The 72,089-nt window shown below is 43.3% G+C and overlaps 1 protein-coding gene across 3 annotated transcripts; it reads left to right on the top strand.

Moving 5' to 3' along the window:
* Positions 1–12,579: 12,579 nt before the first annotated feature.
* On the top strand, positions 12,580–71,133 carry LOC139386603 (kelch-like protein 24). Of its 3 annotated transcripts, none has more exons than XM_071132288.1 (9): positions 12,580–12,879; positions 18,775–18,824; positions 18,902–19,005; positions 19,281–20,125; positions 30,204–30,388; positions 38,120–38,238; positions 59,366–59,554; positions 65,827–66,015; positions 66,323–71,133. In XM_071132288.1, exons 3-9 carry the CDS (start codon positions 18,931–18,933, stop codon positions 66,524–66,526), a joined length of 1,806 nt encoding a protein of 601 aa, XP_070988389.1. In that variant the 5' UTR covers positions 12,580–12,879; positions 18,775–18,824; positions 18,902–18,930; the 3' UTR covers positions 66,527–71,133. The 3 variants fall into 3 exon arrangements, 2 of the variants coding, with proteins under 2 accessions (XP_070988389.1, XP_070988388.1); XR_011629080.1 differs by lacking the exon at positions 18,775–18,824 and having other exon boundaries at positions 12,659–12,879; positions 66,323–67,052; positions 68,185–71,133; XM_071132287.1 differs by lacking the exon at positions 18,775–18,824 and having other exon boundaries at positions 12,667–12,879.
* The last annotated feature ends 956 nt before the right edge of the window (positions 71,134–72,089 follow it).

Raw genomic sequence — 72,089 nt, 5'->3', positions numbered from 1 at the left:
CTGTACTCGGCTGAATTAAACTACTGTACTGTGCTGTACTCGGCTGAATTAAACTCTACTGTACTCGGCTGAATTAAACTCTACTGTACTGGACTGTACTCGGCTGAATTAAACTCTACTGTACTGGACTGTGCTCGGCTGAATTAAACTCTACTGTACTGGACTGTACTCGGCTGAATTCAACTCTACTGTACTGTGCTGTACTCGGCTGAATTCAACTCTACTGTACTGTGCTGTACTCGGCTGAATTAAACTCTACTGTACTGGACTGTACTCGGCTGAATTCAACTCTACTGTACTGTGCTGTACTCGGCTGAATTAAACTGTAGTGGACTGTACTCTGCTGTATTAAACTCTACTGTGCTGTACTCGGCTGAATTAAACTCTACTGTACTGTGCTCTACTCGGCTGAATCAAACTGTACTGTGCTGTACTGGGCTGTACTGGGCTGAATTAAACTCTACTGTACTGGACTGTACTCGGCTGAATTAAACTCTACTGTACTGGGCTGTACTGGGCTGAATTAAACTCTACTGTACTGGACTGTACTCGGCTGAATTCAACTCTACTGTACTGTGCTGTACTCGGCTGAATTAAACTACTGTACTCGGCTGAATTAAACTACTGTACTGTGCTATACTCGGCTGAATTAAACTCTACTGTACTCGGCTGAATTAAACTACTGTACTGTGCTGTACTCGGCTGAATTAAACTCTACTGTACTCGGCTGAATTAAACTACTGTACTGTGCTGTACTCGGCTGAATTAAACTACTGTACTGTACTGTGCTGTATTCGGCTGTATTAAACTCTACCGTACTGAGCTGTACTCGGCTGAATTAAACTCTACTGTACTGTGCTCTACTCGGCTGAATTAAACTACTGTACTGGACTGTGCTCGGCTGAATTAAACTCTACTGTACTGTGCTGTACTCGGCTGAATTAAACTCTACTGTACTCGGCTGAATTAAACTACTGTACTGTGCTGTACTCGGCTGAATTAAACTACTGTACTCTACTGTACTCGGCTGAATTAAACTCTACTGTACTGTGCTGTACTCGGCTGAATTAAACTCTACTGTACTCGGCTGAATTAAACTCTACTCTACTCGGCTGAATTAAACTCTACTGTACTCGGCTGAATTAAACTACTGTACTGTGCTGTACTCGACTGAATTCAACTCTACTGTACTCGGCTGAATTAAACTACTGTACTGGACTGTGCTCGGCTGAATTAAACTCTACTGTACTGTGCTGTACTCGGCTGAATTAAACTCTACTGTACTCGGCTGAATTAAACTACTGTACTGTGCTGTACTCGGCTGAATTAAACTACTGTACTCTACTGTACTCGGCTGAATTAAACTCTACTGTACTGTGCTGTACTCGGCTGAATTAAACTCTACTGTACTCGGCTGAATTAAACTCTACTCTACTCGGCTGAATTAAACTCTACTGTACTCGGCTGAATTAAACTCTACTGTACTGGGCTGTACTCGGCTGAATTAAACTACTGTACTGTGCTGTACTCGGCTGAATTAAACTACTGTACTGTGCTGTGCTCGGCTGAATTAAACTACTGTACTGTGCTGTACTCGGCTGAATTAAACTCTACTGTGCTGAACTCTACTCGGCTGAATTAAACTCTACTGTACTGGACTGTGCTCGGCTGAATTAAACTCTACTGTACTGGACTGTACTCGGCTGAATTAAACTCTACTGTGCTGTGTTCGGCTGAATTAAACTCTACTGTGCTGTGCTCGGCTGAATTAAACTCTACTGTACTCTACTGTACTGGACTGTACTCGGCTGAATTAAACTCTACTGTGCTGTGCTCGGCTGAATTAAACTCTACTGTGCTGTGCTCGGCTGAATTAAACTCTACTGTACTCTACTGGACTGGACTGTACTCGGCTGAATTAAACTCTACTGGACTGTACTCGGCTGAATTAAACTCTACTGTACTGTGCTGTACTCGGCTGAATTAAACTTTACTGTACTGTGCTGTACTAGGCTGAATTAAACTCTACTGTACTGTGCTGTACTCGGCTGAATTAAACTCTACTGTACTGGGCTGTACTCGGCTGAATTAAACTCTACTGTACTGGGCTGTACTCGGCTGAATTAAACTCTACTGTACTGTGCTGTACTCGGCTGAATTAAACTCTACTGTATCGTGCTGTACTCGGCTGAATTAAACTCTACTGTGCTGTGCTCGGCTGAATTAAACTCTACTGTGCTGTGCTCGGCTGAATTAAACTCTACTGTACTCTACTGGACTGGACTGTACTCGGCTGAATTAAACTGTACTGGACTGTACTCGGCTGAATTCAACTCTACTGTACTCGGCTGAATTAAACTACTGTACTGTGCTGTACTCGACTGAATTAAACTCTACTGTACTGGGCTGTACTCGGCTGAATTAAACTCTACTGTACTCGGCTGAATTAAACTACTGTACTGTGCTGTACTCGGCTGAATTAAACTCTACTGTACTCGGCTGAATTAAACTCTACTGTACTGGACTGTACTCGGCTGAATTAAACTCTACTGTACTGGACTGTGCTCGGCTGAATTAAACTCTACTGTACTGGACTGTACTCGGCTGAATTCAACTCTACTGTACTGTGCTGTACTCGGCTGAATTAAACTCTACTGTACTGTGCTGTACTCGGCTGAATTAAACTCTACTGTACTGGACTGTACTCGGCTGAATTCAACTCTACTGTACTGTGCTGTACTCGGCTGAATTAAACTGTAGTGGACTGTACTCTGCTGTATTAAACTCTACTGTGCTGTACTCGGCTGAATTAAACTCTACTGTACTGTGCTCTACTCGGCTGAATCAAACTCTACTGTACTGTGCTGTACTGTGCTGTACTGGGCTGAATTAAACTCTACTGTACTGGACTGTACTCGGCTGAATTAAACTCTACTGTACTGTGCTGTACTCGGCTGAATTCAATTCTACTGTACTGGACTGTGCTCAGCTGAATTAAACTCTACGGTACTCTGCTGTACTCGGCTGAATTAAACTACTGTACTCGGCTGAATTAAACTACTGTACTGTGCTGTACTCGGCTGAATTCAACTCTACTGTACTCGGCTGAATTAAACTACTGTACTGTGCTGTACTCGACTGAATTAAACTCTACTGTACTGGGCTGTACTCGGCTGAATTAAACTCTACTGTACTCGGCTGAATTAAACTACTGTACTGTGCTGTACTCGGCTGAATTAAACTCTACTGTACTCGGCTGAATTAAACTCTACTGTACTGGACTGTACTCGGCTGAATTAAACTCTACTGTACTGGACTGTGCTCGGCTGAATTAAACTCTACTGTACTGGACTGTACTCGGCTGAATTCAACTCTACTGTACTGTGCTGTACTCGGCTGAATTCAACTCTACTGTACTGTGCTGTACTCGGCTGAATTAAACTCTACTGTACTGGACTGTACTCGGCTGAATTCAACTCTACTGTACTGTGCTGTACTCGGCTGAATTAAACTGTAGTGGACTGTACTCTGCTGTATTAAACTCTACTGTGCTGTACTCGGCTGAATTAAACTCTACTGTACTGTGCTCTACTCGGCTGAATCAAACTGTACTGTGCTGTACTGGGCTGTACTGGGCTGAAATAAACTCTACTGTACTGGACTGTACTCGGCTGAATTAAACTCTACTGTACTGGGCTGTACTGGGCTGAATTAAACTCTACTGTACTGGACTGTACTCGGCTGAATTAAACTCTACTGTACTGTGCTGTACTCGGCTGAATTAAACTACTGTACTCGGCTGAATTAAACTACTGTACTGTGCTATACTCGGCTGAATTAAACTCTACTGTACTCGGCTGAATTAAACTACTGTACTGTGCTGTACTCGGCTGAATTAAACTCTACTGTACTCGGCTGAATTAAACTACTGTACTGTGCTGTACTCGGCTGAATTAAACTACTGTACTGTACTGTGCTGTATTCGGCTGTATTAAACTCTACCGTACTGAGCTGTACTCGGCTGAATTAAACTCTACTGTACTGTGCTCTACTCGGCTGAATTAAACTACTGTACTGGACTGTGCTCGGCTGAATTAAACTCTACTGTACTGTGCTGTACTCGGCTGAATTAAACTCTACTGTACTCGGCTGAATTAAACTACTGTACTGTGCTGTACTCGGCTGAATTAAACTACTGTACTCTACTGTACTCGGCTGAATTAAACTCTACTGTACTGTGCTGTACTCGGCTGAATTAAACTCTACTGTACTCGGCTGAATTAAACTCTACTCTACTCGGCTGAATTAAACTCTACTGTACTCGGCTGAATTAAACTACTGTACTGTGCTGTACTCGACTGAATTCAACTCTACTGTACTCGGCTGAATTAAACTACTGTACTGGACTGTGCTCGGCTGAATTAAACTCTACTGTACTGTGCTGTACTCGGCTGAATTAAACTCTACTGTACTCGGCTGAATTAAACTACTGTACTGTGCTGTACTCGGCTGAATTAAACTACTGTACTCTACTGTACTCGGCTGAATTAAACTCTACTGTACTGTGCTGTACTCGGCTGAATTAAACTCTACTGTACTCGGCTGAATTAAACTCTACTGTACTCGGCTGAATTAAACTCTACTGTACTCGGCTGAATTAAACTCTACTGTACTGGGCTGTACTCGGCTGAATTAAACTACTGTACTGTGCTGTACTCGGCTGAATTAAACTACTGTACTGTGCTGTGCTCGGCTGAATTAAACTACTGTACTGTGCTGTACTCGGCTGAATTAAACTCTACTGTGCTGAACTGTACTCGGCTGAATTAAACTCTACTGTACTGGACTGTACTCGGCTGAATTAAACTCTACTGTGCTGTGTTCGGCTGAATTAAACTCTACTGTGCTGTGCTCGGCTGAATTAAACTCTACTGTACTCTACTGTACTGGACTGTACTCGGCTGAATTAAACTCTACTGTGCTGTGCTCGGCTGAATTAAACTCTACTGTGCTGTGCTCGGCTGAATTAAACTCTACTGTACTCTACTGGACTGGACTGTACTCGGCTGAATTAAACTCTACTGGACTGTACTCGGCTGAATTAAACTCTACTGTACTGTGCTGTACTCGGCTGAATTAAACTTTACTGTACTGTGCTGTACTCGGCTGAATTAAACTCTACTGTACTGTGCTGTACTCGGCTGAATTAAATTCTACTGTACTGGACTGTGCTCGGCTGAATTAAACTCTACGGTACTGTGCTGTACTCGGCTGAATTAAACTACTGTACTCGGCTGAATTAAACTACTGTACTGTGCTGTACTCGGCTGAATTAAACTCTACTGTACTCGGCTGAATTAAACTACTGTACTGTGCTGTACTCGGCTGAATTAAACTCTACTGTACTCGGCTGAATTAAACTACTGTACTGTGCTGTACTCGGCTGTATTAAACTCTACCGTACTGAGCTGTACTCGGCTGAATTAAACTCTACTGTACTGTGCTCTACTCGGCTGAATTAAACTACTGTACTGGACTGTGCTCGGCTGAATTAAACTCTACTGTACTGTGCTGTACTCGGCTGAATTAAACTCTACTGTACTCGGCTGAATTAAACTACTGTACTGTGCTGTACTCGGCTGAATTAAACTACTGTACTCTACTGTACTCGGCTGAATTAAACTCTACTGTACTGTGCTGTACTCGGCTGAATTAAACTCTACTGTACTCGGCTGAATTAAACTCTACTCTACTCGGCTGAATTAAACTCTACTGTACTCGGCTGAATTAAACTCTACTGTACTGGGCTGTACTCGGCTGAATTAAACTACTGTACTGTGCTGTACTCGGCTGAATTAAACTACTGTACTGTGCTGTGCTCGGCTGAATTAAACTACTGTACTGTGCTGTACTCGGCTGAATTAAACTCTACTGTGCTGAACTCTACTCGGCTGAATTAAACTCTACTGTACTGGACTGTGCTCGGCTGAATTAAACTCTACTGTACTGGACTGTACTCGGCTGAATTAAACTCTACTGTGCTGTGTTCGGCTGAATTAAACTCTACTGTGCTGTGCTCGGCTGAATTAAACTCTACTGTACTCTACTGTACTGGACTGTACTCGGATGAATTAAACTCTACTGTGCTGTGCTCGGCTGAATTAAACTCTACTGTGCTGTGCTCGGCTGAATTAAACTCTACTGTACTCTACTGGACTGGACTGTACTCGGCTGAATTAAACTCTACTGGACTGTACTCGGCTGAATTAAACTCTACTGTACTGTGCTGTACTCGGCTGAATTAAACTTTACTGTACTGTGCTGTACTCGGCTGAATTAAACTCTACTGTACTGTGCTGTACTCGGCTGAATTAAACTCTACTGTACTGGGCTGTACTCGGCTGAATTAAACTCTACTGTACTGGGCTGTACTCGGCTGAATTAAACTCTACTGTACTGGGCTGTACTCGGCTGAATTAAACTCTACTGTACTGTGCTGTACTCGGCTGAATTAAACTCTACTGTATCGTGCTGTACTCGGCTGAATTAAACTCTACTGTATCGTGCTGTACTCGGCTGAATTAAACTCTACTGTACTGGACTGTACTCGGCTGAATTAAACTCTACTGTGCTGTGCTCGGCTGAATTAAACTCCACTGTACTGTACTCTACTGGACTGGACTGTACTCGGCTGAATTAAACTCTACTGTGCTGTGCTCGGCTGAATTAAACTCTACTGTGCTGTGCTCGGCTGAATTAAACTCTACTGTACTCTACTGGACTGGACTGTACTCGGCTGAATTAAACTCTACTGGACTGTACTCGGCTGAATTAAACTCTACTGTACTGTGCTGTACTCGGCTGAATTAAACTTTACTGTACTGTGCTGTACTCGGCTGAATTAAACTCTAATGTACTGGGCTGTACTCGGCTGAATTAAACTCTACTGTACTGGGCTGTACTCGGCTGAATTAAACTCTACTGTACTGGGCTGTACTCGGCTGAATTAAACTCTACTGTACTGTGCTGTACTCGGCTGAATTAAACTCTACTGTACTTTGCTGTACTCGGCTGAATTAAACTCTACTGTACTGGACTGTACTCGGCTGAATTAAACTACTGTACTGTGCTGTACTCGGCTGAATTAAACTCTACTGTACTCGGCTGAATTAAACTCTACTGTACTGGAATGTGCTCGGCTGAATTAAACTCTACTGTACTGTGCTGTACTCGGCTGAATTAAACTCTACTGTACTCGGCTGAATTAAACTACTGTACTGTGCTGTACTCGGCTGAATTAAACTCTACTGTACTGGACTGTGCTCAGCTGAATTAATCTACTCTACTGTACTCGGCTGAATTAAACTCTGATGTACTGGACTGTACTCGTCTGAATTAAACTCTACTGTACTGGACTCGGCTGAATTAAACTCTACTGTACTGTGCTGTACTCGGCTGAATTAAACTACTGTGCTGTACTCGGCTGAATTCAACTCTACTGTACTGTGCTGTACTCGGCTGAATTAAACTCTACTGTACTCGGCTGAATTAAACTCTACTCTACTCGGCTGAATTAAACTCTACTGTACTCGGGTGAATTAAACTCTACTGTACTCGGCTGAATTAAACTCTAATGTACTGGACTGTACTCGGCTGAATTAAACTCTACTGTACTGTGCTGTACTCGGCTGAATTAAACTCTACTGTACTGGACTGTGTTCGGCTGAATTAAACTCTACTGTACTGTGCTGTACTCGGCTGAATTAAACTCTACTGTACTCGGTTGAATTAAACTACTGTACTGTGCTGAACTCGGCTGAATTAAACTCTACTGTACTGGACTGTGCTCGGCTGAATTAAACTACTGTACTGGACTGTACTCGGCTGAATTAAACTCTACTGTACTCGGCTGAATTAAACTCTACTGTACTGGACTGTGCTCGGCTGAATTAAACTACTGTACTGTGCTGTACTCGGCTGAATTAAACTCTACTGTACTGGACTGTGCTCGGCTGAATTAAACTACTGTACTGGACTGTACTCGGCTGAATTAAACTCTACTGTACTCGGCTGAATTAAACTCTACTGTACTGGACTGTGCTCGGCTGAATTAAACTACTGTACTGTGCTGTACTCGGCTGAATTAAACTCTACTGTACTGGACTGTGCTCGGCTGAATTAAACTACTGTACTGGACTGTACTCGGCTGAATTAAACTCTACTGTACTCGGCTGAATTAAACTCTACTGTACTGGACTGTACTCGGCTGAATTAAACTCTGATGTACTGTGCTGTACTCGGCTGAATTAAACTCTACTGTACTCGGCTGAATTAAACTCTACTCTACTCGCCTGAATTAAACTCTACTGTACTCGGGTGAATTAAACTCTACTGTACTCGGCTGAATTAAACTCTAATGTACTGGACTGTACTCGGCTGAATTAAACTCTACTGTACTGTGCTGTACTCGGCTGAATTAAACTCTACTGTACTGTGCTCTACTCGGCTGAATTAAACTCTACTGTGCTGTACTCGGCTGAATTAAACTCTACTGTAATCTGCTGTACTCGGCTGAATTAAACTCTACTGTACTCGGCTGAATTAAACTACTCTACTCGGCTGAATTAAACTCTACTGTACTCGGCTGAATTAAACTCTACTGGACTTTGCTCGGCTGAATTAAACTACTGTACTGTGCTGTACTCGGCTGAATTAAACTCTACTGGACTTTGCTCGGCTGAATTAAACTACTGTGCTGAACTGTACTCGGCTGAATTAAACTCTACTGTACTGTGCTGTACTCGGCTGAATTAAACTCTACTGGACTGTACTCGGCTGAATTAAACTCTACTGTACTGTGCTGTACTCGGCTGAATTAAACTCTACTGGACTGTACTCGGCTGAATTAAACTCTACTGTACTGGACTGTACTCGGCTGAATTAAACTCTACTGTACTGGACTGTACTCGGCTGAATTAAACTCTACTGTGCTGTACTCGGCTGAATTAAACTCTACTGTACTGGACTGTACTCGGCTGAATTAAACTCTACTGTACTGGACTGTACTCGGCTGAATTTAACTCTACTGTACTGGACTGTACTCGGCTGAATTAAACTCTACTCTACTGTGCTGTACTCGGCTGAATTAAACTCTACTGTACTGGACTTGCTGTCCAAACTTGTGAAACAGAGACATCTTTTCAACATCTGGAAAATACAGTCAGATCCATAAAAATGTGGACATTGACCAAGTTATTATTATTTTTAGGTGTCTACCACATATTGGAGTTGAGATTAAATAATGAATATGTGCTGAAAGTGCAAATTTTCAGCTTTAATTTGAGGGTATTTACATCCAAATCGGGTGAACGGTGTAGGAATTACAACACTTTTTATATGTGGTCCCTCTTTAAGTGACCAAAAGTAATTGGACAATTGGCTGTTCAGTTCCATGGCCGGGTGTGTGTTATTCCCTCATTAGTTTTGTTTACAAGTAAACGGATATAAGGTCTAGAGTTGATTTCAAGTGTGGCATTTGGAATCTGTTGTTGTTAACCCTCAATATGAAGTCCAAAGAGCTGTCACTGCCAGTGAAACAAGCCATCATTAGGCTGAACAATCAAAACAAACCCATCAGAGAGATAGCAAAAACATTAGGTGTGGTCAAATCAACTATTTGGTACATTCTTAAAGAGAAAGAATGCACTGGTGAACTCCGGGACACCAAAAGGCCCGGAAGACCACAGAAAACAACTGTGCTGGATGACAGAATAATGATTCCCCTGGTGAAGAAAACCCCCTTCTCAACAGTTGGCCAGATCAATAACACGCCTACCTCCTGGAGGGTATCTGTGTCAAAGTCAACATTCAAGAAAAGAGAGTAAATTCAGAGGGTTTACCACAAGACGGAAACATTGGTAAACCTCAAAAACAAGAAGACCAGATTAGAGTTTGCCAAACATCTATAAAAAGCCTGTACAGTTCCCGGAACAACATCCTATGGACAGATGAGACAAAAATAAACTTGTACCAGAATGATGGGAAGAGAAGAGTATGGAGAAGGAAAGGAACTGCTCAAGAGCCGTAGCATACTGTACCACATTATACCACCTCTGTGAAGCATGGTGGAGGTAGTGTTATGGGGTGGGCATGAATGGCTTCCAATGAGCCTGGTTCCCTTGTATTCATTGATGATGTGACTGCTGACAAAAGCAGCAGGATGAATCCTGAAGTGTTTGGGGATATATTATCTGCTCAGATTCAGCCAAATGCAGCCAAAACTCATTGGATGGCGCTTCATAGTGCAGATGGACCCGAAGCATACCGCGAAAGCAACCCAATTATTTTTTAAGGCAAAGAAGTGGAATCTTCTACAATGGCCAAGTCAATCACGTGACCTGAATCCAATTGAGCATGCATTTCACTTGCTGAAGGCAAAATGCCCCAATAACAAGCAGGACCTGAAGACAGCTGCAGTAAAGGCCTGGCAGAGCATCACCAGGGAGGAAACCCAGCATCTGGTTTATGGGTTCCAGACTTCAGGCAGTCATTGACTGCAAAGGATTTGCAACCAAGTATTAAAACTCACAATTAAATGTATGATTGTTAGTTTGTCCAATTACTTTTGAGCCCCTAAAATTGAGGGGTTATGTACAAAAATTGTTGTAATTCCTACATGGTTCATACAACATTTTTGACAAAACCCTTAAATTAAAGATGGAAGTCTACACTTAAAGCACATATTGATTGTTTCCTTTCAAATCCATTGTGGTGGCGTACAGAGACAAAATGATGCAGTGTGTCACTGTCCAAATACGTATGGACCTGACTAGTTTTTCTAGGTGTCTTTTCAACTCATTTAGTACTTTAGTAATGGGAATGGATTATGACCAGCAACCCCAACATCAATGTGACCCCACCCCCGCTCCCCGCCCAATGCTAATTAAGATGCTAGTTACCACATGGCTTGACCTATAATAAACTCTCACGAATAGGCTTGAAATAAAGCTCTCCCTTTCCTGTTTTCAATAATATTTATAAATACTTCCATCATACAACAGTTTATTAAAGAAATAACAAGCTCTGAATATTTACTTTCAGCGATAAAGAAAGATAATATTCCATCTCACGTCAATGTTCTGTGACCCTGACTGACCTCATGGAGGATAACCATGTTTATCTTCAGATTATGACACAACGCTCTTTGAGTTTTGAGTAATAACCAGGGGGACAACCAACTAGTGAGACAACCAACCAGTGAGACAACCAACCCCTGTCTCCTCTATTTTGTCCTTCAGAAAGTAATGACAGCTCAAATCCCCAACGCCAACAGTCTGTGACGTGAACACTTTTGACATTGACCTTAATTGACCAAGCTGCTTTCTCTGATTCTATCATTTTCTGAGTGATTAGTTAAGAGTGAGTGGGTTTACATGCACACTGATAATTCGATACCAAACTGATTTGGGCAGATGGTCAACTATGGCATTAGTCAAGAGACCATAGAGAGTCAACAACATCTGGAATCCACATCTGTTGCTGGATGTCAAATGAACAGTACCACAGGAACTGGAGAAATGTTATCTAACTACTAATCTCCTTTAACCCAGAACTAAAATCTTGGTAATTTGGTCAATGCCTTATTATTTACCCAGTCTGTCCACAACAGATTATGTAACAACCTGCTTGTCTATCAACTGTAATGTCAATGTGAACTAAAGGTAACGCGTTTTTCGAATATAGTTTTGTCAAGAAATGTCTTTATTTTCATTACTCACAATGCCACAATGTATATGCATTGATCATCCACTAGAGGGCAATTGTGTTTCAAAACAGGGTTTTCGACTGATGACGTAGGGCATTGACAAGTTGGGACAAAACATTGAAAATGGGTCAGAGACCAAAAGTGAGAAAGTAGCTCTCTAAGGATAACCTTCCTTGGCTAAATGGGATTGTGCAATATTGTAATGAAATTACGACATGATTCATTTAACTCCTCCCTTACTGTAGAGATTTGCTGCTGCCGCAGCATGTTTTTAACCGTTCTACCCACGTGCCCCATATCGGGTTACAACTGAAAAACATACTCTTTGTTTACCACATGGCTGAGAGTTATAAAGATCTTCACTGTTTAATGTAGCTTTAAAATTATTTTAAAAATCAGGACAGTAGAATACAACACAACTATATGTCATTGACCAGTGTGTGATTGAAAATAATGTAAATTGTTGTTTTGTTTTCCATTCAATTTATATTGTAAAAACTTGGTCAGCTTTCAGCATTAAGGAAAGTTACTAAAGTATGTCTGATTCGTACTACACTTGTCTCTCAACTCATGCTCATAAATGACCCGATGAGTACTCATTAGGCCTATCGCAATATTGGGCAATAGTCTTTACTTTATTACACAATTGGTGTTGACAACAAAGTTTCCCGATTTTTTTGTGGAAAAAGTGTTCAACTTCAGGGAAGTTTTGTTTGCAAACAAAGGCCAGCCACGCGGACGAAAGAGGTGCTTTGGGAAGTGCTGTTTTCTGATTGCACACCTCTAAGGCACAACCACTTCTTATGAAATACACTACCCATAAGCACCAATAACTCCAGCTGACTGGGTCGGCATATTCTGAGGATGTGACCTATATCTCGCTGTGATGTTTACACTTTGTTACAGTTCTTTGTCTCAACCAGCATAACAAGTCAGGATGTCTGGGACATAGAGAAATACGTATTTTTCTGTTTTTCTTTATGTGTAAAGAAACCTATTTTTATCATAACATTTTTGGACCAAGAATTTTCGGAACAACATTTTCTTCAACTTTTTTTTTATTTTTCCACGACTCCAAATAGCCGAGGCGGCTCACACGGAAAATTTTGGATAAGGTAAGGTACTTTACTAAAAATAGGAAGTAACATATAACGTGCATTTCAATACGCGTTTGTATTCAGTTGTGGCATTGGATTTTTGGTAAAGATACTGTATGCGTTAATTTGTTGCCCTAAACTTAATTGCTCACTGTTCAAGGTTGCCGAGAATAAGTAATCGGTTTTTGGCTGATGGGACACAATTGAAAAGCATACCATCTATAGCAGATATCACGAGTTAACTTTTTTGGAGTTGTTATTGTACATGCGTTTTATGTCAAACATTTTCACAGTCATAATCCACGTATTGCTGCAAAATAATAATGTTCGATTCCATGCATAACATTGATTCTGTCAATTCTGATCAGAATTTAATCTGCTCAATTTTGGGGGGGAATTTGCTTGTTTATTGTGTGTAATTAATAAAAAAAATAAAAAAAAAGACGTGACAAGAAGACGAGGTCACTGTGGCTATATAAGAGATGCAATAGCTGTTACATGCGGAGTAAACTTCACACCTCCATGGAGTGGAGTTTAGTCCGCTAACTTTGTTGTGGTCTTTATATAGCCTATAGCTAGCTACACATGTCATAAGAAGGGAATGTTCCATGCGTCAGGGAAGGAGGCTCTGCCACTTGCAAACCCTTGCTTTTGTGTTACTTAATTACGAGGAGGTGCTGCAGCTGTGGACTAGGATAACACACGCAAACAGTTGTGTGTTTTGTTCCGCTTGGCGTCTTGCGGTGGACCGCCAGGTTAAATATAGCCGGGATGAGAGTGACTACGTTCATCAGATAGCTGGCCAGACCCGTGCGCTGCGGTTAATAACCGCCTTGATTTAGTAACGGCACGCACGTGACCTGAGTGAAGAGCGCGCGCTAGTGCCTCAAAGACATCATGAGCAAATGTCAACATCTATATCTTTAATACTCCTGGCAGAATGAGACAGAGTGAAGGAGTCATTTTCCCGTCTAAATGAAATAGATGGTTTGAGATAGATGGCTTGGGGCTATACACCTGTGCGTGTGCGTGTGCGTGTTCGTGTAAAAAACTGTGAGCTGAAGACAGCCTACTCATACCTGTTTTTTGCTCCAAATTTGCCATTCTCTGGAAGTGAAAAAAATGACTAAGGAGGAGTGACCCCGAGGCTCTTCTCCCAGAATTGACGATTAATCTGGTTTGGCATTAATCTGGTATGGCATGAATCTGGTTTAGCAGTCAGTCTGTTTCAAAGACTATGCCTCTAGGCACCCACAGTTAGAGGATCACTGTTGAAAAGACTATAGGCCCGGTTTCAACCGGTGTCGCAGATTGCTCACTGTTAAAAGCATGATGGGATGATGCCTATCTTTTCTTCACCTAGTTTCATTCAAAGCAAACATGATTGATGTACCATTGCACAACAACCTTTCTAGCTCTATTGTCCTTGTGGTTGCTGGCCTTTTCAACTGTAGTACTATGTCCCAGGGAACATCTGCTTCAGTACAGAGACAGAGGAAGGGGTTAGTTTGTAGATATGTGCATATTTACCAGGTTAAATAAAGGTGAAATAAATAAAATAATAATAATTCAGGCCCGGCTCAAGCCTTTTGGGGGCCCTAAGCAGGATTTGGTTAGGGGGCCCCCCCACCTCCCAGCAAAGTTAATTTCACGTAGTTCTACACATTTTGCCTTGGGGTGTAGTTAAAATGTTGCCGTTTTATAGCCAGTTCTCAGAAATTCTACACATTTTGTGACTAATGCTATGTTAATATGATATTTGTCGCAGCGGTCTAAAGCACTGCATCTCACTGCTAGAGGTGCCACTACAGACCCTGGTTCATTTCTAGGCTGTATCACAACCAGCCGTGATTGGGAGTCCCATAGAGCGGCGCACAATTGGCCCAGCGTCGTCTGGGTTAGGGTTTGGCCGGGGTCGGGCCGTCATTGTAAATAAGACTTTGTTCTTAACTGACTTGGCTAGTTAAATATGTATATTTATATATATATATATATATTTTTTAAATAACAAAATCAATTGGGGCCCCCTGGAGGTCAGGACCTCTGGGTGCAGTATTTTATTACTACAAGTTTAGATAGCTGGCTAGACTAACTACCAATGTAAGCGTTGTTAGCTGACATGCTTACTGTCAGTGACTGACATAATGAGAAAAACTGCTGATGCACAACCACATTTTGAAATTGCACCCGGTATGTTCTACTATTCTTACTCTCAATAGTAAGTTGCGATCCCTGCTTGAGTTTTAAAAATAAATGAAATACAATTATGCTTTGGGGACTGGGGCCCCCTGGCGGCCGTGGGCTCTAAGCGACCGTTTATGTCGCTTATGCCTGGAACTGGCCCTGTGCGTATGGCTGGAACTGGCCCTGTGCGTATGGCTGGAACTGGCCCTGTGCGTATGGCTGGAACTGGCCCTGTGCGTATGCCTGGAACTGGCCCTGTGCGTATGGCTGGAACTGGCCCTGTGTGTATGACTGGAACTGGCCCTGTGCGTATCGCTGGAACTGGCCCTGTGCGTATGCCTGGAACTGGCCCTGTGCGTATGCCTAGAACTGGCCCTGTGCGTATGGCTGGAACTGGCCCTGTGCGTATGGCTGGAACTGGCCATGTGCGTATGGCTGGAACTGGCCCTGTGCGTATGGCTGGAACTGGCCCTGTGCGTATGGCTGGAACTGGCCCTGTGCGTATGCCTGGAACTGGCCCTGTGCGTATGCCTGGAACTGGCCCTGTGCGTATGCCTGGAACTGGCCCTGTGCGTATGCCTGGAACTGGCCCTGTGCGTATGCCTGGAACTGGCCCTGTGCGTATGCCTGGAACTGGCCCTGTGCGTATGCCTGGAACTGGCCCTGTGCGTATACCTGGAACTGGCCCTGTGCGTATGCCTGGAACTGGCCCTGTGCGTATGCCTGGAACTGGCCCTGTGCGTATGCCTGGAACTGGCCCTGTGCGTATGCCTGGAACTGGCCCTGTGCGTATGCCTGGAACTGGCCCTGTGCGTATGCCTGGAACTGGCCCTGTGCGTATGCCTGGAACTGGCCCTGTGCGTATGCCTGGAACTGGCCCTGTGCGTATACCTGGAACTGGCCCTGTGCGTATGGCTGGAACTGGCCCTGTGCGTATGCCTGGAACTGGCCCTGTGCGTATGGCTGGAACTGGCCCTGTGCGTATGCCTGGAACTGGCCCTGTGCGTATGGCTGGAACTGGCCCTGTGCGTATGGCTGGAACTGGCCCTGTGCGTATGCCTGGAACTGGCCCTGTGCGTATGGCTGGAACTGGCCCTGTGCGTATGCCTGGAACTGGCCCTGTGCGTATGCCTGGAACTGGCCCTGTGCGTATGCCTGGAACTGGCCCTGTGCGTATGCCTGGAACTGGCCCTGTGCGTATGCCTGGAACTGGCCCTGTGCGTATGCCTGGAACTGGCCCTGTGCGTATGCCTGGAACTGGCCCTGTGCGTATACCTGGAACTGGCCCTGTGCGTATGGCTGGAACTGGCCCTGTGCGTATGCCTGGAACTGGCCCTGTGCGTATGGCTGGAACTGGCCCTGTGCGTATGCCTGGAACTGGCCCTGTGCGTATGGCTGGAACTGGCCCTGTGCGTATGCCTGGAACTGGCCCTGTGCGTATGGCTGGAACTGGCCCTGTGCGTATGCCTGGAACTGGCCCTGTGCGTATGGCTGGAACTGGCCCTGTGCTACATTTTTTCCTCTACTGTGATGCAAGATACAGTAGCTCTACCCTGAAGACGCTGGAATTGTTAGTACAACTAGTTCTCTCTCTGAAGCGGAAAGCAGGCTGTTTCCCTTGTGACTTATGGCCATTGCCTCTGGAGTGTACTTGGTTTCTCCATTTCGTCACCACAGCAGCAGTGGTTCAAGTTCAGTAGTTAAGTTCAACTTCAAGTGACTTGTATAACTTGATTTATACTTATTTATAACAATTGTAAGTTTTGATCTAAAGCTACGTAGGCTTATAACAGGTCTATAACACATGCACATTCAGATCTACTGTTCCTTAAGGTATAACACCACATATAAACTGATTTACACTTATATAGGGTTATAACATACATGTAACACATTAATCATCTGAAATAAATATACAGTATAACTAGATGGGGCGGCAGGGTAGCCTAGTTGTTAGAGTGTAGAGGCGGCAGGGTAGCCTAGTGGTTAGAGCGTTGGACTAGTAACCGAAAGGTTGCAAGTTCGAATCCCCGAGCTGACAAGGTACAAATCTGTCGTTCTGCCCCTGAACAAGGCAGTTAACCCACTGTTCCTAGGCCGTCATTTAAAATAAGATTATTTTCTTAACTGACTTGCCTAGTTAAATAAAGATAAACTAAAATGAGTAAAGAGCTCATTTATTGCTTGGTCTACACCCATATCTACTGTACCACTTTAACCTTATTATCCGGTCGGTCTACACCCATATCTACTGTACCACTTTAACCTTATTATCCGGTCGGTCTACACCCATATCTACTGTACCACTTTAACCTTATTATCCGGTCGGTCTACACCCATATCTACTGTACCACTTTAACCTTATTATCCGGTCGGTCTACACCCATATCTACTGTACCACTTTAACCTTATTATCCGGTCGGTCTATGACCTTATTTCCTGTTGTCCCTCCAGGTATCCGGTTGGTCTATAACCTTATTTCCTGTTGTCCCTCCAGGTATCCGGTCGGTCTATGACCTTATTTCCTGTTGTCCCTCCAGGTATCCGGTTGGTCTATAACCTTATTTCCTGTTGTCCCTCCAGGTATCCGGTCGGTCTATGACCTTATTTCCTGTTGTCCCTCCAGGTATCCGGTTGGTCTATGACCTTATTTCCTGTTGTCCCTCCAGGTATCCGGTTGGTCTATAACCTTATTTCCTGTTGTCCCTCCAGGTATCCCTTTGGTCTATAACCTTATTTCCTGTTGTCCCTCCAGGTATCCCTTCAGTCTATAACCTTATTTCCTGTTGTCCCTCCAGGTATCCGGTCGGTCTATAACCTTATTTCCTGTTGTCCCTCCAGGTATCCGGTCGATCTATAACCTTATTTCCTGTTTTCCCTCCAGGTATCCCTTCGGTCTATAACCTTATTTCCTGTTGTCCCTCCAGGTATCCCTTCAGTCTATAACCTTATTTCCTGTTGTCCCTCCAGGTATCCGGTCGGTCTATGAACTTATTTCCTGTTGTCCCTCCAGGTATCCGGTCGATCTATAACCTTATTTCCTGTTGTCCCTCCAGGTATCCGGTCGATCTATAACCTTATTTCCTGGTGTCCCTCCAGGTATCCGGTCGATCTATAAACTTATTTCCTTTTGTCCCTCCAGGTATCTGGTTGGTCTATGACCTTATTTCCTGTTGTCCCTCCAGGTATCAGGTCAGTTTAACCTTATTTCCTGTTGTCCCTCCAGGTAACAGGTCAGTTTAACCTTATTCCTGTTGTCCCTCCAGGTATCAGGTCAGTTTAACCTTATTTCCTGTTGTCCCTCCAGGTATCAGGTCAGTTTAACCTTATTTCCTGTTGTCCCTCCAGGTATCCGGTCGGTCTATAACCTTATTTCCTGTTGTCCCTGCAGGTATCATGTCAGTTTAACCTTATTTCCTGTTGTCCCTCCAGGTATCCGGTTGGTCTATAACCTTATTTCCTGTTGTCCCTCCAGGTATCAGGTCAGTCTATAACCTTATTTCCTGTTGTCACTCCAGGTATCTGGTCGGTCTATAACCTTATTTCCTGTTGTCCCTCCAGGTATCCGGTCGATCTATGACCTTATTTCCTGTTGTCCCTCCAGGTATCTGGTCGTTCTAACCTTATTTCCTGTTGTACCTCCAGGGATCCGGTCGGTCTATAACCTTATTTCCTGTTGTCCCTCCAGGTATCAGGTCAGTTTAACCTTATTTCCTGTTTTCCCTCCAGGTATCTGGTCGGTCTATAACCTTATTTCCTGTTGTCCCTCCAGGTATCAGGTCAGTTTAACCTTATTTCCTGTTTTCCCTCCAGGTATCTGGTCAGTCTATAACCTTATTTCCTGTTTTCCCTCCAGGTATCTGGTCGGTCTATAGGGCAGCAACCATGGTGTTGATCCTGGGCAGACGGCTCAACAGGGAGGACTCTGGGACCAGGGACTCCCCCGCCGTCAAACGAAAGGTGCTCACTAAACCCACTCATTTTATCACAACTCCGAGTTCTTACTAGTCTTGACAAGTGTTTTGAAGGGCAATGTGTGTCAATTATTTCTCAAGTGGCAAATAAAAACACACTAAAATCACATTTTTCCAAGAAGCATAACAAACGGGAACATGGCCAAGACCCCCTCTTCCAGTTTATAAACCAGTGCCACGTTATCACTTTTGACTGTAGATTAAAAGTTACAGAGTAGGCCTTTAAAAGTAAATTAAACTCATTATTTTCATCCCTCCAAGGTGTTCGAAGTGGACTCTAAAACCCTGACCGGTAATGAAGTTCTGGAGTTCTCCTCCGGCTCCTCCCACTCGGAGGCCATCTTGCAGGTGTTCAACGAGTTCCGCGACAGCCGCCTCTTCACCGACGTGGTCATCAGCGTGCAGGGCCGCGAGTTCCCCTGCCACCGTGCTGTGCTCTCTGCCTGTTCCTCCTACTTCCGTGCCATGTTCTGCAATGACCACCGCGAGTCGCGTGAGATGCTGGTGGAGATCAACGGCATCCTGGCCGAGGCCATGGACTCCTTCCTCAGCTACGTCTACACGGGCCGCGCCAAGATCACCACTGACAACGTGCAGTTCCTCTTCGAGACCTCCAGCCTCTTCCAGATCTCCACGCTCCGCGACGCCTGCGCCAAGTTCCTCGAAGACCAGCTTGACCCTTGCAATTGCTTGGGCATCCAACGCTTCGCCGACGCCCACGCACTGAAACAGCTGGCCAGCCGCTGCCGCTCGTACGCCCTGGCCAACTTCCCTGACGTGGCCCAACACGAGGAGTTCCTGGACCTGAGGAGAGACGAGCTGGAGGAGTACATCTGCAGTGATGAACTGGCCATCGGGAAGGAGGAGGTGGTGTTTGAGGCGGTGATGCGCTGGGTGTACCACAGTGTGGAGCCCCGGAGGCCCGTGCTTAAGGACCTGCTGCACCACGTCCGTCTGCCCCTGCTGCACCCCAACTACTTTGTCCAGACAGTGGAAGGAGACCAGATCATCCAGACGGCGCCAGAGTGCTACCAGCTCCTCCACGAGGCCCGGCGGTACCACGTACTGGGCAACGAGATGATGTCCCCCAGGACCCGCCCACGCAGGTACTGTGCAGGGGATGCTGGGAGGTGTAGTTCAGAGACTTGGTCAGTCAATTAAATTCAATATAACTGCATTGTCCCTCAAGGGGAATTGTATTTGGCACAGCTTTATGGATAGAACAATTCAACACATCTAGGTAAGGCAGAATTCACCTCCTGAGTCCTTTATTTATTATAAGGCCCTGAAGGAACTAGGGCCCTCTCAAATATGAGGAAGTGTTGTGACTGAATACGGTACAGTTCCTTCTTCCCTGCCAGTCAACTGGAAGACAAATGATATGTAATCTCTAATTCCTCTTGGCTCGTCACTCATCTTTCACAATCATTTTATGGGGATTAACTGTAATTGTAAAACGGATAAGAATGTCTGTTTGTAAACAAAAACCACTGCCACTTTGCTCTCGGCTCAAGTTAATAACCACCCACCTTTGCCTCTGTGAAGAGAAAGATGAGAGAGAAAGACAGACAGAGAGTGATGGAGAGAGAGAAAGAAAGACAGAGAGAGAGAGAGAGAGAGACAGACAGAGAGTGATGGAGAGAGAGAAAGAAAGACATACAGAGAGTGATGGAGAGAGAGAAAGAAAGACAGACAGAGAGTGATGGAGAGAGAGAAAGAAAGACAGACAGAGAGTGATGGAGAGAAAGAAAGACAGACAGAGTGATGGAGAGAGAGAAAGAAAGACAGAGAGAGTGATGGAGAGAGAGAGAAAGACAGACAGAGAGTGATGGAGAGAGAGAAAGAAAGACAGACAGAGAGTGATGGAGAGAGAGAAAGAAAGACAGACAGAGGGGGATGGAGAGAGAGAGACAGACAGACAGAGAGGGATGGAGAGAGAGAGACAGACAGACAGAGAGGGATGGAGAGAGAGAGAAAGACAGACAGAGAGTGATGGAGAGAGAGAAAGAAAGACAGACAGAGAGTGATGGAGAGAGAGAAAGACAGACAGACAGAGAGTGATGGAGAGAGAGAAAGAAAGACAGACAGAGGGGGATGGAGAGAGAGACAGACAGACAGAAAGGGATGGAGAGAGAGACAGACAGACAGAGAGGGATGGAGAGAGAGAGAAAGACAGACAGACAGAGAGTGATGGAGAGAGAGAAAGAAAGACATACAGAGAGTGATGGAGAGAGACAAAGAAAGACAGACAGAGAGTGATGGAGAGAGAGAGAGAGAGAGAGACAGACAGACAGAGAGTGATGGAGAGAGAGACAGACAGACAGAGAGTGATGGAGAGAGAGAGAGAGAGAGACAGACAGAGAGTGATGGAGAGAGAGAAAGACAGACAGAGAGTGATGGAGAGAGAGAGAGAAAGACAGACAGAGGGGGATGGAGAGAGAGAGAAAGACAGACAGAGAGTGATGGAGAGAGAGAGAGAGACAGACAGAGAGTGATGGAGAGAGAGAGAAAGGCAGACAGAGAGGGATGGAGAGAGAGAGAAAGACAGACAGAGGAGGATGGAGAGAGAGAGAGAAAGACAGACCGAGTGATGGAGAGAGAGAGAAAGGCAGACAGAGAGTGATGGAGAGAGAGAGAAAGACAGACAGAGAGGGATGGAGAGAGAGAGAAAGACAGACAGAGAGTGATGGAGAGAGAGAGAAAGACAGACAGAGAGGGATGGAGAGAGAGAGAAAGACAGACAGAGGGGGATGGAGAGAGAGAGAAAGACAGACAGAGAGGGATGGAGAGAGAGAGAAAGACAGACAGAGAGTGATGGAGAGAGAGAGAAAGACAGACAGAGAGGGATGGAGAGAGAGAGAAAGACAGACAGAGGGGGATGGAGAGAGAGAGAAAGACAGACAGAGAGGGATGGAGAGAGAGAGAAAGACAGACAGAGAGTGATGGAGAGAGAGAGAAAGACAGACAGAGAGGGATGGAGAGCGAGAGAAAGACAGACAGAGGGGGATGGAGAGAGAGAGAAAGACAGACAGAGAGGGATGGAGAGAGAGAGAAAGACAGACAGAGAGTGATGGAGAGAGAGAGAAAGACAGACAGAGAGGGATGGAGAGAGAGAGAAAGACAGACAGAGAGGGATGGAGAGAGAGAGAAAGACAGACAGAGAGGGATGGAGAGAGAGAGAAAGACAGACAGAGAGGGATGGAGAGAGAGAGAAAGACAGACAGAGAGGGATGGAGAGAGAGAGAAAGACAGACAGAGAGGGATGGAGAGAGAGAGAAAGACAGACAGAGAGTGATGGAGAGAGAGAGAAAGACAGACAGAGAGTGATGGAGAGAGAGAGAAAGACAGACAGAGAGGGATGGAGAGAGAGAGAAAGACAGACAGAGGGGGATGGAGAGAGAGAGAAAGACAGACAGAGAGGGATGGAGAGAGAGAGAAAGACAGACAGAGAGTGATGGAGAGAGAGAGAAAGACAGACAGAGAGGGATGGAGAGAGAGAGAAAGACAGACAGAGAGTGATGGAGAGAGAGAGAAAGACAGACAGAGAGGGATGGAGAGAGAGAGAAAGACAGAGGGGGATGGAGAGAGAGAGAAAGACAGACAGAGAGTGATGGAGAGAGAGAGAAAGACAGACAGAGAGGGATGGAGAGAGAGAGAAAGACAGACAGAGGGGGATGGAGAGAGAGAGAAAGACAGACAGAGAGGGATGGAGAGAGAGAGAAAGACAGACAGATGACTGAAAGATCAAAGGAAGAGTGTCAGACACAGCACTTGTCTTCCACAGTAGATGGTTTTGAGTTACAACATGAATGTGTGCCTGCTGCCTTATTGTGCAGACAGACCCTTCATTGGGGGAAGGTTTGTTTAATAATCCTGTTTTGTAATGAAATTGTGTCATGAGGTAGAAGAGCTTGTCCATACACATTCTATTTTTCTGCCAGAATAACTGCTATGTTGCAAGCCTTTGTCGCCTGAAACCTTCGTACCGTTCGGTCTAGTTTTATTAGCAGTAGTGAAGCAGCGAGTCACATACAGCCGTGTTTGTGTCCATAAGGAATTATTTGAAGGATGTTTGTTTGTGTACGATATACATAGGTCCATGTGAGTGATGAGTTCATCCACAGAGAATCTTCTGTGTAATGTCTTTATGTATTCTGTGTTACATGTTAGAGTATGTATGATGTCTTTATGTATTCTGTGTTACATGTTAGAGTATGTATGATGTCTTTATGTATTCTGTGTTACATGTTAGAGTATGTATGTGTCTTTATGTATTCTGTGTTACATGTTAGAGTATGTATGATGTCTTTATGTATTCTGTGTTACATGTTCGAGTATGTATGATGTCTTTATGTATTCTGTGTTACATGTTAGAGTATGTATGATGTCTTTATGTATTCTGTGTTACATGTTAGAGTATGTATGATGTCTTTATGTATTCTGTGTTACATGTTAGAGTATGTATGATGTCTTTATGTATTCTGTGTTACATGTTACAGTATGTATGTGTCTTTATGTATTCTGTGTTACATGTTAGAGTATGTATGATGTCTTTATGTATTCTGTGTTACATGTTAGAGTATGTATGATGTCTTTATGTATTCTGTGTTACATGTTAGAGTATGTATGATGTCTTTATGTATTCTGTGTTACATGTTAGAGTATGTATCATGTCTTTATGTATTCTGTGTTACATGTTAGAGTATGTATGATGTCTTTATGTATTCTGTGTTACATGTTAGAGTATGTATGTGTCTTTATGTATTATGTGTTACATGTTAGAGTATGTATGATGTCTTTATGTATTCTGTGTTACATGTTAGAGTATGTATGATGTCTTTATGTATTCTGTGTTACATGTTAGAGTATGTATGATGTCTTTATGTATTCTGTGTTACATGTTAGAGTATGTATGATGTCTTTATGTATTCTGTGTTACATGTTAGAGTATGTATGATGTCTTTATGTATTCTGTGTTACATGTTCGAGTATGTATGATGTCTTTATGTATTCTGTGTTACATGTTAGAGTATGTATGATGTCTTTATGTATTCTGTGTTACATGTTAGAGTATGTATGATGTCTTTATGTATTCTGTGTTACATGTTAGAGTATGTATGATGTCTTTATGTATTCTGTGTTACATGTTAGAGTATGTATGTGTCTTTATGTATTCTGTGTTACATGTTAGAGTATGTATGATGTCTTTATGTATTCTGTGTTACATGTTAGAGTATGTATGATGTCTTTATGTATTCTGTGTTACATGTTAGAGTATGTATGATGTCTTTATGTATTCTGTGTTACATGTTAGAGTATGTATGATGTCTTTATGTATTCTGTGTTACATGTTAGAGTATGTATGATGTCTTTATGTATTCTGTGTTACATGTTAGAGTATGTATGATGTCTTTATGTATTCTGTGTTACATGTTAGAGTATGTATGATGTCTTTATGTATTCTGTGTTACATGTTAGAGTATGTATGATGTCTTTATGTATTCTGTGTTACATGTTAGAGTATGTATGATGTCTTTATGTATTCTGTGTTACATGTTAGAGTATGTATGATGTCTTCATGTATTCTGTGTTACATGTTAGAGTATGTATGATGTCTTTATGTATTCTGTGTTACATGTTAGAGTATGTATGTGTCTTTATGTATTCTGTGTTACATGTTAGAGTATGTATGATGTCTTTATGTATTCTGTGTTACATGTTAGAGTATGTATGATGTCTTTATGTATTCTGTGTTACATGTTAGAGTATGTATGATGTCTTTATGTATTCTGTGTTACATGTTAGAGTATGTATGATGTCTTTATGTATTCTGTGTTACATGTTAGAGTATGTATGATGTCTTTATGTATTCTGTGTTACATGTTAGAGTATGTATGATGTCTTTATGTATTCTGTGTTACATGTTAGAGTATGTATGATGTCTTTATGTATTCTGTGTTACATGTTAGAGTATGTATGATGTCTTTATGTATTCTGTGTTACATGTTAGAGTATGTATGATGTCTTTATGTATTCTGTGTTACATGTTAGAGTATGTATGATGTCTTTATGTATTCTGTGTTACATGTTAGAGTATGTATGTGTCTTTATGTATTATGTGTTACATGTTAGAGTATGTATGATGTCTTTATGTATTCTGTGTTACATGTTAGAGTATGTATGATGTCTTTATGTATTCTGTGTTACATGTTACAGTATGTATGATGTCTTTATGTATTCTTTGTTACATGTTACAGTATGTATGATGTCTTTATGTATTCTGTGTTACATGTTACAGTATGTATGATGTCTTTATGTATTCTGTGTTACATGTTAGAGTATGTATGATGTCTTTATGTATTCTGTGTTACATGTTAGAGTATGTATGATGTCTTTATGTATTCTGTGTTACATGTTAGAGTATGTATGATGTCTTTATGTATTCTGTGTTACATGTTAGAGTATGTATGATGTCTTTATGTATTCTGTGTTACATGTTAGAGTATGTATGATGTCTTTATGTATTCTGTGTTACATGTTAGAGTATGTATGTGTCTTTATGTATTCTGTGTTACATGTTAGAGTATGTATGATGTCTTTATGTATTCTGTGTTACATGTTAGAGTATGCATGATGTCTTTATGTATTCTGTGTTACATGTTAGAGTATGTATGATGTCTTTATGTATTCTGTGTTACATGTTAGAGTATGTATGATGTCTTTATGTATTCTGTGTTACATGTTAGAGTATGTATGATGTCTTTATGTATTCTGTGTTACATGTTAGAGTATGTATGTGTCTTTATGTATTCTGTGTTACATGTTAGAGTATGTATGATGTCTTTATGTATTCTGTGTTACATGTTAGAGTATGTATGATGTCTTTATGTATTCTGTGTTACATGTTAGAGTATGTATGATGTCTTTATGTATTCTGTGTTACATGTTAGAGTATGTATGATGTCTTTATGTATTCTGTGTTACATGTTAGAGTATGTATGATGTCTTTATGTATTCTGTGTTACATGTTAGAGTATGTATGATGTCTTTATGTATTCTGTGTTACATGTTAGAGTATGTATGTGTCTTTATGTATTCTGTGTTACATGTTAGAGTATGTATGATGTCTTTATGTATTCTGTGTTACATGTTAGAGTATGTATGATGTCTTTATGTATTCTGTGTTACATGTTAGAGTATGTATGATGTCTTTATGTATTCTGTGTTACATGTTAGAGTATGTATGATGTCTTTATGTATTCTGTGTTACATGTTAGAGTATGTATGATGTCTTTATGTATTCTGTGTTACATGTTAGAGTATGTATGATGTCTTTATGTATTCTGTGTTACATGTTAGAGTATGTATGATGTCTTTATGTATTCTGTGTTACATGTTAGAGTATGTATGATGTCTTTATGTATTCTGTGTTACATGTTAGAGTATGTATGATGTCTTTATGTATTCTGTGTTACATGTTAGAGTATGTATGATGTCTTTATGTATTCTGTGTTACATGTTAGAGTATGTATGTGTCTTTATGTATTCTGTGTTACATGTTAGAGTATGTATGATGTCTTTATGTATTCTGTGTTACATGTTAGAGTATGTATGATGTCTTTATGTATTCTGTGTTACATGTTAGAGTATGTATGATGTCTTTATGTATTCTGTGTTACATGTTAGAGTATGTATGATGTCTTTATGTATTCTGTGTTACATGTTAGAGTATGTATGATGTCTTTATGTATTCTGTGTTACATGTTAGAGTATGTATGATGTCTTTATGTATTCTGTGTTACATGTTAGAGTATGTATGATGTCTTTATGTATTCTGTGTTACATGTTGGAGTATGTATGATGTCTTTATGTATTCTGTGTTACATGTTAGAGTATGTATGATGTCTTTATGTATTCTGTGTTACATGTTAGAGTATGTATGATGTCTTTATGTATTCTGTGTTACATGTTAGAGTATGTATGTGTCTTTATGTATTATGTGTTACATGTTAGAGTATGTATGATGTCTTTATGTATTCTGTGTTACATGTTAGAGTATGTATGATGTCTTTATGTATTCTGTGTTACATGTTAGAGTATGTATGATGTCTTTATGTATTCTGTGTTACATGTTAGAGTATGTATGATGTCTTTATGTATTCTGTGTTACATGTTAGAGTACGTATGATGTCTTTATGTATTCTGTGTTATGAGTGTTGAGTGTAAGTGTTAGCAGATAAGTGTTAGCAGATAAGCGTTAGCAGATAAGTGTTAGCAGATATGTGTTAGCAGATAATTGTTAGCAGATAAGTGTTAGCAGATAAGTTTAAGTCTTTATAGCCACATCTGCTATTTTAGACATCACTGGTTTCAACAGAGCTTTTCTCCCATCACTGGTTTCAACAGAGCTTTTCTCCCATCACTGGTTTCAACAGAGCTTTTCTCCGGTCTGTGGAGTTGTCTGGGTTAAGTATTATTTGACGCTGGGTGCCAGTTAGCTAGCAGGGAGGTGACGTGTCTCTTAAGAGTGCTGTGTCAGTATCCAGGCAGATCAGAACAGGCGTGGAGCCTGCCTGCCTGTCTGTCTGTCTGTCTGTCTGTCTGTCTGTCTGTCTGTCTGTCTGTCTGTCTGTCTGTCTGTCTGTCTGCCTGCCTGCCTGCCTGCCTGCCTGCCTGCCTGCCTGCCTGCCTGCCTGAATTGTGAATCCCCACCCCCCCAACCGAAGGAGTTCACGTCATAGCCCTGGCATGCACTTTTCAAACAGTGAGGCAGATAGGGCACCACCATTTACTGAGGTCATTGATATTCAGTGGCCTTTAGTAAGTTATTTCTGTTCTTAAGAACATGTATTTTGAGTATTTTGCCAGGTAGATAAGTACAATAAGTACAGTGGAGCTGTGTTGTCTGTGTTCCTCTGTAGTGGTGCTGTGTTATGTAATGTTCCTCTGTAGTGGTGCTGTGTTGTCTGTGTTCCTCTGTAGTGGAGCTGTGTTGTCTGTGTTCCTCTGTAGTGGTGCTGTGTTGTCTGTGTTCCTCTGTAGTGGAGCTGTGTTGTCTGTGTTCCTCTGTAGTGGTGCTGTGTTGTCTGTGTCCCTCTGTAGTAGAGCTGTGTTGTCTGTGTTCCTCTGTAGTAGAGCAAGTTTAACAGGGCAGCAGTAGGATAATGTCATCTACAGTCTCTGACTGCATGGGTTCCAATGTAATGCCATACCTCAGGCTTTCCCTGTAAGTTCACAGTCTGGTCTAGAGGGAAAGAGTTCAGTGTTTATATCTTTCCCTGTAAGTTCACAGTCTGGTCTAGAGGGAAAGAGTTCAGTGTTTATATATTGTGCTCTACATGTCCTCAAGTGTGCGCTATCAATCTACCCACAAGGCATGCCTGGAAATGTGTGTGTGCTGTGTTGTCTGTGTTCCTCTGTAGTGGTGCTGTGTTATGTAATGTTCCTCTGTAGTGGTGCTGTGTTGTCTGTGTTCCTCTGTAGAAGAGCTGTGTTGTCTGTGTTCCTCTGTAGTGGTGCTGTGTTGTCTGTGTTCCTCTGTAGTGGAGCTGTGTTATGTAATGTTCCTCTGTAGTGGTGCTGTGTTGTCTGTGTTCCTCTGTAGTGGTGCTGTGTTGTCTGTGTTCCTCTGTAGTGGTGCTGTGTTGTCTGTGTTCCTCTGTAGTGGTGCTGTGTTATGTAATGTTCCTCTGTAGTGGTGCTGTGCTGTCTGTGTTCCTCTGTAGTGGTGCTGTGTTGTCTGTGTTCCTCTGTAGTGGTGCTGTGTTATGTAATGTTCCTCTGTAGTGGTGCTGTGTTGTCTGTGTTCCTCTGTAGTGGTGCTGTGTTGTCTGTGTTCCTCTGTAGTGGTGCTGTGTTGTCTGTGTTCCTCTGTAGTGGAGCTGTGTTATGTAATGTTCCTCTGTAGTGGTGCTGTGTTGTCTGTGTTCCTCTGTAGTGGAGCTGTGTTGTCTGTGTTCCTCTGTAGTGGTGCTGTGTTGTCTGTGTTCCTCTGTAGTGGTGCTGTGTTATGTAATGTTCCTCTGTAGTGGTGCTGTGTTGTCTGTGTTCCTCTGTAGTGGTGCTGTGTTGTCTGTGTTCCTCTGTAGTGGTGCTGTGTTATGTAATGTTCCTCTGTAGTGGTGCTGTGTTGTCTGTGTTCCTCTGTAGTGGTGCTGTGTTGTCTGTGTTCCTCTGTAGTGGTGCTGTGTTGTCTGTGTTCCTCTGTAGTGGTGCTGTGTTGTCTGTGTTCCTCTGTAGTGGAGCTGTGTTGTCTGTGTTCCTCTGTAGTGGTGCTGTGTTGTCTGTGTTCCTCTGTAGTGGAGCTGTGTTGTCTGTGTTCCTCTGTAGTGGTGCTGTGTTGTCTGTGTTCCTCTGTAGTGGTGCTGTGTTGTCTGTGTTCCTCTGTAGTGGTGCTGTGTTATGTAATGTTCCTCTGTAGTGGTGCTGTGTTGTCTGTGTTCCCCTGTAGTGGTGCTGTGTTGTCTGTGTTCCTCTGTAGTGGTGCTGTGTTATGTAATGTTCCTCTGTAGTGGTGCTGTGTTGTCTGTGTTCCTCTGTAGTGGTGCTGTGTTGTCTGTGTTCCTCTGTAGTGGTGCTGTGTTGTCTGTGTTCCTCTGTAGTGGTGCTGTGTTGTCTGTGTTCCTCTGTAGTGGTGCTGTGTTGTCTGTGTTCCTCTGTAGTGGTGCTGTGTTGTCTGTGTTCCTCTGTAGTGGTGCTGTGTTATGTAATGTTCCTCTGTAGTGGTGCTGTGTTGTCTATGTTCCTCTGTGTTAGTGCTGTGTTGTCTGTGTTCCTCTGTAGTGGTGCTGTGTTATGTAATGTTCCTCTGTGTTAGTGCTGTGTTGTCTGTGTTCCTCTGTAGTGGAGCTGTGTTGTCTGTGTTCCTCTGTAGTGGTGCTGTGTTATGTAATGTTCCTCTGTAGTGGAGCTGTGTTGTCTGTGTTCCTCTGTAGTGGTGCTGTGTTGTCTGTGTTCCTCTGGAATAGTGCTGTGTTATGTAATGTTCCTCTGTAATAGTGCTGTGTTGTGTAATGTTGCTCTGTGTAGTCTTTCTGTGCTGTCTTATTCCTCCACAGTGACTAGTGTTAGGTTTATTTTGATGAGTCTTGTTACTGTATTGTTGGTTTATTACTGTCCTCTCTCGCTTTCTCTCCCCCCCTTCCATCTCCCTCTCTCCACCTTCCTCCATCCCTCTATCTGCAGGTCGACTGGCTACTCAGAGGTGATTGTGGTGGTGGGGGGCTGTGAGAGGGTGGGAGGGTTCAACCTGCCCTACACAGAGTGTTACGACCCTGTGACAGGAGAGTGGAAGGCCCTAGCCAAGCTCCCAGAGTTCACCAAGTCAGAGTACGCCGTCTGTGCCCTGCGTAACGACATCCTTGTCTCAGGTGAGCTCCTCATCTGTTCGCTGACAGTCTGCCATCCTAAACAACAATTAGTAGTCATGGAATATGTCATCATGAAAGAGATCAGGAAATACCAGGAAGTATACATGGGAACCATCTGCTTCAATTGGTTAATTGTAGTAACATCCTTCCCTTGTGTTATCTGCTGAATGACCAGAGATAGCTAGAAGGATTGGATAGGGCTCTACCTATCACTATCACCTATCCTTCCAGTCCAGATGGCCATTAATAGAGACAGGAATCGCTGATCCGACCAGGAAAAAGGAAAAACTCAGTCATTGAAGAAAGGAGACCCGCTAAGGGAATCATTATTTGACAGCCTATTGAGACACAGCTGTAGAGTACTCAGCTATGTCTTCCCTCTCTTTGGAGTGAAGAACAGGGACTAATGTATTTTTTTGCCATGTCTTTTTTTTTTCTTTTATAAGAGGAAAATGTGAGAGCAACATCTGGACAGAATCTGCAGGCGCAGTGCCCAGGGAGGCCCTTATTGGCCAGCTCACTCATTCCATCTCTTCCCATTGGCCAAGAGTCAGGGTCACACGGCTCTTTGCACTTTATAGCTTTCGAGGATAAAATTGCTCAAAAACGCTGATCTATAGTCAGTCTGAGTCTTACCCTCTAATGGCTGAGGTTAGGGTTTACGGAAGGTAAGCTGTTCCTAGATCTGTGCCAATGGGGAACTTCTACCCAGGGCCTTTATAGCCTTTTGACCGGGCTGGTTAGTACTGGGAGAAGTGTGCTGACCAAGTGTGGCGCAGACTGCCCTTTTTAAAGCCTCACTGGGCCCAAGTTTAACAGGGCAGCAGTAGGATAATGTCATCTACAGTCCCTGACTGCATGGGTTCCAATGTAATGCCATACCTCAGGCTTTCCCTGTAAGTTCACAGTCTGGTCTAGAGGGAAAGAGTTCAGTGTTTATATCTTTCCCTGTAAGTTCACAGTCTGGTCTAGAGGAAAAGAGTTCAGTGTTTATATCTTGTGCTCTACATGTCCTCAAGTGTGCGCTATCAATCTACCCACAAGGCATGCCTGGAAATGTCAACATAATGTCCCCCTCTCTCCCTCCCTCCCTCTCCTCTCCCTCTCTCTTTCGGGTTATTCATTCCTCCTCTTATTATTTATGACCCTCTATCTCTCCCTCTCCTTCTTTCTTTCTCTCCTTCCTTCTCTTGCTCTCTCTCCCTCTCTCTCTCCTCCCCTATCTCTCTCTCTCTCTCTCTCCTTGCCTCTTTCTCTTTCTCTCTCCTTCCCCTCTCTCTCTCTCTCTCTCTCTCTCTCTCTCTCTCTCTCTCTCTCTCTCTCTCTCTCTCTCTCTCTCTCCCTCTCTCTCTCTCCCTCTCTCTACCACCCTCTATTTTCTTCCTTCTGTGGCTCTCACACACATACTCTGGTGGGTGTCCATCAGTACAGCTGCAGTAAAGCCCAGTTTGTCTGAACCGTGACTGTGACCATGACCCTAAACATGATTCTGGATGGGACAAGTGACTGCATACTTCAGCTCACAACACTCACTGTCTATGACCACAATATGACCTAACGGTTCACCTCTCCACTCACCGTTGTGGGAATCCTAACCTTGACCACATTAACCAACCCAACGAAAAGTAATTTCACTGGATTCTAACAAATCCAGGAATTCCAGAAGACACCATTGATTGTATTTGACAGTAGTTGGAATGTTCAGAATAACTCAAAGATCAAATGTAACGATCTACTGTACTGTACACACATTTCTGAGAAAGCTGTCCAATAAAATCACCTTTTCATCCCGTGTCTCGGCATGCCCCTCTCTTTGACTTTTCCTAAGGGGTGTTTTTACCGCCACGGTCTGTCCTCCTGTGTAGGAGGGTGAACAACATTTCCTTCCTGAGAGAACAGACCTGGAAGCCTAATGAGTAGGTTCAATGTCATGGTGTACTTTAAAGTATTAAAAGTTTATTTGTTTCGTTTTGTCTTGAAAACAACTGGTTCTCATCATATGCTCTGTTTGTTCTATGGAGATAGACAGAAGTTTATTTGTTTCGTTTTGTCTTGAAAACAACTGGTTCTTATCATATGCTCTGTTTGTTCTATGGAGATAGACAGAAGTTTATTTGTTTCGTTTTGTCTTGAAAACAACTGGTTCTCATCATATGCTCTGTTTGTTCTATGGAGATAGACAGAAGTTTATTTGTTTCGTTTTGTCTTGAAAACAACTGGTTCTCATCATATGCTCTGTTTGTTCTATGGAGATAGACAGAAGTTTATTTGTTTCGTTTTGTCTTGAAAACAACTGGTTCTTATCATATGCTCTGTTTGTTCTATGGAGATAGACAGAAGTTTATTTGTTTCGTTTTGTCTTGAAAACAACTGGTTCTTATCATATGCTCTGTTTGTTCTATGGAGATAGACAGAAGTTTATTTGTTTCGTTTTGTCTTGAAAACAACTGGTTCTTATCATATGCTCTGTTTGTTCTATGGAGATAGACAGAAGTTTATTTGTTTCGTTTTGTCTTGAAAACAACTGGTTCTTATCATATGCTCTGTTTGTTCTATGGAGATAGACAGAAGTTTATTTGTTTCGTTTTGTCTTGAAAACAACTGGTTCTTATCATATGCTCTGTTTGTTCTATGGAGATAGACAGAAGTTTATTTGTTTTGTTTTGTCTTGAAAACAACTGGTTCTTATCATATGCTCTGTTTGTTCTATGGAGATAGACAGAAGTTTATTTGTTTCGTTTTGTCTTGAAAACAACTGGTTCTCATCATATGCTCTGTTTGTTCTATGGAGATAGACAGAAGTTTATTTGTTTCGTTTTGTCTTGAAAACAACTGGTTCTTATCATATGCTCTGTTTGTTCTATGGAGATAGACAGAAGTTTATTTGTTTCGTTTTGTCTTGAAAACAACTGGTTCTCATCATATGCTCTGTTTGTTCTATGGAGATAGACAGAAGCCAGAGTGTGGTAGCCTGTAGAGGGCTCCCGATTGGCGCAGCGGTTTAAGGCACTGCATCTCAGTACTAGAGGCGTCACTACAGACCCTGGTTCGATCTTGGGCTGTATCACAACCGGCCGTGGGGCGGCACGCAATTGGCCCAGCGTTGTCCGGGTTAGGGTTTGGCCAGTGTAGGCCGTCATTGTAAATAAGAATTTGTTCTTAACTGACTTGTCTAGTTAGATAAAGGTTAAATTGAAAAAAAGTTAAAGGCTGTTTACTATGCCTCCATCTACTTTGTCCTATCCTCCGTCTTCACCTAAAATAATTGTCAGATGGCATCCATCATTATCACCCCCCCCCCCCCCCCCCAGGACATTTGAGAACATACAGCAGCTCCTGTCCGTTCTATGGCATCAGGATCAAACACTAGCCTGTATATTGATAGTAGTGTCAGTACCTCAGAGGTTTGTCAATGGGCAACATGAATGCAACCAATAAACCGGCTTGGCTGAATGAAAAAATTAAACCAACACATTTGTTTTTTCTGGCTAGTCTCTGAGGTTATGTTGCTGCCCACTACAGTACACAGCTAGTCTCTGAGGTTATGTTGCTGCCCACTACAGTACACAGCCAGTCTCTGAGGTTATGTTGCTGCCCACTACAGTACACAGCTAGTCTCTGAGGTTATGTTGCTGCCCACTACAGTACACAGCTAGTCTCTGAGGTTATTTTGCTGCCCACTACAGTACACAGCTAGTCTCTGAGGTTATGTTGCTGCCCACTACAGTACACAGCTAATCTCTGAGGTTATGTTGCTGCCCACTACAGAACACAGCTAGTCTCTAAGGTTATGTTGCTGCCCACTACAGCACACAGCTAGTCTCTGAGGTTATGTTGCTGCCCACTACAGTACACAGCCAGTCTCTGAGGTTATGTTGCTGCCCACTACAGTACACAGCTAGTCTCTGAGGTTATGTTGCTGCCCACTACAGTACACAGCTAGTCTCTGAGGTTATGTTGCTGCCCACTACAGTACACAGCTAGTCTCTGAGGTTATGTTGCTGCCCACTACAGTACACAGCCAGTCTCTGAGGTTATGTTGCTGCCCACTACAGTACACAGCCAGTCTCTGAGGTTATGTTGCTGCCCACTACAGTACACAGCCAGTCTATGAGGTTATGTTGCTGCCCACTACAGTACACAGCTAGTGTCTGAGGTTATGTTTCTGCCCACTACAGTACACAGCTAATCTCTGAGGTTATGTTGCTGCCCACTACAGTACACAGCTAGTCTCTGAGGTTATGTTGCTGCCCACTACAGTACACAGCCAGTCTCTGAGGTTAAGTTGCTGCCCACTACAGTACACAGCTAGTCTCTGAGGTTATGTTGCTGCCCACTACAGCACACAGCCAGTCTCTGAGGTTAAATTGCTGCCCACTACAGTACACAGCCAGTCTCTGAGGTTAAATTGCTGCCCACTACAGTACACAGCTAGTCTCTGAGGTTATGTTTCTGCCCACTACAGTACACAGCCAGTCTCTGAGGTTATGTTGCTGCCCACTACAGCACACAGCCAGTCTCTGAGGTTATGTTGCTGCCCACTACAGTACACAGCTAGTCTCTGAGGTTATGTTGCTGCCCACTACAGCACACAGCCAGTCTCTGAGGTTATGTTGCTGCCCACTACAGCACACAGCCAGTCTCTGAGGTTATGTTGCTGCCCACTACAGTACACAGCTAGTCTCTGAGGTTATGTTGCTGCCCACTACAGTACACAGCTAGTCTCTGAGGTTAAGTTGCTGCCTACTACAGTACACAGCTAGTCTCTGAGGTTATGTTGCTGCCCACTACAGTACACAGCTAGTCTCTGAGGTTATGTTGCTGCCCACTACAGTACACAGCTAGTCTCTGAGGTTAAGTTGCTGCCCACTACAGTACACAGCTAGTCTCTGAGGTTAAGTTGCTGCCCACTACAGTACACAGCTAGTCTCTGAGGTTAAGTTGCTGCCCACTACAGTACACAGCTAGTCTCTGAGGTTAAGTTGCTGCCCACTACAGTACACAGCCAGTCTCTGAGGTTATGCTGCTGCCCAGTACACAGCCAGTCTCTGAGGTTATGTTGCTGCCCACTACAGCACACAGCCAGTCTCTGAGGTTATGTTGCTGCCCACTACAGTACACAGCCAGCCTCTGAGGTTATGTTGCTGGCCACTACAGTACACAGCTAGTCTCTGAGGTTATGTTGCTGCCCAGTACAGTACACAGCCAGTCTCTGAGGTTATGTTGCTGCCCACTACAGTACACAGCCAGTCTCTGAGGTTATGTTGCTGCCCACTACAGTACACAGCCAGTCTCTGAGGTTATGTTGCTGCCCACTACAGTACACAGCCAGTGTCTGAGGTTATGTTGCTGCCCACTACAGTACACAGCCAGTCTCTGAGGTTATGTTGCTGCCCGCTACAGTACACAGCCAGTCTCTGAGGCTCTATAGCCACCCTCCCTTAATTATGGGTAAACACCTATTCTAAGCCCAACAGACCGTGACGGATTGAGAAATCATTTCATTTCATTGTTACGAGATAAGCCCTAGCATTGTATGAAGTCTTTTTTGTGAATTCAGCTGCTCCTCAATTGGAGCAGGTGTGGAGGATTGACATGAAGATGGGGCTTCTGATCTTAATGTTTACCAGCTTAGCAATTATATGTTATGTATCATATATTGTCATTAAGACACATGATTATACTGGTCATGGTCATGAATATGACTTATCATCTGATTTAGTTGCTTCCCACTGGGCACAGATGTCAATTCAAACAACGTTGAAAACTGAACCAGCTGTTTGTTTAGAGGAAATCAGTTTCCCCTGAGCCAGTAGGATGATTCTGATGAGAGTTTTCTGTTTATGACACTCAGCATTCATGTCAAGTCAGAGGGAACTCGTGTACTCTTGAAAAACCTGACCTACTTCTCGACTTCTCTCGAAAACATAGTCATGTTAAACAGCAAAATAGTAAAACATGATTTGTTGAACTGTCTGTTTACACTTCATCTATTCTGCTGTTTTTATTGTGTTAGCAAAAACAGCCTGTTGGTTTAGTGATGTCTTTGTTTTTACATGGATCACTGGGGCCTTTTGATTGACTCAGGCTGTGCAGTAACATCAGGCAGGTGCTGAGAGAGAGAGAGAGAGAGAGAGAGGAATGGAAGGAGAGAGAGAGGGGGGGTGGAAGGAGAGAGAGAGAGAGAGAGAGAGAGAGGAATGGAAGGAGAGAGAGAGGGGGGGTGGAAGGAGAGAGAGAGAGAGAGAGAGAGAGAGAGAGAGAGAGGAATGGAAGGAGAGAGAGAGGGGGGGTGGAAGGAGAGAGAGAGAGAGAGAGAGAGAGAGAGAGGAATGGAAGGAGAGAGAGAGGGGGGGTGGAAGGAGAGAGAGAGAGAGAGAGAGAGAGAGAGAGAGAGAGAGAGAGAGGAATGGAAGGAGAGAGAGAGGGGGGGTGGAAGGAGAGAGAGAGAGAGAGAGAGAGAGAGAGAGAGAGGAATGGAAGGAGAGAGAGAGGGGGGGTGGAAGGAGAGCGAGAGAGAGAGAGAGAGAGAGAGAGAGAGGAATGGAAGGAGAGAGAGAGGGGGGGTGGAAGGAGAGAGAGAGGGGGGGTGGAAGGAGAGAGAGAGCAATCAAGCGAGTGATAAAGGGATGGAGAGAGACTGAGAGAAAGAGGGATAGAGTGAGAAAAATGTATTGTGTCAGAGCTTGCTAGCAACATGTCTGCAACCTGGTTGGCTTAGCTATACGTTGTTGTTGCTTCTCGCCAAGGAGAAGAGAGAAAAAAACAGTTCCTTCAAGTACATGTTTGCCCAGAGACAGGGAGTAGAGAATCATCCAACTGCTGCTCTATAAAGAACAAAGAGATCCTGTTTCTCTTTTATAGTGTTGTAATGGGCCAGGGTGTGTGTCTGTGTGTGTGTTTATGTGTGTGTTGTATTGGAAAGCCCTGTAATTTATTCTTCTTCTTTTTTAAAGTCAGGTTGCGTGTGTTTTTTTGTTTGCTCAATGTCAAAGTAGACTTTGATCAGCAGGATTACCCATAAAGCCTAGCTCAAATGTTTTACTTAGATTAGACAGTGTCAGCTGTGCCTTACCAAATGTGACCTTGACATTTGAGCCCAAACACATAACCCATGCACAGTTTGGATGTTGTTCAAGATCAACTTATTCTATTTATGAAGACATGTTTTTATTAGATCAATTTGGATTGAATTGGCACCAAGGACTGAATTTAGGAATGATTCTGGCTTTGGTTTTTGGGTTCTGCTCTCAGGCAATACAGTTTTCAGGTGCGTAAAACCAGCCAAAGAAAACAATGACAAGACAACAAAATGACAAAGTTGAAACACAGGTGTAGCAGAGGTGGTTCGGTGAACTGTACTCTCATATGATGAGTCACCTTGCCTGAGACCTTTGTGCTACCTCCCAGTGTTAATGTCTAGGCTTTAGCTGAGTAGGCTAACACCAACCAGAGTCACAGACTCTAGGCTAACGGACTCCGGGCTAACGCCGGGCTAGCGGACTCTGGGCTAGCGGACTCTGGGCTAGCGGACTCTGGGCTAGCAGACTCTGGGCTAGCAGACTCTGGGCTAGCAGACTCTGGGCTAGCAGACTCTGGGCTAGCAGACTCCGGGCTAACACCAGCCAGAGTCACACAGACTCCAGGCTAAAAGACTACAGGCTAACACGACCAGAGTCATACAGACTCCAGGCTAACAGTGTTGTGTGTGTCTGCGTTTGTGTGTTTCAGGGGGTCGTATCAATGGCAGAGACGTGTGGATGTACAACTCCCAGCTCAACCTGTGGATCAGAGTGGCTTCACTCAACAAGGGACGCTGGAGACACAAGATGGGTGTCCTACTGGGGAAGGTAAGCAGATTACCTAACCCCCCTTTATTTACTCCTCTTCCTGTTTGTGTTCATTGTCCCCACATTGAAATCTGGGAGGGGACTGTGGATCTGTCTCCGTCTGTTAGTACGTTCGTACGTTCGTCACACGCCATATCTCAGACAGCACTGGCCCCATTTTGACAAAACTTGCGTGAATAATGCATCTTCCCATAGAGATCTGGCATTTACAAAATTACCGATTGGCCAGATGGTGATGCCATAACAAGCGATTGAAAATGCATACTTTGAAGGATCACACCCCTCACTGTTTGACCTAAAGTCATGACATTCGGTACATAGGTCCCTCTCCTCACAAGGAACACATTTGCATCAGGGGACCTATAAGATCAGGGGACCTCTACTCCTCTGGCACCGAAGGACCGATCATTACAAAACTTGATATGTGACATCTATGGACAAAGGACCCTCAACGCAATATTTTCCAGACTAGTACCTAAAACAACATGGCCACTATTGATCAATAAACATTTATGTGGGCGTTGTCTGGCACATAAGTGCATATAAATCAGTCAAGGATATTTGTATTTAACACAATTTGGTACACATGTTGCAAACACTGTCAAGACTCAACATATGCAAGAACATTCATATCGACCATCCGGTGTCGCTACAATGGAAACATGTTTTGTTGCTGTCATTATAGTCTAGTTTGAATTGTTGTCTCTAATTGGCCCAAGGGCTGCATCATTCTTGGGGGACTGTTGCCTTGTTTTTGTTATTGTTATTCACTATGTATTCCTTATATATCCATTATCGTTCTCAATGCTGGGCAAAGTACATATATATGATCTTAATTTGATCACTCTTGTTGCTGAGAATTTCCTTTTTGGTATTTTTTAAGGACCCCCTTAGGTGTTGCAAAAGCAGCTACTCTTCCTGGGGTCCAAAAATAGAAAAGAGGCCCTAGAGAGCTGCCCTGCGGTACACCACACCCTATATGTTTGGCATTAGAGAAGCTTGAAAAGCCATAAAACATATGTTTCTCAACAATAGGTTATGGTTAATAATATCAAAGGCTGCACTGAAATCTAACAGTACAACTCCCACAATCTTCTTATTATCAATTTCTTTCAACCAATCATCAGTAATTTGTGTCAGTGCTGTACATGTTGAGTGCCCTTCTCTATAAGCATGCTGAAAGTCTGTTGTTAATTTGTTTACCGAGAAATAGCATTTTATTTGGTCTAACACCATTTTTTACTAAGAGCTGGTAGCAAGCTCTTGTTAATTTACTGCTGCTCTATAATTATTTGTTACTTTAATTCTTATTTTATTTTTTTCTTATCTATTGTTTTCTTAACACTTTTCTTAAAACTGCATTGTTGGTTAAGGGCTTGTAAAGTAAACATTTCACTGTCAGGAATACCTGTTGTATTCGGCACATGTGACAAATATAATTGGATTTGATTTGAAGCTGACATGTCTGCTGTTAGAACCAGTAAAAGCTGCTTCACCACTCTTGGGTAGTGGAATGACTTTGGCTTCCCTCCAGATGAGCCTCATGATTTACATAAATGAACTGAAAACACACAATAACGCATAGCAGTATTAACAGTTAATGTATTAACAGTTAACATATTAACATCTTGTACTTTTAATGTAGCCTAATTTTGCCCAGCTAATAGCCTAACCACCAGTCATGCAACATTATCGATTTAACATCCTGTTGCTGCAGGATTATTTTGCTGCGACGCTCCTTGTCAAATTAAGATCCGACATCTGTAAGCAGGTGATCTCCCTGTACCTCTCAATGGGATCATTTAGTCCTATTTGAAAACTTGAAGGATGCATCCTTACTTTATCCCCTTCCTTGAATCACTTATTTGACATGATTGAGAAATTGTAGCAATATTGAACATTTGGACATACAGTTGAAGTCGGAAGTTTACAGTGGTGGTGAAAAGTTTTGAGAATGACACAAATATAAATTTTCGCAAAGTCTGCTGCCTCAGTTTAAATTATGTCAATTTGCATATACTCCAGAATGTTATGAAGAGTGATCAGATGAATTGCAATTAATTGCAAAGTCCCTCTTTGCCATGCAAATGAACTGAATCACCAAAAAACATTTCCACTGCTCTCATGTCCTGACCTTAGTTCCTTTTTTATGTCTCTGTTTTAGTTTGGTCAGGGCGTGAGTTGGGGTGGGCATTCTATGTTTGTAGTCTAGGTTTTGTATTTCTATGTGTTTGGCCTGGTATGGTTCCCAATCAGAGGCAGCTGGTTATCGTTGTCTCTGATTGAGAACCATACTTAGGCAGCCTGTTTTCCCACTATGAGTGTGGGTAGTTGTTTTCTGTCTTTGTGTGTCTGCACCAAACAGAACTGTTTTGTTTGTTCCGCTTTGTTGTTTTTTTGTTCTAGTGTTCAGTTTCTTTATTAAATTTACTGTGAACAAGTACCACGCTGCACCTTGGTCCTCTTCACCTTCTTCCACCTACGACAACCGTTACAACTACATTTCAGCCCTGCCACAAAAGGACCAACTGACATCATGTCAGTGATTCTCTCGTTAACACAGGTGTGAGTGTTGACGAGGACAAGGCTGGAGATCATTCTGCCATGCTGATTGAGTTTGAATAACAGACTGGAAGCTTCAAAAGGAGGGTGGTACTTGGAATCATTGTTCTTCCTCTGTCAACCATGGTTACCTGCAAGGAAACACGTGCCGTCATCATCGCTTTGCACAAAAAGGGCTTCACAGGCAAGGATGTTGCTGCCAGTAAGATTGCACCTAAATCAACCATTTTTCGGGTCATCAAGAACTTCAAGGAGAGCGGTTCAATTGTTGTGAAGAAGGCTTCAGGGCGCCCTAGAAAGTCCTGCAAGCACCAGGATGGTCACCTAAAGTTGATTCAGCTGCGGGATCGGGGCACCACCAGTACAGAGCTTGCTCAGGAATGGCAGCAGGCAGGTGTGAGTGCATCTGCACGCACAGTGAGGTGAAGCCTTTTGGAGGATGGCCTGGTGTCAAGAAGGGCAGCAAAGAAGCCACTTCTCTCCAGGAAAAACATCAGGGACAGACTGATATTCTGCAAAAGGTACAGGGATTGGACTGCTGAGGACTGGGGTAAAGTCATTTTCTCTGATGAATCCCCTTTCCGATTGTTTGGGGCATCCGTAAAAAAAAGCTTGTCTGGAGAAGACCATCAGTCCTGTGTCATGCCAACAGTAAAGCATCCTGAGACCATTCATGTGTGGGGTTGCTTCTAAGCCAAGGGAGTGGGCTCACTCACAATTTTGCCTAAGAACACAGCCATGAATAAAGAATGGTACCAAAACATCCTCCGAGAGAGACTTCTCCCAACCATCCAGGAACAGTTTGGTGACGAACAATGCCTTTTCCAGCATGATGGAGCACCTTGCCATAAAGGCAAAGGTGATAACTAAGTGGCTCGGGGAACAAAACATTGATATTTTGGGTCCATGGCCAGGAATCTCCACAGACCTTAATTCCATTGAGAACTTGTGGTCAATCCTCAAGAGGCGGGTGGACAAACAAAACCCCACAAATTCTGACCAAGTCCAAGCATTGATTATGCAAGAATGGGCTGCCCAGAAGTTAATTGACAGCATGCCAGGGCGGATTTCAGAGGTCTTGAAAAAGAAGGGTCAACACTGCAAATTTTGACTCTTTGCATCAACTTCATGTAATTGTCAATAAAAGCCTTTGACACTTATGAAATGCTTGTAATTATACTTCAGTATTCCATAGTAACATCTGACAAAAATATCTAAAGACACTGAGGCAGCAGACTTGGTGAAAATGTATATTTGTGTCATTCTCAAAACCTTTGGCCACGACTGTACATACACATTAGCCAAATACATTTAAACTCAGTTTTTCACAATTCCTGACAGTTTACATACACTCAATTAGTATTTGGTAGCATTGCCTTTAAATTGTTTAACTTGGGTCAAACGTTTCAGGTAGCCTTCCACAAGCTTCACACAATAAGTTGGGTGAATTTTGGCCCATTCCTCCTGACAGAGCTGAGTCAGGTTTGTTGGCCTCCTTGATCGCACATGCTTTTTCAGTTCTGCCCACAGATTTTCAATAGGATTGAGGTCAGAGCTTTGTGATAGCCACTCCAATACCTTTACTTTGTTGTCCTTAAGCCATTTTGCTACAACTTTGGAAGTATGCTTGGGGTCATTGTCCATTTGGAAGACCCATTTGCGACCAAGCTTTAACTTCCTGACTGATGTCTTGAGATGTTGCTTCAATATATCCACATCATTTCCCCTCCTCATGATGCCATCTATTTTATGAATTTCACCAGTCCCTCCTGCAGCAAAGCACCCCCACAAAATGATGCTGCCACCCGCCTGCTTCACGGTTGGGATGGTGTTCTTTGGCTTGCAATCCTCCCCCTTTTTCCTTCAAACATTATGATGGTCATTATGGCCAACAATTCTATTGTTGTTTCATCAGACCAGAGGACATTTCTCCAAAAAGTACAATCTTTGTCCCCATGTGTAGTTGCAAATTGTCGTCTGGCTTTTTTATGGCAGTTTTGGAGCAGTGGCTTCTTCCTTGCTGAGCGGCCTTTCAGGTTATGTCGATATTGGACTTGTTTTAATGTGAATATAGATACTTTTGTATCTGTTTCATCCAGCATCTTTACAAGGTCCTTTGCTGTTCTGGGATAGATTTGCACTTTTCGCACCAAAGTTTGTTAATCTCTTGGAGACAGAACGCGTCTCCTTCCTGAGTGGTATGACGGCTGCGTGGTCCCATGGTGTTTATACTTGCGTACCATTGTTTGTACAGATGAACGTGGCACCTTCAGGCGTTTGGAAATTGCTCCCAAGGATGAACCAGACTTGTGGAGGTCTACAATTTTTTTCTGAGGTTTTTACTTGATTTCTTTTGATTTTCCCATGATGTCAAGCAAAGAGGAGGCACTGAGTTTGTAGGTAGGCCTTGAAATAAATCCACAGGTACACCTCCAATTGACTCAAATGATGTCAATTAGCCTATCAGAAGCTTCTAAAGCCATGACATATTTTTCTGGAATTTTCCAAGCTGTTTAAAGGCACAGTCAACTTAGTGTATGTAAACTTCTGACCCACTGGAATTGTGATACAGTGAATTATAAGTGAAATAATCTGTCTGTAAACAATTGTTGAGAAATTACCTTTGTTATGGACAAAGTAGATGTCCTAACCGACTTGCCAAAACTATAGTTTGTTAACAAGAAATTTGTGGAGTGGTTGAAAAACGTGTTTTAATGACTCCAACCTAAGTGTATGTATACTTCCGACTTCAACTGTGGCATTTGGACATAGAGTAAGTGCTACTGATTGTGTGTGTTAATGAATTGGTACACTAGCAATGCCAGAGGGTTTCCCCAACTACTAAGCCAAACTGCTTGACGCTACTGTATGGTACAGTAGGTATGGTAGCTGGCAGCAGTTAATTAGCAGTTAGGGAAGGTGTCTGGCATCGGGTGTATCCATGCAAACAGTCAATTAGAGTGTCTGCCAAGAAGAGAGAACAAAGCGTTACAGGAAGACAAACATTACCTGGAAAATCAACTTTTGTGACAGAGCTGTAACTGTATTTTCGCTCGGCTGATGAAACAGTGCAACATAGTTTCAGAAGAATCAACATGTTCCGCAATCCTGCTAGATTCTTCGGAAATTAACACGTTTTGATTGAGGGGTGGAAATTCCCACATTATGCTTACCTGGCCTAGTTTGAGTATCAGTCTCTTTGGCACATGACATGGAGTACAGGGAGTGGATTATCAAAAGAGACTGGCACTCAGGCTATAACTTGAGGAAGCTTGGCCTGACTATAACTTGAGGAATCACACAACTCTGTTGCACACCATAATGCATGATGACTGAGAAAGCATTGACATGAATGGGGTTGAAACTGAACTCAAATCCAATCAAATTATATTGGTCGCATACACCTGGTTAGCAGATGTTAATGGTCACATACACCTGGTTAGCAGATGTTAATGCGAGTGTAGCGAAATGCTTGTGCTTCTAGTTCCGACAGTGCAGTAATATCTAACAAGTAATTGAACAAATTCACAACGACTACCTTATACACACAAGTGTATAGGGATGAATAAGAATATGTACATATAAATATATGGATGAGCGATGGCTGTGCGACATAGGCAAGATGCAGTAGATGGTATAGAGTACAGTATATACATATGAGATGAGTAATGTAGGATATGTAAACATTATTAAAGTGGCGTTATTTAAAATGACTGGTGATACCTTTATTAAATCCATTTCTTAAATTGATTAATGTGGCCAGAGATTTGAGTCAGTATGTTGGCAGCAGACACTCTGTTAGTGATGGCTATTTAACAGTCTGATGGCCTTGAGATAGAAGCTGTTTTTCAGTCTCTTTAATGCACCTGTACTGACCTCGCCTTCTGGATGATAGCGGGGTGAACAGGCAGTGGCTCGGGTGGTTGTTGTCCTTGATTATCTTTTTGGCCTTCCTGTGACATTGAGTGCTGTAGGTGTCCTGGAGGGCAGGTAGTTTGCCCCCGGTGACATGTTGTGCAGACCGTGCTACCCTCTGGAGAGCCTTGCGGTTGTGGCCGGAGCAGTTTCCGTACCAGGCGGTGATACAGCCCGGCAGGATGCTCTCGAATGTGCATCTGTAAACGTTTGAGTGCTTTAGGTGACAAGCCAAATTTCTTCAGCCTCCTGAGGTTGAAGAGGCACTGTTGCGCCTTCTTCACCACACTGTCTGTGTGGGTGGACAATTTCAGTTTGTCGAGGAACGCCGAGGAATTAAAACTTTCCACCTTCTCTACCACTGTCCCGTCGATGTGGATGGGGGGAATCTCCCTCTGCTGTCTCCTGAATTCCACAATCATCTCCTTTGTTTTGTTGACGTTGAGTGTGAGGTTATTTTCCTGACACCACACTCCGAGGGCCCTCACCTCCTCCCTGTAGGCCGTTTCGTCGTTGTTGGTAATCAAGCCTACCACTGTAGTGTCGTCTGCAAACTTGATAATTGAGTTGTAGGCGCAGTCATGGGTGAACAGGGAGTACAGGAGAGGGCTGAGAACGCACCCTTGTGGGGCCCCAGTGTTGAGGATCAGCAGGGTGGAGGTGATATGATCCTTGACTAGTCACTCAAAGCACTTCAGGATGACAGAAGTGAGTGCTATGTGGCGTTAGTCATTTAGTTCAGTTACCTTAGCTTTCTTGGAACAGGAACAGTGGTGGCCATCTTGGAACATGTGGGCACAGCGGTCTGGGATAGGGATTGATTGAATATGTCCGTAAACACACCAGCCAGCTGGTCTGCGCATGCTTTGAGGACGTGGCTAGGGATGCCATCCGGGCTGGGCAGCCTTGCGAGGGTTAACGCGTTTAAATGCTTTACTCACGTTGGCCACTGTGAAGGAGAGCCCACAGGCTTTGGTAGAGGGCCATGTCAGTGGCACTGTATTGTCCTCAAAGCGAGCAAAGAAGTTGTTTAATTTGTCTGGGAGCAAGACGTCGATGTGCGCGACGGGGCTGGTTTTCTTTTTGTAATCTGTGGCTGACTGTAGACCCTGCCACACACATCTTGTTTTTGAGCTGTTGAATTGCGACTCTACTTTGTCGCTATACTGACGCTTTGCTTGTTTGATTGCCTTGCGGAGGGAATAGCTACACTGTTTGTATTCAGTCATGTTTCCAGTTGTCTTGCCATGATTAAAAGCGGTGGTTCGCGCTTTCAGTTTTGCGCGAATGCTGGCAATTCACGGTTTCTGGTTAGGGAAGGTTTTAATAGTCACAGTGGGTACAACATCACCAATGCACTTGCTAATAAACTCGCTCACCGAGTCAGCGTATACGTCAGTGTTATTGTCTGAGGCTACCCGGAACATATCCCAGTCCACGTGATCGAAGCAATCTTGAAGCGTGGAATCCAATTGGTCAGACCAGCGTTGGATAGACCTGAGCACAGGCGTTTCCTGTTTTAGTTTGTCTATAGGCTGGGAGCAACAAAATTGAGTCGTGGTCAGATTTGCCCGAAAGGAGGGTGGGGGAAGGCTTTGTATGCATTCCGGAAGTTAGAGTAGCAATGGTCCAGAATGCTACCAGCCTGTGTCACGCATTTGATATGCTGATAGCATTTAGGAAGCCTTGTTCTCAGATTAGCTTTGTTAAAACCCCCAGTTACAATAAAGGACCTGAAATCAGTTGAAATCAACTGAAATAAGTTGAAATCTACTGAAATGAAATGAAGAGGGTGTATTATAGTAGAATGAGAACGAGTGGATATGTAGTAGTTGTCCACTTCCTGGATGTGTCATTGGTCAGCCACAGGCAGAGAAAGAAAGGTTAGTCATGTCCCCTCCCTCCATTCTCTTCATAGGTGTCCCCTCCCCTTTATAGGTGTCCCCTCCCTCCATCCTCTTAATAGGTGTCCACTCCCTCCATCCTCTTAATAGGTGTCCCCTCCCCTTTATAGGTGTCCCCTCCCTCCATCCCCTTTATAGGTGTCCCCTCCCTCCATCCCCTTTATAGGTGTCCCCTCCCTTCATCCTCTTAATAGGTGTCCCCTCCCCTTTATAGGTGTCCCCTCCCCCATCCTCTTAATAGGTGACCCCTCCCCTTAATAGGTGTTCCCTCCCTCCATCCTCCAGCTAAAACCATGTCTCACTCTCCATCCCAGCTAAAACCATGTCTCACTCTCCAGCCCAGCTAAAACCATGTCTCACTCTCCATCCCAGCTAAAACCATGTCTCACTCTCCATCCCAGCTAAAACCATGTCTCACTCTCCATCCCAGCTAAAACCATGTCTCACTCTCCATCCCAGCTAAAACCATGTCTCACTCTCCATCCCAGCTAAAACCATGTCTCACTCTCCATCCCAGCTAAAACCATGTCTCACTCTCCATCCCAGCTAAAACCATGTCTCACTCTCCATCCCAGCTAAAACCATGTCTCACTCTCCATCCCAGCTAAAACCATGTCTCACTCTCCATCCCAGCTAAAACCATGTCTCACTCTCCATCCCAGCTAAAACCATGTCTCACTCTCCATCCCAGCTAAAACCATGTCTCACTCTCCATCCCAGCTAAAACCATGTCTCACTCTCCATCCCAGCTAAAACCATGTCTCACTCTCCATCCCAGCTAAAACCATGTCTCACTCTCCATCCCAGCTAAAACCATGTCTCACTCTCCATCCCAGCTAAAACCATGTCTCACTCTCCATCCCAGCTAAAACCATGTCTCACTCTCCATCCCAGTTAAAACCATGTCTCACTCTCCACCCCAGCTAAAACCATGTCTCACTCTCCATCCCAGCTAAAACCATGTCTCACTCTCCATCCCAGCTAAAACCATGACCATGACTTGTATCATGCCAATGTGAACTGAATTGGAGCGAAGCAAATGTAACAGTGGGTCCAATTTATTAGTATGTGTTTCCTCTGTTCCTAGTGGTTTTCGTTAGTGAACATCTCATTGGATCAGACTGTAAGTCTGAATGTATTGTAATGTTTTTAAAATTGTATAAACTGCCTTCATTTTGCTGGACCCCAGGAAGAGTAGCCTTGGTAGCAGCTAATGAGGATTCATAATAAATACAAACTGAAAACCTGACTGGTTCTCCACAGTGTCCTATTATAGTGAAATAGAATGACACGCTGATTGGAAACCACATCTGCACTGTTGTTTTAACCATGCCTTTGTTTTTAAAGTATGTACTTTACTTTAATTACTCTGGTGTGTTAGTTTCGCTGGTTACTTCACTGTATAACACTGGTGTGTGTGCGTGCGTGTGTGTGTGTGCGTGGGCACGCGTGTTTGCATGTTGTATAGCTGGTTACTTCATTGTATTGTGGTGAGCCGTGCCTGTAGGGTGTTGTCATGATAAGACCAATGCAGATTGGCCTCATTCAGGCCTTGTTGAGCCAGAAAAAGCCTGTTTGCGCAATTGCTGGAAATCACAACACACCGCCCATGTGATGCCTTTACTGACAGCCCATGTTGCACCAATTCAGCCCAAATTCTTCCAAGGACCTTGTAGAGATGTGTGTGTGCGTATCGGACTCATGACATCTTCTGAGTTGACAGCCTGCTTTCTCTGACTCAGGCTTTTAAAGTGTTGTTTCCATGTGATCTAGACATTTAGTCAACATTACTAGAGTACCAGGTAACAACAGCATTCTTACACTAGTGGCCTGTCTTTGTCTTTCTTTCTGTCTGTCTTTCTGTCTGTCTTTCTGTTCTCCCAGGACCCTTTTTTCTGTTTTTCTCTTTTTTCTCTTTTCGTCTCTCTTTCCCTCTTTGTGTCCGTCTCTCTCTTCCTGACCAGATCTGAGAGGGAGCTTGTTTGATGTCCTTAAAGATTCTGTCTGTTCAACAATCATGTTTTACTGTAGCTCTGTACCTTAGTAAAGGGTTTGAACCATCGTAAAGAAAATGTATTTTTACACCACTTCTATCCTGTTGTTTTTTCATCTCTGCTCCCCCTTATCTCAAGCCCTCTATCTCTTCTGCCGTTATGGTTTTCCTGAATGTTTGTTCCTCCAAAGGCTGTCTGCATGAGTATAATGCTGTGTTCTTAGTAATTTCCTCTTTAGATTTTTGTTCCTATATTGCTAGAGGGCTGGAGCCACCAACTTCCCTGTTGTTACTGTCCTGCTGTAAGCTGCTATTTTGGATTTCTCCAAAGAGAAGTTATATAGAGATCAAATTGAATACATTGTGCAGACTGATTGGCATCACATACCGTTTTGAGCTGACCCTTGGATGGCATTGTAACCCAATAAACTTGATAGCAATTATACACACAGAGAGACACACAATTGTAGGAGCTGTGCGCCGTGACCGCAGTCCTTGTCTTCCTCCCAAATGGCACTCTATTCCCTATGTAGTGCACTATTTTTGACCAGAGCCCTTTGATCCCATGGTCAAAAGTAGTGCACTAAATAGGGAACAGGGCACCATTTTGGACACTGTCCCATAACTTCCTGCTGGACTGGTTTCCTGCCAGAGATAGTAATGTAGGTCAGCTCTTGTTTTGCTCTCTCTGGAACATGCTGTGCCCAGCCACGGCTGTCCTCCTCTCTCCCACTGATGCTACACTGTGTTGGACATGCTTAACTATACTGGATCAGAAGTCCCCACCACAATGCTAAACAAACACAAATTCTACCAACTGGGGACATTCTGTTTGTTTGTTTCTAGGAGGTTTAGGGGTTAAGTTTATCATTTGTGTTAGTGTTAGGAGTTAAAGGTTAGGGTTAAGTTTAGATTTTGGGGTTAGAGTTAGGGGACATAGGATTCTGAATGGGAATCAATTATGTGTCCCCACAAGGTTAGTTAAACAATACTGTGTGTGTGTGTGTTTATGGAGTGTGTGAGGTGTTTATGGTGAGTCTGTGAGTTGGATGAGATGGAGGGGGAACTGATCCAACCCTGCCCTTCCTCTCAGCCCCTAAAGGCTGTTTGTCTGTCCTCAGAGAGGGGAAGAGGGATCCAGCCCTGCCCTTCCTCTCAGACCCTAAGGGCTTAGGCATGCTTCGGTTTGGCTGGCTCCTAGGCAAACCAAATGAGTATGCTCGCGTACCTTCGACCTTCGCTTGAAAAGACCTTCGCTTGAAAAATGTTGAAAAAACATCAATAGTACTGTTTGTCCATCTTGAGACGACGTAGACAAAATAGTTCAAATTAATGTAAAATAATCTAAGAAATCTGTGATTAATTATGATTTTAGTCGAGCGATTTTACATCTACTAGAACGTTTGGTGCAGTATTTCTCAAGTGAAAAATGTGCATGAAAATTATTCACGTATCGTTGAATCCCAACACTTCATTGAATAATCCCTACTGTTGACCAATCACCGACGAAGGGTCGTAGACTTTGACTTCCGAACTTCCGACTTGCCTCTAGAATTTTTTGGTGTTTGTACGAACAGCCGGAAAAAAAACCTTGCTGTAGGCCAAAGTGAACAAAAACGTCACACAATGTCGTCATAATATACAGTGCGTTCAGAAAGTATTCAGACCCCTTCCTTCACTTTTTCCACATTTTGTTACGTTACAGCCGTGTTCTAAAATGGATTCAATAAATAATTTTCCTCATCAATACACACAATACCCCATAATGACAGAGGGAAAACAGGTTTTTAGAAATTGAAGCAAATTTATAAAAAAAATATATAAACGAAATACCTTATTTACATAAGTATTTGCTATGAGACTTGACATTGAGCTCAGGTGCATCCTGTTTTCATTGATCGTTCTTACCTGTGGTACATTCAATTGTCTATATTTATTTATTTTTATTTTACCTTTATTTAACAAGTCAGTTAAGAACAAATTCTTATTTTCAATGACGGCCTAGGAACAGTGGGTTAACTGCCTGTTCAGGGGCAGAACGACAGATTTGTACCTTGTCAGCTCAGGGATTTGAACTTGCAACCTTCCGGTTACTAGTCCAATGTTCTAACCACTAGGCTACCCTGTCCCACAGTTGACAGTGCATGTCAGAGCAAAAACCAAGCCATGAGGTCAAAGGAGTTGTCCATAGAGCTCAGAGACAGGATTGTGTTAAGGCACAGATCTGGGGAAGGGTACCAAAACATTTCTGCAGCATTGAAGGTCCCCAAGAACTCAGTGCCCTTCATCATTCTTAAATGGAAGAAGTTTGGAACCACCAAGACTCTTCCTAGAGCTGGCCGTCTGGCCAAACTGAGAAATCTGGGGAGAATGGCCTTGGTCAGGGAGTTGACCATCCTTCTTGAAGGACAACCATCTCTGCAGCACTCCACCAATCAGGCTGTTATGGTAGAGTGGCCAGACAGAAGCTACAACTCAGTAAAAAGCACGACAGTCCACTTGGAGTTTGCCAAAAGGCACCTAAAGGACTTTCAGACCATGAGAAACAAGATTCTCTGGTCTGATGAAACCAAGATTGAGCTCCTGAATGCCAAGCGTCACATCTGGAGGAAACCTGGCACCATCCCTACAGTGAAACATGGTGGTGGCAGCTTAATGCTGTGGGGATGTTCTTCAGCGGCAGGGACTGGGAGACTAATTGGGATCGAGGGAAATATGAACAGAGCAAAGTACAGAAAGATCCTTCATGAAAACCTGCTCCAGAGCGCTCAGGACCTCTGACTGGGTAAAAGGTTCACCCTCCAGCAGGACAATGACCCTAAGTACACAGCCAAGACAATGCAGGAGTGGCTTCGGGACAAGTCTCTGAATGTCCTTGAGTGGCACAGCCAGAGCCCGGACTTGAACCCGATCAAACTTCTCTGGAGAGACCTGAAAATAGCTGTCCAGCGACGCTCCCCATTCAACCTGACAGCTTGAGAGGATCTGCAGAGAAGAATGTGAGAAACTCCCCAAATACAGGTGTGCCAAGCTTGTAGTGTCATACCCAAGAAGACAAGAGACTGTAAGCGGTTCCAAATGTGCTTCAACAAAGTACTGAGTAAAGGGTTTGAATACTTAAGTAAACTTTAAGGACTTTAATACAGGCTTAAACTTAAATCTGTTTTACCTCATTTCTAGCAGCATGTCACATGTGCAACCAGAGGGAAAAGGACTCTAGACCACCTTTACTCCACACGCCCTCCATTTGGCAAATCTGACCATAATACTATCCTCCTGATTCCTGCTTACAAGCTAAAACTAAAGTAGGAAGTACCAGTGACTCGCTCAATACGGAAGTGGTCAGATAACGCAGATGCTATGGTACAGGACTGTTTTGCTAGCACAGACTGGAATATGTTCCGGGATTCATCTAATGGCATTGAGGAGCATACCACCCCAGTCACTGGCTTCATCAATAAGTACATCAACGACGTCATCCCCACAGTGACTGTACGTACATATCCTAACCAGAAGCCATGGATTACAGGCAACATCTGCACCGAGCTAAAGACTAGAGCTGCCGCTTTCAAGGAGCTGGACACTAATATGGACGCTTAAAGGAAATCCCGCTATGCCCTCAGACGAACCATCAAACAGGCAAAGCGTAAATACAGGACTAAGATTGAATCCTACTACACCGGCTCTGACGCTCTCCGGATGTGGCAGGGCTTGCAAACTATTACGGATTACAAAGGGAAGCACAGCCAAGAGGTGCCCAGTGACACAAGCCTACCAGACAACCTAAATGCCTTTTATGCTTGCTTCGAGGCAAGCAACACTGAAGCATGCATGAGAGCACCAGCTGTTCCAGATGACAGTGTGATCACTCTCCCCATAGCCGATGTGAACAAGACCTTTAAACAGGTCAACATTCACAAGGCTGCGAGGCCAGACAGATTACCAGGACGTGTACTCAGAGCATGCGCAGACCAACTGGCAAGTGTCTTCACTGACATTTTTTACCTGACCGAGTCTGTAATACCTACATGTTTCAAGCAGACCACCATAGTCTCCGTGCCCAAGAAAGCGAAGTTGACTTGCCTAAATGACTATCCCCCAATAGCACTCACATCGGTAGCCATGAAGTGCTTTGAAAGGCTGGTCATGACTCACATCAACACCATCATCCTGTAAACCCTTTACCCACTCCAATTCACATACTGCCCCAACAGATCCAGAGATTATGTAATCTCAATCGCATTCCACACAGCCCTTTCCCACCTGGACAAAATGAACATCTATGTGAGAATACTGTTCATTGACTTCAGCTCAGCGTTCAACACCATAGTGCCCACAAAGCTCATCACTATGCTAAGGACCCTGGGACAAAACACCTCCCTCTGCAACTGGATCCTGGACTTCCTGACGGGCTGCCTCCAGGAGGTAAGGGTAGGCAACACCACATCTGCCATGCTGATCCTCAACACGAGGATCCCTCATGGGTGCGTGCTTAGTCCCCTACTGTACACCTTGTTCACTCACGACTGCGTGACCAAGCACAACTCCAACACCATCATTAAGTTTTCTGACGAAACAACCATGGTAGGCCTGATCACCGACAATGATGAGACAGCCTATAGGGAGGAGGTCAGAGACTTGGCAGTGGTTCCAGGACAACAACTACTCCCTCAATGTAAGCAAGACAAAGGAGCTGATTGTGACTACAGGAAAAGGAGGGCCGAACACACCCCCATTCACATCGATGGGGCTTTTGTGGAGTGGGTCGAGAGTTTCAAGTTCCTTAGTGTCCACATCACCAACAAACTATCATAGTTCAAACACACCAAGTCAGCCATGAAGAGGGCACGACAACACCTTTTCCCCCTCAGAAGACAGAAAAGGTCTGGTATGGGTCCCCAGATCCTCAAAAAGTTCTACAGCTGCACCATCAAGATCATCCTGACTGGTTGGTATGGCAACTGCTCGGCATCAGACCATAAAGCGCTACAGAGGGTAGTGCGTACGGCCCAGTACATCACTGGGACCAAGCTTCCTGCTATCCAGGACCTAAATACTAGGCATTGTCAGAGGAAGGCCCAAAAAATTGTCAAAGACTCCAGTCACCGAAGTGATAGACTAGTCTCTCTGCTACCGTATGGCAAGCAGTACAGGAGCGCCAAGCCTAGGTCCAAGAGTCTTCTAAACAGCTTCTACCCCCAAGCCATAAGACTCCTGAACAATTAATCAAATGGCCATCCAGACTATTACATTGACCTACCCCCCTCCCCCCCACACACACACTGCTGCTACCCGCTGTTTATTATCTATGCATAGTGACTTTATCCCTATCTACATGTACACATTTCTTCGACTAACCTGTACCTCCCGCATAAAGGCTCGGTACCGGTACCCCCTGTATATAGATAGCCTCATTATTGTTCTATTTTCTTAACTCTATTTCTTGAACTGCATTGTTGGTTATCGCTTGTAAGTTAGCATTTCACAGTAAGTTCTATACCTGTTGTATTCGGCGCATGTTGATTTGATGTGACATTTCATTATTATTATTTTTTATACATTTGCTAAAATGTCAAAATACTTATTTTTGCTTTTTCATAATGGGGTATTGTGTGTCGATTTAAAAACAAATAGGCTGTAACGTAACAAAATGTGGAAAAAGTCATGGGGTCTGAATACTTTCAGAATGCACTGTATACACAAACTGTATGTCTGTCCTTGGGGGGAGAACTAAAGAGTCCCTTTGTCCTTCTGAGAACTGTGATGCTTTGTTAGCAGCACATGGCTACTCTTGTCTCCTGTGTGTAGCATGGTGCATGGTTTGAACACACAAACACACATTTCTCTTGTTCTCCCTTTCTCTCTCTTTTTTTCTTCCTCCCTCTCCCCTCCCTCTCTCCCCCCATGTCCCTGGTTAAAGCCAAGTGTGGCGTAGGGGCTGGAGAGAGAAAGAGTCAATGGGTTTGTTGATTTTTCTCTCTCTCTCTCTCTCTCTCTCTCTCTCTCTCTCTCTCTCTCGCTCCATTTTTGTCAGTTTGGAATGTAGACAGAGTTAGGAACTGCCTCAGTTGCTATGCAGATAGCCAGGGGTCTATTCTGCTGTCCCTGGCTACCCACACAGATCCTCCAGTTGTTCCTCTACCTTACTGAATTGACGTGCTCTGAACCCATTAACTTCAATGACTCCTTTCATATTTTTTTTTGCTTTATTGAAGAGAGAGAACAGTTTTAGAAAGATAGGGGAAAGGTCAAATGACATTGGGCTGGATTCATACCCATGCCGACTCTGGGATACATGTGTGCCAGGGTCAGCAGCTGTAACCACCGAACCACACAGGCCCCGGTCAAAGGTTATGTTGTTCTGACCTCACTGTTGTTGTCATCTGCTGACCCTAACAATAACACACAGCAGAAAAACATTCACATAACTTCACATTCACATATCACCACATATCATCAGTACACCACATATCATTACATAGCATCTTCATCTTCGGTTTTGCTGCTGCAATTCATTAACTGATACTCATAGGAATGTAATTGCTAATAGGACTGTGATGTTTAACGTCTTGTTGTGGTCCGTGTCTGTCTCGTATTGTAATGAGTTTCTGTGTGATTGATACTCCCCAGAGCCCCTAGAGACTGGATTGACTTTGATGCCAGACCTCAGAGAGAGTGTGTGTGTTTGATAATAATAACATTTGTCCTATATCAACACATGTACAAGTGTGTGTTAATATGGTATTCATGTGTGAATTGTTTTTCATATCCCACTCTCTCTGAGACGCCTTCGGAGAGTGGGGTCACGACCAGGGTCTGCCGTGTTAACTTTGACTTTTACTCCACTACGTTCCTAAAGAAAGTAGTGTACTTTTTACATGATACATTTTCCCTGACACCCAAAAGTACATTTTGAATGGTTAGCAGGACAGGAATATGGTCCATTCACGCACTTATCAAGAGAACATGCCATCACTACTGCCTCTGATCTGGTGGACTCACTAAACACACATGCTTTGTTTGTAAATTGTCTCTGAGTGTTGGAGTGTGCACCTGGCTGTCCATGAATTTAAAAAACAAGAAAATGGTGCCGTCTGGTTTGCTTAATTTAAGGAAGTTTAAATTATTTATACTTTTACATTTGATACTTAAGTTTATTTCAGCAAATACATTTACCACGCAGAACGAGGAAGAGCTCGTTTTTTTTTTTTTGAAACGGTTGTTCTTTTGAAAAGATTGTTGTTTTGAAAGTGTATTGTAAAGTTCTTAGTAGCTAGCTAACTTTTTAGTTTGGATCCCACGACGCAGTTGTGGATTGTAGCTTCTAGCCTAGGTGCTAGCTAGCTGCATATCAAGCTAGCAGGGTTTTCTTGAGGGCTTGAATGCAGCCCGTGACTTGTGGATTGTCCCGGGTTTGTGGCTGTCTAGATCCCTGCTGTTTGTTGCTTTCAGTCTTTCCTGTGACCTGCCCTGTCGGGACAAAAATAGTTCTACAAGCAGTTGTTGCAACAAGAAAATAGCTTCAAGTGTTTCGATGAGTTGAAACAGGAGAACAGCAAGATGACAGCAATCTGTAAGTCATTGAGAGAGGACATCAGTTCTGTGTGTGAATCCATGATAACATTGAAGGATAAATCCAACTATCTCGAGGGACAGTCAAGGCAGAACAACATAGTTGTGAACAGAATTGCAGAATCTCCACATGAGACCGGGACGGAGTCTGAAGACAGTGAGGGAAATGATCTCTGAGAAATTGAAGATGAACCATAGGAAGATTGAGCACTCCCACAGGACTGGAAAACCGACTACCGGCCCAGGTGACAGGCCCAGGCCGATAGTGGTCAAGTTCCCGAGGTTCAAGGACAAGGTAGCTGTTCTGGAAAGAGTCAAGAACTTGAGAGGAACGTGAATCTCCCTCAACGAGGTCTATCCTGAAGCTGTGCGCCAGAAAAGAAAAGAACTGATCCCAGCCATGAAAGTTGCCAGAGCGCATGGGGACATTGCTTATATATTAATGGACTGCTGAATGTAAAAAAAATATATTTTGCTTTGTTTGCTCTTCAGTATTATGCCTATCTCTGATAAGCTCCACAGGAAAGGGCATATTATTATATGTAGCCTTAGAAATACTGTAAGGTTCATGATATCGATAACTTGCTAACATCAGATAACATTCATATATTAGCCATTTCGGAGACTCACTTGGATAATTCATTTGATGATACAGCAGTAGCAATACGAGGATATAACATCTATAGAAGAGACAGAAATGCTTATGGGGGAGGTGTTCCTGTATATATTCAGAGCCATATTCCTGTTATGCTTAGAGAAGATCTTATGTCAAGTGTTATTGAAGTGTTGTGGTTGCAGGTTCACTTGGCACATCTAAAGCCTTTTCTTTTGGGGTGTTGCTATAGGCCACCAGGTGCAAACAGTCAGTATCTAAATATAATGTGTGAAATGCTTGATAGTGTATGTGATGTAAGCAGAGAGGTCTGCTTTCTTGAGGACCTGAATATTGACTGGTTTTCATCAAGCTGTCCGCTCAACAGGAAGCTTCTCACTGTAACCAGTGTCTGTAATCTGGTTCAAGTTATGAATCAACCTACCAGGATGTTTACAAACACTACAGGAACAAGATCATCCACATGTATTGATCACATTTTTACTAATACTGTAGAACTTTGTTCTATAGCTGTATCCGTACCCATTGGATACAGTGGCTATATCCAGGAAAGCGAAAGTCCCAACAGCTGGGCCTAAAATAGTGTATAAGAGATCATACAAAAGATTTTGCTGTGACTCTTATGTGGATGATGTTAAAAGTATTTGTTGGTCTGATGTGATTAATGAGGAGCATACAGATGCTGCACTTGATGAATTTATGAAATTGCTTCTTCCAATTATTGATAAACATGCACCTGTTAAGAAACTGACTGTTAGAACTATTAAGGCTCCATGGATTGATGAGGAATTAAAAACTGTATGGTTGAAAGAGATGGGGCAAAAGGAGTGGCTAATAAGTCTGGCTGCACATCTGATTGGCTCTCTTACTGCAAATTGAGAAATAATGTGACTAAACTCAACAAAAAGAAGTAGAAACTGTATTATGAAGCCAAGATCAATGATATAAAGAATGGTGGGAAAAACGTTGTACTTTAAATGAAATGATGGGCAGAAAGACAAATTCAACTCCATTGTTCATCGAATCAGATGGCTTATCACAAAACCATTTGATGTTGCCAATTATTTTAATGATTACTTAATTGGCAAAGTGGCCAAACGTAGGCAGGAAATGCCAACAACGAACAGTGAGTCATCTTATTAATGCAGAATAAAACAAATAATGAAAGAAAAACATTGCAAGTTAGAATTTTGTAAGTTAGTGTGGGAGAGGTGGAAAAATAATTGTTATCGATCAATAATGACAAACCTCCTGGCATTAACAACTTAGATAGAAAGCTATTGAGGATGGTAGCTGACTCTATAGCCACTCCTATCTGTTATGTCTTTAATCTGAGCCGAGAGAGAAGTCTTTGTTCTCAAGCCTGGAGGGAAGCCAAAGTAATTCTGCTACCCAGGAGTGTCTATAAGCTTGCTGGCAGCTATTAGCAAACTGTTGGGGAAAATTGTGTTGTGACCAAATACAATGCTATTTCTCTGCAAACAAATTAACAACAGACTTTCAGCATGCTTATAGAGAAGGGCACTCAACATGTACTGCACTGACACAAATGACTGATGATTGGTTGAAAGAAATTGATAATAAGAAGATTGTGGGAGCTGTACTGTTAGATTTCAGTGAAGCGTTTGATATTATTAACCATAATCTCTTGTTGAAAAAACATGTGTTATCGCTTTTCAACCTCTGCCATATTGTGGATTCAGAGCTATCTATCTAATAGAACTCAAAATAGGTTTTCTTAAATGGAAGCTTCTCTAATGTCAAACATGTAAAGTGTGGTGTACCGCAGGGCAGCTCTCTAAGCCCTCTACTCTTTTCTATTTTTATCAATGACCTGCCACTGGCATTAAAACATCAGCAACCACAGCTAATGATGTCACTCAAACCCTTAACAAAGAGTTGCTGTCTGTTTTGGAATGGGTTGCCAGTAACAAACTGGTCCTGAACATCTTTAAAACTAAGAGCATAGTTTCCTAAGTTCTAGACCTCAGCTGAATCTGGTAATGAATGGTGTGGCTGTTGAACAAGTTGAAGAGGCTAAATTACTTGCCGTTACCTTAGATTGAACACTGTCATGGTCAAGATGGGTAGAGGTCTGTCCGTAATAAAGAGATGCTCTGCTTTTTTGACACACACATGGGCTGGTGGCTTCCTGTAAACAAACCTGTCTCTATGCCACAGACAGTGTCACTGTGTGTTGGATGTGTCAGTACAGTAAGCCTATTTGAACAGGATTGTGTGTGCACAGATAAACACCCTCGCCATGGGAGTTCCTAAGACAGGTGTATGTACATTATAGTGTATGTAAATCAGGGATGGGCAACTCCAGTCCTCAGGTCCTGATTGGTGTCACACTTTTGTCCCAGCCCCAGCTAACACAACTGACTCCAATACAATAATCCACTAATCTTCAGTTTAGAATGCAATTAGTTTAATCAGCTGTGTTTGCTAGGAATGGGGACAAAGAGTGACACCGTTCTGGCCCCTGAGGACTTGAGTTGCCCATCTGTGATGTAAATGGTAGTCAGTATTGTCTTGTCTTACCACTGTAATTGTATATCTGTATAGGTCTATGCAGTGGGAGGGTATGACGGTCAGAGTCGTCTGAGCAGTGTGGAGTGCTATGACTCCTTCTCTAACCGCTGGACAGAGGTGGCTCCCATGAAGGAGGCAGTCAGTTCCCCGGCCGTGTCCAGCTGTGCTGGGAAACTCTTTGTCATTGGCGGAGGGCCGGACGACAACACTTGCTCTGACAAGGTGGGTAGACCTATACACATGGATAACAGGCAAGGTGGGTAGAACCACACACATGGATAACTGGAAAGGTGGGTAGAACCATACACATTGATATACAGTTGAAGTCAGAAGTTTACATACACTTAGGTTGGAGTCATTAAAACTAGTTTTTTTCCATAATTCACTGTATCACAATTCCAGTGTGTCAGAAGTTTACAAACACTAAGTTGACTGTGCATTTAAACAGCTTGGAAAATTCCAGAAAATGATGTCATGGCTTTAGAAGCTTCTGACAGGCTAATTGACATAATTTGAGTCAATTGGAGGTATACCTGTGGATGTATTTCAAGGCCTACCTTCAAACTCAGTGCCTCTTTGCACTCAGTGCCTCAGTGCCTCTTTGCAAAAATAAATCAGCCAAGACCTCAGACAAGTCTGGTTCATCCTTCGGAGCAATTTCCAAACGCCTGAAGGTACCACGTTCATCTGAACAAACAATAGTACAAAAGTGTAAACACCATGGGACCACGCAGCCGCCATACCGCTCTGGAAGGAGATGCGTTCTGTCTCCTAGAGATGAACGTACTTTGGTGCGAAAGTGTAAATCAATCCCAGAACAACAGCAAAGGACCTTCTGATGATGCTGGAAGAAACAGGTACAAAAGTATCTACATCCACAGTAAAACAAGTCCTATATTGACATAACCTGAAAGGCCGCTCAGCAAGGAAGAAGCCACTGCTCCAAAACCGCCATAAAAAGCCAGACTATGGTTTGCAACTGCACATGGGGACAAAGATTGTAATTTTTTTAGAAATATCCTCTGGCCTGATGAAACACAAATATAACTATTTGTCCATAATGACCATCGTTATGTTTGGAGGAAAAAGGGGAGGCTTGCAAGCCGAAGAACACCATCCCAACCGTGAAGCACGGGGGTGGCAGCATCATGTTGTGGGTGTGCTTTTCTGCAGGAGGGACTGGTGCACTTTACAAAATAGATTACATCCGTAATGGGTCTTTGAACAAACAACCACCCCTCATCACTGCCAAACGCTCCCTAAAACACTTCTGCGAGCAGGCCTTTCTAATTGACCAGGCCGGGGTATCCTGGAATGACATTGACGGTGGCGTTCTGCATTAGCATCGAATAGCCCCTGTGATATGCAAGAAGTTAGGGACAAATATACACAGAGAGTTAGGAAAGCTAAGGCTAGCTTTTCCAAACAGAAATTTGCATCCTGTTGTACTAACTCAAAAAAGTTCTGGGACACTGTAAAGTCCATGGAGTAAGAGCACCTCCTCTCAGCTGCCCACTGCTCTGAGGCTAAGAAACACTGTCACCACCGATAAATCCACTATAATTGAGAATTTCAATAAGCATTTCTCTACGGCTGGCCATGCTTTCCACCTGGCTACCCCTACCCCGGTCAACTGCCCGGCACCCTCCACGGCAACCCGCCAAAGCCCCCACCATTTCTCCTTTACCCAAATCCAGATAGCTGATGTTCTGAAAGAGCTGCAAAATCTGGACCCCTACAAATCAGCCGGGCTAGACAATCTGGACACTCTCTTTCTAAACTTATCTGCCAAAATTGTTGCAACCCCTATTACTAGCCTGTTCAACCTCTCTTTCGTATCGTCTGAGATTCCCAAAGATTGGAAAGCTGCCGCGGTCATCCCCCTCTTCAAAGTGGGGGGGACACTCTAGACCCAAACTGCTACAAACCTATATCTATCCTACCCTGTCTTTCTAAGGTCTTCGAAAGACAAACTACTTTGCACCCCAGCATCTCTACTTGCACATTCATCTTTTGCACATCTACCATTCCAGTGTTTCAATTGCTATATTGTAATTACTTCGCCACCATGGCCTATTTACTGCCTTAATTAACTCCATTATCTTACCTCATTTTCACTCACTGTATATAGACTTTTTGTTTTCTTTTGTTCTACTGTATTATTGATTATGTTTTGTTTATTCCATGTGTAACTGTGTTGTTGTTTGTGTCAAATTGCTATGCTTTATCTTGGCCAGGTCGCAGTTGTAAATGAGAACTTGTCCTCAACTAACTAAAAAAAATGAGGAAGGAAAAGGATATATATTGAAGCAACATCTCAAGACATCAGTCAGGAAGTTAAAGCTTGGTCGTAAATGGGTCTTCCAAATGGACAATGACCCCAAGCACACTTCCAAAGTTGTGGCAAAATGGTATTAGAGTGTCCCTGACCTCAATCCCATAGAAAATGTGTTGACAGAACTGAAAAAGCGTGTGCGAGCAAGCCTGACTCTGTCAGGAGGAATGGGCCAAAATTCACCCAACTTATTGTGGGAAGCTTGTGTTTTTATTTTTATTTTTTTTACCCCTTTTTTCTCCCCAATTTCGTGGTATCCAATTGTTGTAGTAGCTACTATCTTGTCTCATCGCTACAACTCCCGTACGGGCTCGGGAGAAACGAAGGTTGAAAGTCATGCGTCCCCCGATACACAACCCAACCAGCCGCACTGCTTCTTAACAGAAGGTTGGCCTCCAACCCGGAAGCCAGCCGCACCAATGTGTCGGAGGAAACACCGTGCACCTGGCAACCTTGGTTAGCGCGCACTGCGCCTGGCCCGCCACAGGAGTGGTGAGACAAGGACATCCCTACCGACCAAGCCCTCCCTAACCCGTACAACGCTAGGCCAATTGTGCGTCGCCCCACGGACCTCCCGGTCGCGGCCGGTTACGACAGAGCCTGGGCGCGAACCCAGGGACTCTGATGGCACAGCTGGCGCTGCAGTACAGCGCCCTTAACCACTGTGTCACCCTGGAGGCCGTGGGAAGCTTGTGGAAGGCTAACCGAAACTTTTGACCCAAGTTAAACAATTTAAAGGCAATGCTACCAAATACTAATTGAGTGTATGTAAACTTCCGACCCACTGGGATTGGGACGAAAGAAGTACAAGCTGAAATAAATAAATAATTCTCTCTACTATTATTCTTAAAATAAAGTGGTGATCCTAACTGACCTAAATCAGGGAATATTTTCTAGGATTAAATGTCAGGAATTGTGAAAAACTGAATTTAAATGTATTTTGCTTAGATGTATGTAAACTTCTGACTTCAACTGTACATCAACAATCCCCCAAACCCACCACCCCGTCCTTCAACCCCACCACCAGCACCATTATTCCCTGTCCTTCAACCCCACCACCACCATTCACTGTCCTTCAACCCCACCACCACCACCATTCCCTGTCCTTCAACCCCACCACCATTCCCTGTCCTTCAACCCCACCACCATTCCCTGTCCTTCAACCCCACTACCATTCCCTGTCCTTCAACCCCACCACCATTCCCTGTCCTTCAACCCCACTACCTACCATTCCCTGTCCTTCAACCCCACTACCATTCCCTGTCCTTCAACCCCACCACCACCACCATTCCCTGTCCTTCAACCCCACCACCACCATTCCTTGTCCTTCAACCCCACCACCACCATTCCATGTCCTTCAACCCCACCACCACCACCACCACCACAATCATTCCCTGTCCTTCAACCCCACCACCACCACCATTCCCTTTCCTTCAACCCCACCACCATTCCCTGTCCTTCAACCCCACCACTATTCCCTGTCCTTCAACCCCACCACCACCACCATTCCCTGTCCTTCAACCCCAACCCCACCACCACCACCATTCCGTGTCCTTCAACCGCACCACTACCACCATTCCCTGTCCTTCAACCCCACCACCATTCCCTGTCCTTCAACCCCACCACAACCATTCCCTGTCCTTCAACCCCACCACCATTCCCTGTCCTTCAACCCCACCACCATTCCCTGTCCTTCAACCCCACCACAACCATTCCCTGTCCTTCAAACCCACCACCACCACCATTCCCTGTCCTTCAACCCCACCACCATTCCCTGTCCTTCAACCCCACCACAACCATTCCCTGTCCTTCAAACCCACCACCACCACCATTCCCTGTCCTTCAACCCCACCACCATTCCCTGTCCTTCAACCCCACCACCACCATTCCCTGTCCTTCAACCCCACCACCACCACCACCATTCCCTGTCCTTCATCACAGTTGTATATACAGAATACATACATTAACAACCACCCAACCCCAACACTCCTGTCCATCATTCATAACAGTAAAGATGGAATCTGATTATAGCAATCAAATCAATTTATTGATGTATTTATAAATGTATTTATAAAGCCCTTTTCCATCAGCTGATGTCAAAGGGTTTATATAGAAACCCTGCCTAAAACCCCAAACAGCAAGCAATGTAGTTGCAGAACCACGGTAACTAGGAAAAACTCCCTAGAAAGGCAGGAACTTAGGAAGAAACCTAGAGAGGAACCAGGGGTGGCCAATCCTTCTCTGGCTCTGCCGGGTGGAGATTATAAGAGTACATGGCTATTAAGGCCAGATCGTTCTTCAAGATGTTCAAACATTGTTAGATAGAATCATGTACTTGTGAGATTTGCACCTATCCTTTACATCTCTCCAATAACACTCTCTAATAACTTCCTGACTGATATTACAACACATGGTTCTCTAATAACCCTCTGACTGATATTACAACACATGGGTCTCTAATAACCCTCTGACTGATATTACAACACATGGGTCTCTAATAACCCTCTGACTGATATTACAACACATGGGTCTCTAATAACCCTCTGACTGATATTACAACACATGGGTTGAATAAGGTGGCTGTTAATCCAGTTCAAGTAGTGTACAGCGAATCCCTATAGCTGGAGGACAGAGGACTAGATAAAATCATAACACCTCCCTATAGCTTTTTGGTTCCAGGTTGAACACTTGGGTCTACATGGAACCAGAAAGGGTTCTCCTATGGAGACAGCTTTTAATGTATATCAAATGTACACAGAACAGACAGGGCTTTCCTGACATACAGGATGTTGTTTTTTTATCTCCCTTTTGATACCCCCTATCTAAGGGGCACCCCTATGGCATCAATGATGTACAGTCCCTCAGAGATATAGTCCTGTGTGGCTCAGTTGGAGTAAGGTGCTTGGTTCAGTTCCCTCAGGGAACCAGTACAGAGAAGGGAAATAAAGTATGAAAATGTATGCACTCTCTACTGTAAGTCGCTCTGGATAAGAGTGTCTGCTAAATGACCAAAGTTTAGTTTTTTACACAGTGTCTTAGACTAGGAGTACTGATCTAGGATCAGTTTTCCCTTTCTGATTATAATGAGTAAGACAGGGGACCTGATCATAGATCAGCACTCCTCCTCTGATATGGACACGGGTCCAGGACAGTGATATCTCCTGGGTGTCCGTGCGGCAGTCGGTTTTCTCTCTCCTCCTCTTGGAACCAGTGGTGATGTCTGATAAAGGAACACAGACACAGACAAAGGCTGCATGGCTCTGTCTCGGGTAGGACAGATATCACACTTGGGCTCTGTTCTAATAGTATTTTAAAAGTTCAATTTCCTTTCCTAGTCCCCTTTGTCTCTTTTCCTTGAAATGTGTCACCTTTCCTATAGTCTCATTTGTATCCTTTCCTAGAAAACGTGTCACCATTATCTAATCCCCTTTGTCTCCTGTCCTAGAAAATTGTCACATTTCCTATAGTTTAATTTGTCTCCTGTCCTAGAAAATGGTCACATTTCCTATAGTTTAATTTGTCTCCTGTCCTAGAAAATTGTCACATTTCCTATAGTTTAATTTGTCTCCTGTCCTATAAAATGGTCACATTTCCTATAGTTTAATTTGTCTCTTGTCCTAGCCGCCCCTTTGCATTGCAGGTTGATATTTATTGTCATGGATCTTGCTCTGGCAGAACTGAGCCAGGCAGAACTGAGCCATTTCCGCTAGATGGGCCAGCTGTAAAAAGTATTTAAAGCACCTGCTCTGTTTATGACCGTTAAAGTGAGAAAAAACAGGCAGGAAGAGAAAGAAGGGGAGGTAGGGAGGGATGGTTTGGCCAGGAGCCCTCATAGTGTTTTGCATATCTTGCCGTAATACTTTCCACCACTGAAAGGATAAGAAAATAGGTCAACTGAAATATTATTATTGATTCAACTGAGATGTATATGTGTTAACATGTCCAATTCCATATATCTGACTTGTACAATCTGTCTGTCCAATGTTTCTGCATGTTCCAAGTGTTTCCAAGATCCAAGTAGGAAATAAATTGTTGTACTGCATAATGTTTTCATGTGTTATGCTCTGAGTCCATGTATCCTTGCACAGCTATACCTTTCAAACCACAGTTTTGGAACCTACCATAATGAATCGATCATTAATCCACGTGATCTCTCTAGGTCCAGTGCTACGACCCAGAGGAAGACACCTGGGCACTAAGGGCAAGCATCCCCATCGCGAAGCGCTGCATCACGGCAGTCTCCCTGAACAACCTGATCTATGTGTCAGGAGGTCTCACCAAGTCCATTTTCTGCTACGACCCTGCAGAGGACTACTGGATGCACGTGGTGCACACCTTCAGCAAACAGGTAATGATGACATCAGCTATGGTACTGGGAGACTTTCATTTCAACTTCAGAGCTGCTATGAGGTAACAATAGTTTATGAAAACAAATACAGTGTTCACATTACATTATAACTGGAGATTTTTGATTTCACCCCAAAAAAAGGAGGCAACAGTGATGAGGAACATTTCCCCTCTCTCTTTCTCTCTCTCTCTCTTTCTTTCTCTTTCTCTTTCTCTCTCTCTATCTCTCTCTTTGTCTCTCTGTCTTGGTCTCTCTCTCTTGGTCTCTCTCTCTCTCTCTCTCTCTCGGTCTCTCTCTCTCTCTCCAGGAGAGCTGTGGCATGTCTGTTTGTAATGGGAAGATCTTCATCCTGGGTGGGCGGGGTGAGAACGGCGAGGCCTCAGACACCATCCTGTGTTACGACCCGGCAACAGGCATCATCACCGGGGTGGCCGCCATGCCTCGCCCCATCTCCTACCACGGCTGTGTCACCATCCACCGTTACAACGAGAAGTTCCTCCACCGGCCCTGACCCCACACACACACACACAGAAACACACACACACACACACACACACACACACACCGGCGTATACATAATCACGCTTTCAGATACACTGGACAAAAATATGTATTGAGACACTCTCTTTAAAAATGCTGCAAGCAGACATGCACGCATAATCACCCCACTCACACATACACATTCTTTATTCATCTCAAGAAGCAACTTGTTTAGAAATTCAGACCACCTACAGCCCCAGTTTCTGATTAAATTATTCGCTCATTGGCCTATGTAGCAACTCTCTCTGTGGTTGGTATCATGGAATTCCTGCTATGCTACTGCAGATCCATCTCTGTCTGTTGTTGTTTTCTGGAGAACCAAATCACAGACCGTCTGTTAGGCCTCCAGACGCCACTACAGTATGTAAGCATCAGTGTGTAGGCTGTGGGCATTCCTGGGCCAGTAGCAGCTCCTCGGCTGCTCTTCCTAAGAACCAGAGATTCTGGTCTTTGAATGTAAACAAAGTGTTGCTTTTTGAGATGATGTATGTTGTCAGGTGCTGACAGGGAATGGTGATAGTAATCAAGAACAAAGCACTGATTCAGACTTGAGAGAAATGCATTGGAACCTGGCTCTGATTGACCTGGGGGTGGTACGGGAAGGGTTTTAAAAGGCAAAGAGTTATTCTCATCACTCCATTGGCTGTATTCCAACTGTCTTAAAATGGCCTTAAAATCACTTGATAGTATCATGGAAACTTGTAACAGTACATGCATCATGGAATGAATGGGAGTCCTTTTACCTGGAAGCCCAGAGGGTAAGGATGGAAGCTAGAGGTTAAGAATGTGGTCGAACTGAGTTTCATGACTTCAATTTGATTTGCAGTGATTGTTCGGTATAATTATACAGTACCAGTCAACAGTTTGGACACACCTGCTCATTCAAGAGTTGTTCTTTATTTTTACTATTTTCTACATTGTAGAATAATAGTGAAGACATCAAAACTATGAAATGACACATATGGAATCATGTAGTAACCAAAGAAAGTGTTAAACAAATCAAAATATATTTTATATTTGAGATTCTTCAAAGTAGCCACCCTTTGCCTTGATGACAGCTTTGTACACTCTTGGTATTCTCTCAACCAACATCATGAAGTAGTCACCTGGAATGCATTTCAATTAACAGATGTGTTAATTTGTAGAATTTTTTCCTTCTTAATGCATTTGAGACAATCAGTTCTGTTGTGACAAGGCAGGGGCGGTATACAAAATATAGCCCTATTTGCTAAAAGGCCCCAAAAATATATTTTGATTTGTGTAACACTTTTTTCGTCACTACATGATTCTTTCTATATGTGTTATTTCATAGTTTTGATGTCTTCATTATTATTCTACAGTGTAGACAATAGTACAAATTAAGAAAAACCCTGAAATGAGTAGGTGTGCCCAAACTTTTGACTGGTACTGTATATATTTTAATAGCTGATTGGAAAAACAGAGGCCATGTCCAAATAGTATGAAATGTCTTACTTCCATTGTCAATTACATGATTGAAAGGAGGCAAGGAAAGGAGGCCATATGAGAGCATTGGGACGCAGCCAGAACCTTTGCTGTTGTCTCTGCTCCTCTCCTCCTGCTGTGGTCTGAACTATGAATCTGCTCTCTCCTATTTCCATTTCCTGTCAGAGCTTCCCTCTACTTCCTGTTTCCTTATCATCTATTTTCTCCTCATATCCTACCTCTTACATTTTCATCATCTTTCCCGGTCGCCCTCCCTTTAATCTTTGGTACACACATACACTACCGTTTAAAGGTTTGGGCTCACTTACAAATGTCCATTAAAATAGCATCAAATTGATCAGAAATACAGTGTAGACATTGTTAATGTTGTAAATTACTTTTGTAGCAGGAAACGGCAGATTTTTTATGGAATATCTACATAGGTGTACAGAGGCCCATTATAAGCAATCATCACTCCTGTGTTCCAATGCCACGTTGTGTTAGCTAATCCAAGTTAATCATTTTAAAATGCTAAATTATCATTAGAAAACCCTTTTGCAATTATGTTAGCACAGCTGAAAACAGTCGTTCTGATTAAAAAAGCAATGAAACTGGCCTTCTTTAAACTAGTTGAGTATCTGGAGCATCAGCATTTGTGGGTTCGATTACAGGCTCAAAATGGCCAGAAACAAAACTTTCTTCTGAAACTCGTCAGTCTATTCTTGTTCTGAGAAATGAAGGCTATTCCATGCGAGAAATTGCCAAGAAACTGAAGATCTCGTACAACACTGTGTACTACTCCCTTCACAGAACAGCACAAACTGGCCCTAACCAGAATAGAAAGAGGAGTGGGAGGCCCCGGTGCACAACTGAGCAGTAGGACAAGTACATTAGAGTGTCTAGTTTGAGAAACAGACACCTCACAAGTCCTAAACTGGCAGCATCATTAAATCTTACCGGCAAAACACCAGTCTCAACATCAACAGTGAAGAGGTGACTCCAGGATGCTGGCCTTCTAGGCAGAGTTGCAAAGAAAAATCCATATCTTATTTCATGTATGAATTTCATGGAAAACAAAAGACCTAAGTGGACCCAAACATTTGAACGGTAGTGTACCTATATACACACACAAATAAACACACACACAGACATTTTTTTTATTTTGGAATTTATTAAATTATATTTAGTCTTTTTTTACCATTGGATATTTGTACTGGTGTAGCTTTACCTGTGTGCTTGTTGCTCCATGTGTTTGGATAGTTGATCTGGATGTTGGGTGTGTGGGTGATTTAGTCCATTTCAGATGTCTTTGTATATCAAGACTGTTCTGAATGACTGGTACAGTATATCATGTGACTTTTACCATATGTAAACCGTGTTGCGTCATAATAGACTGTTTGCTATTGTGCCGCTTACCCAGTGGCCTTGCTTCATGTTTGCAAATTCTATAGAACTCTGTGCCATACGTAGACGGTGTCACCTCTCACCTGTATCCTCACGTAATGTACAGCTCATGTACACAAGTGTAGCTCGGGGTAACCACGGTGACCTCCAGGTGTGTGCCGTCTGCTCGGGTAATACACTGACGCCAGTGTATTACCTCACACAGGATATGATGGATTGGCAGGTGTGACGGCAGAAATGTCTTTGTGTTGATTCTGGTCAGTAAAAGTCTCCTTTTACTTTAGGTGTCATTAGAATAGAGATGTAGTGCTGTGAATTGGGTAACTTTAAGCCTTTTTATTTACTCCATTTTGATTTAAATGTATCTGTTTTTGTTGATTGTGTCTTTTTGTATCCGAGAGCCCCATTTGTGCACTTTCACTATTATATGTAGAGTGAAATTGAAAATATCACAATGTAAATATGATTTTAGATTTTCTTTGTTTACTGTATCAGTAAATGTTCTTTGCTTTCATGTGACGTATGTGAGTATGGTGAATGGAGCCAGTCAGCAACTCCTACTGGTCTGTGCTGCTGTTTCTCTGATTCCTCACAAATAGCACAACTATAACATGTGAGATGAAGATCAACACAGGGAGAGAGAATGGGGGAGGGGGGATGCACACCGTTATTGGGCAATGGGTAAGGGACGGTTTTGTTACTCAATTAGGATTTTACTAAATAAAATGTTATCGAAATTTAAACAAAAGAAGTGTAAGATGCAATAGAATAATATTAGGATATATCTGGATCTGTTAATCAAAGTGAAATGACATGCTTGTTGGCTTAATCTACATTCCAGACATTCATGTGGATGGCTGATTTGATTTTTGTGTGAAATTCACAGTGGTAAACCACCGGAAGCAATATTGGATTAGAGGAATGTTGGAATTCTTCAGAACCCCTCAAGTGTAACCTCATTCTCTCCCAGAATTCCTAGCTCAGGGTTTTAACTCAATGGCACACAACCAGAGGAGGCTGGCAGGCGAGAGAAAGAGTGTGTGAGTGCGTCTGTGACTTCATTGAGTATTTACCATAACAGGACAAAACAACATTGTCCTCATGTCTATGTATCACCATGATTTATGTTTTTCATTGTTAGCAGTGCAGAGGTTTTCATGGTTCTGCCTTGTTGAGATGATCCTTTTGTTCTGATCATATTCTTACTCTTTCTATAGCTGTTATTGCGGTGAGTGCTGGGATAAGGGTTAGGATTGTGTGTGATTGCGGGATGCTTGTTTATGACAATCTGTCCCATGCAAATGGTCTCTACTCTATTTTGGATGACTCTCAGTGAGCAAGGCCTGGACAGGGGAGAAGTGATTGATGGATGTGAATGCAGCGTTAGGCCTTCGGCTCAGATCAAATCCCTAAGGTGACGTTGTTTTGAACCTGCTTCTATGGGAACCTGGATTTCAACTGTGGATTTGATGAACTAGTGCAGTCTAAAGTACTTGTGTACAAGATGGGGGGGGGGGGGGGGGGGGCAGTACTGTCTGGAGAATGCAGTCCTTTATACCATAATGGAATAAGCCAATATTGGATTAAAGTATGTATGATGTGTTGTTTGAATCTTTTGTTCTTCTGTTTTGTCGCTGAAAAGTAACTTGGACTGTCTGAGCTACAGTTTATCAGACTGTAATTGCTCACTTGTGTAAATGAAGCATCAATAAAGTTATTCTTTATAATGAACTTGGTGTACAGTTCTATGATATATTGCAATACAATGTTTAAAATACCATAGCTTAAAACATGAATGGCAGCAATACCATGATATAGTGCCACTGTATTAGATAAAACAAGACATACACTAGTCTTATAATCACAGTAATTGGAAGCATGTAAAGATACGTGTCTGTCTGCCTGTCTACCACCCCACTAAACCTATAGCCTGGAACAGAGAGGAGATTCCAAAGGAATAGACACTACTATTACACACGGTACAGGGTGGTTATTACAGTATTGTCGGTGTGGAATGTTACCTGGGGAGTTGTTAAATGGAATTGCCTTAGCGCACACTTCGAAAATGGCGGACGGAAGACATGGTGGTGCGGCTTCTCATTCGAATGCTGTAATTTTATCTAAACCATCAGGTGTACGCCGATCCCAGTTAAAGCGCAATTATGTGTTTTATCTCCAGTACTCTGCCATGATTGTCAGTTATGTAGCTGCTCTACTGATAATCTCAGTGCGTCCTTGCTGGGATGACACAATCAGTCTACTACCGGAGAATATCAACACCAAACACATTGGTTCACCGTTCCACGGGAGCGGACAGTACACAGCATACCATAATGTTCTGAATAATAGCCAAGTCTACCTCGCTCCTTATTCTACTGAACCGCTTAGGCGTAACAAACACATTTATCGGAAAGTCCAACATTTATCGGAAAATGTTAAACTACCTGTTCACTACCCTCCTGCTCTCCGGGGATGTACAACTCAATCCTGGGCCCAATATCACCGAGCCAGTGATACGCACCGGAGTGGAGAGCGGTGGATGGCCTCGTCCACTGGTCGTCGCCGCTGTGGAGGTGGGTGAGTGCAATGGTCCTATGGTTTCTCTCGACTCACCCGGCTCCAGGATAGATTTTGACTCTTCAAACATACCAGAGTCGCTATATGCGATCACTGACTCTGCTTCTGGT

This window comes from Oncorhynchus clarkii, chromosome 28 (assembly GCF_045791955.1).
Source record: "Oncorhynchus clarkii lewisi isolate Uvic-CL-2024 chromosome 28, UVic_Ocla_1.0, whole genome shotgun sequence".
In the NCBI taxonomy this organism is placed as follows: Eukaryota; Metazoa; Chordata; class Actinopteri; order Salmoniformes; family Salmonidae; genus Oncorhynchus; species Oncorhynchus clarkii.
The sequence above is the reverse complement of the archived record's forward strand: the minus strand, read 5'-3'. Positions and strand labels throughout refer to the sequence as shown.

What these genes read in the sequence shown, in the direction of transcription:
- LOC139386603 (XM_071132288.1), top strand. Translation starts at nt 18,931, where the DNA reads ATGGTGTTGATCCTGGGCAGACGGCTCAACAGGGAGGACTCTGGGACC. An exon ending in CCCCCGCCGTCAAACGAAAG is followed by an intron (nt 19,006 to 19,280) that starts GTGCTCACTAAA and finishes CATCCCTCCAAG; the next exon opens with GTGTTCGAAGTGGACTCTAA. An exon ending in CCCAGGACCCGCCCACGCAG is followed by an intron (nt 20,126 to 30,203) that starts GTACTGTGCAGG and finishes CTCTATCTGCAG; the next exon opens with GTCGACTGGCTACTCAGAGG.